Below are 53,130 nucleotides of genomic sequence, written 5' to 3' on the forward strand. Positions count from 1 at the left end.
GAGTGTAAATAGAAGTACGTAGTGTGACATTTGTTTTATCAATGCAGCGAGCCGTGCAATCAGGAATTAACGAGCGCAACGAGCTTATCATATACCACTTTATTTTAAATTTCTTACAAAAATCTTTTATATATTACTTTTAGTAAAAGATGGCAATTAATTGGTCTATAAGGAACACTGTAAGGTTAGAGTACCACATTATAATTTTGGGAAAATAAAATTTGTCGCTCCAAGTTTTATAATTTTGTTTTTTATTTTCTTTTGTATTTTCTTACTCTACGAAAATGATTTATATATAAACGTTCAGGCGTGCGAATTGAGGTCGTCCCTGTCAGCTCGAACACAAATTTAAACTTTCGCACGTCTAAACACTGTCGATTTGAAATTATGATATGAAACATACATGTGTAGATGATTTACAAAAACTTCTACTAAAATTTTTTGAACAATAGTTATAATTTTGCTTTATTTTTTCAAATTCAGAGTCCATGTAAAATATAAATATTAGATTGTCACAAAAAAAAAAAAAACTAAATTTTAAATACAAACTTGCTTTGTATTTAAACTTTGAATTTGAACATTGTGAACCTAATGTAATGACGGACCTAGGTTTTAACAACATACTCGCGCGGCATAATAATGTCTCCAGAATTCAGCGGAAAATGGAGAACGGAGTGTCTTAATAATGGGTGAACCAAAAAATATAAAGCCATTATGGAATACTTGGTAATACTCTTTTGTTACAAAAAAATAAAGATAAAGGGAAATATGTCGATTTTTTTTATATTTGTTATATAAATGTTTTTAATTTAAGTGTCATTAATTATTATGTATGGTTAAATTTAACTCTTTTAAGGTATTAAAATATAAGTTATACAATTGAAAATAGTATGGTTCTATACAGTGTAGCTAGTACTATGTAACAGCTATATTCCCTTTGTAAATGTTTCCGCGGGTGTGTTTAGAACAAAGCGTATGTTATTGCGTAAACACCTTGCAAGATCGGTAAAAACTGAATTTGAACATTCTATATATAGAATAACTTCATAATTGTATTCTACGATAATATTTTATATACTTACTAATAAACCAATAAAAGAATTATTATATTTCTAAATAAGAATATTTTCTTAAATTATAACTATTTTTAAATATGACCAGGCAGAATGGAGTTTGTTGGCAATGATTTCGGTATGAGGTAGACCGGTGTAGACAACTGGCTTACAAGAAATACTCGCAATTGTTTTAACGTCGTAAAACTTTGATTGATAGTTTATAGGCACATCAATTAAACGTGAACCAGCTGAATAGCCAGCATTTGGGTTAACTGTTTTCAATTCCATTGCCAATTTTGAATGGCTTTTGTTCGTAGCCATGTGTTGTATGTACCTATCATATATATGAGACATGTATCTAGTATCTACGTATACTGTTACTCAGATAGTCTGTTACAGAAATATTGAAATATACGTCTCATAAGCTCAAAATACGTCACGTAAGAAAATGATGTTAAAAATATTTTCTTTGCTTCTCCTATGGATTTGTGGACAAATTATAGCAAAAAGAGAACCTAACGATAGGTTTTATAGAAGTCAGTTCGACTAGATAAAACGAAACGTTCATAAAAATACAAAAAAAAAAACGCAAAAAAGATTTTCGTATTAATAATTTTGAAGTTAAAAGTTATATTTTAGTAAACTACTTAGGGGAGGCCTATGTCCAGCAGTGGACGTTGAAAGGCTGGTGGATGGATGGAAACTACTTACTTCTTGTGGTGGGACATCAAATGATACGGTTCGTAAGTCGACTTTTCTGTATGTGTCAATACAAGGCAGTACAAAAAATAGACCAGGACCTCTTACTCCACCTTTCCGTAGTCGACCAAGGCGAAAAATTACAGCTCTTTCGAATTCTTGAACTACCTTTAAAGGAAATAAATAGCTATATTAATTTTAAATAAAAGAAAGGAGTAATATTTTAGTGGTGTAGATATAAGATATGTTTCTCAAATATGTTTATTTTTTTATTCAGTTGTTAGTAAATATTAAATAAAAGATTGATCTATTATATAAAATTTACCTTAAAACATTCGAACAAAGAAAACGGAAAAGTAATAATAATAAGAAGAAAGGAAAAGAATGTTGCACATTTTTCGACGCATCCCACTGCCTCAGGATTCGCTGAAAAAAAAATAGTATAAAACAAATGCTTACGAAACTATAACATAAAAACAATAGCAAAAAAAATATTTACATTGCCTATTAATTGTTTATATAATTTAATATAATATACGAAGAATTGTAAATCGATTAGTGTTTAATAAGATATAAAACAGAAATTGTTATCGAATTTGTGTCAATTTGGGTAGCATTAACATATATACAATTTGCTGCAGATTAACTTTCCAGTAGGTAAGTAATATTTTAGTATTTGTTTTTCAAATATTTGGTACTTAACCCGAGTTACTTACGCATTTGTATTGTGATAGCGCAAGACGTACCCGTATCACAATCTAGAATATTCAAATTCATGAATTAATTTCTCATTATCTTGAGTTACAGGTGTAATTTGAGCACTCATTTCCAATTACTTACGGCTGGGTACGTTATCGCGACGAGTGCTCACCGATCTTAATTCCGTATGCATTATTAACTATGTCCTACACCGGTATCCGCTTATAATATAGAGATAACAATCGTATTATAGCACGTTTAATTCGACTAACATTCACTGACCGCGCTGACATCCCGACTAACTTACTGTCAGTAGCGTCCATGTTTACGCGACCCAAAAACAGCACGGTTCCCACTAAAAATACAAATTATTATGCGAATGCTTTGAAATCTGAAATAATAAGATATTTCAATTAATATCGTTCACAGATATTTACGTATTTCGAAGTAGCACTCCACCTCGCCGGAGTCCTTGTCGTGACAACCGAATTCCATGAGGTGATAAAAGACAGTCATTGACTAATATTTAAATTGATCAATCTATCAATTTGCAATGCTATTTAACTTGTGTCTATATTGACACTAGGTTGAACGCGGTTGAACAGGTTGATGATAGAAACAAATAAATAACGCACTTCCCATGTCGACGGACGGACGGGCGTACAGTGGGCCGCGGTGGTAGGATTGTCTGCTGAGGTGCTGGCTCCAGGCACTAATATTTGCTATAGCCGCTACCTATGAGATGAGGATGTTTAGATAATAACTCTTCTAGTATCAGACAACTTGTTATAAAAGAGTTATTGTTGAAATATTAAAAGGTAAGGTTGGCTTGAGATTTTTAGACGTTTTTGAAATAATATAGGTAAGTTTTGGAAGCTATACGAATTTTATTATTAACCTATACGAATTTTCGTATTTTACAAAAGACACTCTGTTCTCCAATTTTCTCCAAGTTTTTGAGACTTTGTGTGTTGAGTGACGGAACTCAAACACGCTTTGCCTCGTTACCAGAGCGAGGAAATGAAATTATTAAATATTTCATTCTCTTAATTGCAAACATTATTAGTGATTCATCTATAAATCAATTATGCTGCAACCTTTTAATAATAACAACTCACTCGTGTGTACTTTTAAAGTTATAATCTATCTGGCAAATGATAACAACATTACCAAGTCCGATAAGAGTTCGTGGGTTCAATCTGAGGGAAAAATCAATGAAAATCTGTTAACATATACTTTGTCTAAGAGCAGATAAAATTAGACATTTCGCAGCGATATTTAACATTCATAAACTTAAGATGAGTTTAAATTTTATATCAACATATACATATTATATATGTCACCCAACACCCTTCCTAAGGTGAAATTATGAAATAATAAATTATAAAATTATGAAATTATAAGTAAAAATAATGCAAGTATAAAAATTTGCATCGACATGAACCTCGTACAATATTGAATATATAGGTACTGTATAGTATAGTATAGTATAGTCAGTTTATTATCAATACCGATGAAGCCGTGCCCCAACGTGCGAAATCCACCAGATGGCCGGACGATGAGCCTTTGTTTACGCATGCACACCACTTGTCAGCTAAATATAACACGATTTAACCAAAGATGTGCTCCCATTTGTATTGGCGTTTGTTTATTTTTATTAAAGCAAAATTTTATAATCTATTTAAAGTGTAAAGAAAGTGCTATGGAATGCAATTTAAATTAATTATTATTGAATTATTTATAAAATTTTAAGTTCTCCGTTCTCCACCTTCCGCCGAATCTCCGAGACGTAGAATTGTGTTTTGTAAGCAGAATAAGGACATGAAAATGTTAAAGATTCATTCCATCGAGTGGGAATCGAACTCATAACCGACGCGTTTACACACGCTTTGCTACTACACCACAACGGCCTCAAATTGTGTAATTATTGCAATTAATTTCAGAAAAGTATTTATAATGTATAGAATAGTATTTTTAAAATATGTACTATAATTATTTCCATAAATGTAATATGTTCCCATAAAGCATATGAAATGCTTCATTTTAGAACAGCAATAACAAATTTTATTCGAAAATACCTGTCGCATTTGACTTGGGGAGACATACCTCGAATTTTGTGAGTAAGCAGAATTGGCCAGAAACCCTTATTTGAGAGAGTATATGAGACGTATATTTATGGCTTTTAGTAGGTAAAATTAATTTATTAAAACTTTTAACAACCTACATACAAAACAATGGGATCTTACATAGGTTTAGTTGATGTCTCGTAAAGCGCTGGGTTGAGTTCCATTTCTCAACACACATTGTATAGATACAGCGTAAAGCTGCTAAAAATATAATATGAATTTTACTTCGAATACAACCGGTATTAAAATAAATTATAACTGATATTTGGGGGGTTTTCCCAGTTTGTTTAGATAACGTGCGGTATGTCACCAAAAATAATATTTGGAGTCGTTATAAATGTTGGTACTTAATAATTTTCTTAATTAAAAGTGGTGGGTGGAGTGTCTAAAGCCTAGGTTTTATCTGTCTACCCTGCTAAATGCGGGATAAATCGTGAAGCTGAAGAAATGTAATAAATAAATAATAGTAATAAGATATGAACGTTATACAAAATATTGATCAAGAAATTGAGAAAGTTGCATTACAAGTTGTACAGTGTGTCAATAGAATTTATTGATTGAATTATTGAATTGCAGCACTAGCCGTGTACTAAGAAATAAAGCAAGAAACTAAAATCCAATTAAAAAAAATACGTTTTATAAAACTTTAGGTGAATATTAAAGATAAAGACGTGATCAAATTCTTATTTAAATAGTAAAAAATGTATGTGTGTGTAAACTTGATAATATCTTTTGAGAGCTTAAAGCTGCAATATCAAGCTTTCTAACATAATATTAAATTACATATTTTTATCTAAAATGAAGCTAATACGAAAATATTATATTTTCTTTTATATATTTTGCTAACAATAAAATATCAAAATAAATACTGACTGACCAGTTAAAAGAAAGTGTTTAATTCTAATAAATATTGTTTAGGTATATCGGTGTCGTTATTTGTTCAATGTTTTTCTGTATAAATTAAAAAACAAAGTAGATTGAAAATTAAAATGTCTTCTTTTATTTTTAAGACAGCAGGTTTTACCGCCTCCCAAACCTATTGTTTTCAAATACTTGTTGTTTCCAAATATATAAATCATTATACAGGCTTTTACGTAATGACATAGAAAATATTTAGGTCTCAATCTTTTACTTACATAACATGTTACGTTCAGTCCTAAGTATTTCTAGGTAATTAGATTTGATAGGTCTCTTTACGAAATTGAACATAGTTAATATTAAAGTAAAGAAAATAAAATTGTTTATTTTTATATTGGACAATTTTTATATTATACATTTGAAAGTTTTTATAACATTTTTTTTATTCGTCTATAGGTATCTCCTTAGTTATTATATAATATTAGGAGGATAATAATTTAATTAATTATTTTTTTAGAATGTAACGCTAGGCTTGCCATTCAAACTGCGAAATCTTAAGCCCGATTTTCACCGCGAGCGCAAAGGACCTATTAATCGATATTTACAAAATATAAAACTCTATGTTTTTGGAAATTTTAATTTATTTTATTTAAAAGAAGAAGTCCATTCCACCTAAGTTAAATGGTAATACCATCAAATCTCTCTTTCGCAGTGAAAACAGGGCTTTATAACTAGGCAGATAAGGCAGTTGGAGTGAGAGACGAGTGAGGTTATGAAAAGAACTCTAGCTATTTACTATTAGAGATGTCATAGTTTTAGTGGAAGAGGTTATAGTAAACGAAATAATAAAGAATTTTTAATAAATATAAGCATATACACAGTGTATTGTACAAATGTAGTGATTCACAAAACAATATTACATTTTGCAATTTGTGAATTTGAAGTGTTAAGCCGTGCAAAGTCCTACTGAGCCAACAAAGTACATCTCATATCTGCGCAGTAGAATCTTCCAATGTAAACATTAGTATATAGCTATATTTATATACGAGAAACTACATGTATTTTAAATAGAAAATAAATGAGAAGCCATCGTGGCGTAGGGGCGATTGTAATCGCGGCGGTTGTTGGTTCGACTCTCGCTCAGGGAAATGAAATACTTAAATTAAATTGTATACGATACTTATCTATATATATAAAATCGAAAGGTCACTCACTCATCACGAAATCTCAGAAACTACATGTGCTAGAAATCTCAAATTTTGCATAGAAGTTACTTATAGGACGTAGGTGCTTGCTAAGATGGGAATTTGCAATATTCTACTTCTAAGGGGTTGTTTTTGGGGTCGAAAGTTTGTATGAAACTTTTTACTACAAATTTACTACAAATGCTAGGAGTCTCAAATTTTGCATAGACGTCACTAGGACGTAGTCATGGAGATAGAAATTAATAATAACATAGTTCGCTCGGGTGAAACCGCGAGCGGGCCGCTAGTTAAAATATATGTATGACAAAATATACACATGTATAAGATTGTCAACGTATGACATCACCATTATTTTGCCAAAAACAATGGTGACATAATATATGGTTAATATTCCGATTGTCATTCAATAAGCCAATTTAATTAGTAACATTGCGGGAAATGCCATTTCTGAAAATAATTTTCTAATTAAGACAATGAAAAAAAAAATCGTTTATGTTGATTAAAGCTACTCTTACATACCTACAGAAAAGAAGTAAAAATATTTTTATTCCTCAAGAGCTTACACTTATCATAGAGAAGGCATGGATGATGCAAAAGTTCTATCCATGTTATTTAATTTTATCTATGTTTTTTTTGGACCAAGAAAGTAAATATTTCATTTTTTCGAGTGCAAATCGAACCCACTATCGTGCGTTTGTGCCCCTGTGATACGACTGGTCTCATAACCTTAATAAATTTTAATTGATATTATATGTAGCATTAGTTAGCTATATGAAGTAACATACGTAATACTAAGACAGTTAATCTAGCTACGAATTTATGTTGCACTACGTCCAACTACACCAATGTTGAACTAATTTCAACATACAGAAATGTAGTTTACTGTATATGTTTTATTTCTTTATTGTATTAGATATATTATACATTACTTATACGAAGTACCTACGAAATCACTTTTGAGAAAATTTAGCTATTATCTAAATAATTTAAGATATATATAAGTTATATCGAAGATACTGTATTGAAATATTCAAAGTTAAAATAATAAGTAAATAAACAGTAATTATGAGTTCGTTTTTTTATGTTTACCTTAGTCAATAGATATCAAAGAACTCAAACCAGAACCTTATTAATGGTAAAATTAAACTTAAACGATGTCTCTATAATAAACAAAATATTCATAAAATTATATTGACTAACTAATAAAAACATTATAGTAATTACACAGCTATTTTACACTTATACTAAAAGTCATAGTAATTTTGGTATTAATTCTATCATATTTTTTAAAACTAAAAAGTTACATGTGAATGGCAAGGTATAGGTGCAACGTGTGGAGTATGGAGGGGTCCTTCTCTTATAAGCGTAGACCCTTTGTACAATCAGCTATCAGCCAGGGCAAACTAGACAGTGCAAGCTCGAGTCCTTATTTTCAATATGTTGGTGAGTAAAAAGCTTTAAGAAAAAAAAATATGCACTAAAATATAAAACTAAAATATTGGAGGATCTCAATACAATAGATTTTTCATTTATTTTTAAAATTTATAATTTGAAAGTAACGCATTTATTTTGAAATAAATTCATATAATTACAAAATATACGTCGCTAACGCATTGTAAGTTGTTCTCTACTTTTTTGGAACGTTATTCTTTAGAATTTAGATTTGTCCTAATTAAATATATTTTATTTTCATTACAAACTAAGAATGTTGCTTATATACCGTGTTCTAGAAAACACATTACAAGTGTCATTATTTTAATAGATTTTAGTCCTGCTATCCTGCGCAAGCGTAGCGTTGGCGGTGCCAATAGGTTATGGTGCGGTGTACTCGCACGTGCCACAACTGATACACGCACCAGTCGCTGTGGAGCATATTGTGAGTGAATAATATAATTTAAGCAAATATAACGATTATTTTTAGTTATTTTTTTGAGCTCCATGTTGTATCCCGCACATAGCAGAGTAGGCAGAGGGAACCAGGAAACCTAGTGTAAGTGTAACACCAAGGTTCATTGTTCCCTCTGTTCGTTCATCTTCGTTCTGTTCTTCCTCTCCGTTCCCCATTAACACTTCCGCTCCTTGTTTTCCGGCGTTCAGTGAAGCTTGCCATTACCAGAGTGAATAAACGAAAATATTAAATATATCATTCCCACGAGTGAGAATCGAACCCTCAACCGCCGTGTTTATGGTTTTACGCTTGTACTAACTACTACGCTACGATGGCCCCAGACTTCTAGTTACTTATTGTATATCTTCTAATATAATGCACATTATGATTTAGTTATATTAACTAATAACTATTTTTTCATTTTACATAGGCTTATCCAAAGTACGCTTTTAATTATGGAGTCAAGGATCCCCACACTGGCGATGTCAAGTCACAACAAGAAGAGAGGGACGGGGACGTGGTTAAAGGTTAGAAGTTTTTAGTTAAATCTATTAATATACACCTTAAAGTACCTCTGACCTTTCGCAGGACTAAGTATCATAGATATGTAAACTTTTGAAGTTAAAAGGATAATTTATTAACAAACTTAATTTAAACGAGTATTAGTATAAATTACCTAGTCATTAATTGATTATCTTTAAAGTAAGTAAGTATATATTTATAAAGGTAAACAAATAAAAGTGTAGGTGGAATTATAGATAAATTATAGATTTAATGTTGTTTGTGTTGTTTTACTGTTTTTTTCTTTTAATGTTTTTAACGTTTTGTTATCGTTTGTAGGTAGTTATTCTTTAGTCGAGCCTGATGGTACGACGAGAGTTGTGAATTATTCTGCTGACGATCATTCAGGTTTTAACGCAATTGTACACAAATCTGGACATGCTGTACACCCGGTAAGTATTTTAATTTTTTTTACTACGTATAGGGAATGGGTATAGGTATATTTAGAGAAATATGGGAGGAATCAATACTCATAAGGTACTTCTCGTGGACCTACAGTTATGAGTTTTTTCACGAAATGAGAACTTACTAAAATAATATATTTACGGATATTTTCTTGGAAAATATAATATAATGATCTTTGATGGCTTTAGATAAAGAAAATGTCAGTGTGGTCGTTAATATTTTCTTAAAATTAAAAAAAATAAATAAAATCTTTCTGTCAATTTCACAGGTTGCAATAAAGCCTGTAGCCCATTACGCCGCAGCACCAGCGCTTGTACTATCTTCTTATGGACATCACTAATTAAAAGTGATACGACGATGTATTAATACTTATTTAGACACTAGCAAATATTTCTAAAGTTAAGTTTTGTTATTTAGATGTTAGATGTAGAATAGGCTAAGGTAATAAATGAAAATGATAATTCATAGAAAGATAGGTTTATAATTATTTGTATGCAAAGTTTAAAGTAATTTTGCGTGTACTTTAATGATGAATCGCTAGTGATGAGATCACAAAGGAAACTATTTTAAAGTTGCGAATAAAATACAAGTTTTAGAATAACTTTATAGAATTATTATTTTATAATGATGGCTATCACTCGTTTATTTAATTTTTTATAATAAGTATCTATGTATTTTCCAATATTTTTTGTAAAAATACTTTATTAATAAATTTATTTAAATAATTTCGTTGGTTTGTTGTCATTAAAGTGCTTCTTTTTTGTATTATATAAGTTATGGGAAAAATATAATTTTGTTTAAGTTTTCCCACAAAAGTTACAATTGCACCAGTGTAATTCTGAATTTGCTTTCTTTGTCGGCCCAAAGCTATGTTCCTTTTCGAAAAAAATATACTCATATAAAAACACGAGAAAGATATTTAATCTAAAGATATCTAATATATATGACCGTGTTGAACAAGTGGAAACTGAACCCACGACTATCGCGATTACGGTCAGACACTGTGCCGCTGAGCCACAACGGTGTCACGGTGTATTTTTTTAACTATGAACAATATATTACCATAATAGTAAATTATTTAAATTGTAAGATTATTTTTATTTATTAGGCAATACAAGCTTTTATATAGCTATTAAACTAAAAATTTACGCATCATAAATGATACGCAAATGGTGAATATTTTATTGAGGTGTAGTCCAAAATTTTATTGCATATTACCGTAATACATAACAGATATCCGTTTTTAAATTTACAGCTTTTTACCTTTTATACATTCAATATACATTTTGTCTATTATGAGACATTATAATATATGTACCTATGTGTTTCTTATTAAAGTAAATATAAATCGTTTGAAGTATTAAAATAATTATAAATTTTGATTTTGACACCAGAACGAAATGATGAAAATATTAAATATTTAATTTACTCCAGTGGTAATCGAACTCATAACCTGTCACACTTTACTAACTTTGAACTTTTCTCATTCTCATCGAAACTATGATTCATTGGAGTACCCATTGCATTTTGTAACTTACCCTTGACTTTTATACTTACCATTGACTCATTTTTGCAAAGTATTTTCCTGTGCTCGGTAATACTTACGACATGTACGTACTTAATGCAATATTTGAATAAGAACTAACACAATAATTGGCTATATGTAATAGAACAAGCGGGCGAAGTCGTATGGGTTGCTAGTATATTATAATTAAACATTTATATTCTCCATACGATTATATAAAATTTTACAATAATAAACTACAACATATTTTCAATTGGTACCTCCTATAAAATTGTTAAATATATTTTTTTATAAAAAATAAATAAAATAACATATCATATTATATGTGACATTAATAAGTGTATTACTATGAAATTAGCATTATATTATCATATTGATTATAGACATATTATAATTTATTGCTACTAAATCGCGCTTCATTTACATATCGATTCCGTACTATAGAACGTTTATTACTCTACAAATTTATCTCTTCAGAAAAATAGTAACTGTCAACGTTGACCAAATAAGCGATTGCCAAGATGTGGGCGAAAAGAAGTCACAGCCCGCTATCTCGAGGCACCTAGAATCTTTAATGGTCATTTTCGATATACATCTCTTATACTAATGTGTTTTTTGTGCTTTCGCCTTTTTCGAAAATAAATGATTAATATGAACATGTTTCATTTCTTTCTGTTTACGCCCAAAATTTTAAGATGTATGTTTGAAAGCTTATATGACATGAATGATAAATTCACTTTAAGTTTTTAGTCGGAGCCATTGTTTGAGCAATAAAACTGGTGTAAAAGGAAGTGTAATGTCCTGGGAGGTGATAAGTATTTGTATTTTTTTTATTTTAAGTAACAAATTATGTTCACGCAAAGCGACATTTTACGTTGCGAACATTTATTTAACCTCAGTTAGTCACAGATAGCTTAAATAGGTATTAAGAAAAGCCTTCTTGAATTGTAACGGCTTCTTTGCTAGTGATACTACTAATTAATTAAAAAAAAACTGCGACAGTTTGTCGTTCGATTCCCATTCGGGGAAATGAAATATTTCATATTTTCTTGCTCTGGTAACGAAGCAAGCCATTGAGTTTAACTAATTACGCAATACCTCCAAAATTCGATGGAAACTGGAGAGTGAAAATGTTTTAATGGTGAAGTCTTAGTGGGGGAACACTGGGTTCACAGGTTTCTCTGCCTACACTGCTGTGTGCAAAATGCTGCGTTAAACTAAAAACAAAAATAAAATAATAAAAAATATTAATTAAAATAATAGTTTACCATCGTTTGGTAAATCAATAACTTAGCGCCCACACGTCAACTCAGTCAGTGATAAATTTTGGTTATATTTTAACATGTATAACGGAGTCCATCTAATCAGGCTTAAATAAGCCAATTAAAAATGCCGTTAAAAAAAACTAGATATAAATAGAAAGAATATATAAAAACTATTATAAAAAGTCGTAGATTCAGCAAATCCTAATTGAGTGCCAGATACTACTTGGAGGCTACCGTTAGAAGTAAAGGAGTTTATCACCTCGTAAACGTTCCTTATCCTGTAGTTAATGGTATGACATCAGTATCGCGGATATGGACGTCGCCTTCACCCACTGATACCACTGACTCGTTTTTGCCGACTTAAAAATACTAAAAGGAGTCGACTGTTGAAAGTTTACGCATGTTGGAGACACGCTTTTGAGGAGTCGCATCCACTTCCTCGACGGTAGATCTTGTGTAACCATGGATATATTAGCTAAGGTAGGGTTGATTTATTTTTGTATTTTTTGTGGTTAGAACGTTATTTTTGCTTTATTTGTGTCTTTTTTTTTCTTTGTTATATATATTTTTTTCGGTTTGATGTTAATCGTTCGTTTGTAAGTTCTGCGTAAATAGTGGATATTGACAAGAGGTACAGTTTATAGTATTATAGGTATAGTTTCTTTCTATTTTATTTTTCTGCCTACCCTTGCATGCTCAGGGCATAGAAGGCGTCAAGCTGTACTGTGTGCAGTATAAAAGTACATAATATGGTTCCAAGAAATAGAAATAAAATTATCTAATACTATTTTCCCCACTTTCAGTAAATTATTAATTAAACATTTTTGTTTTCTTTTTTAATTTGTTATTTATTTTTATTCTAGAAATAGAAATATAAATGTATTTAAATCTAATTATAAGTATTATTATAATAATAATATTTAAACATTAACACGACTTTTGATATTTGGAATAAGTAAACATATTTTACTGCGTAATTGCTACATAGATCGGCTAGGCACTTATGTATCTTTATAATATGGCACTATCACAGCATTTATTTGAATTTTCTTTTCAGGTTTTATTGGTTATTGTATTAGTATGGAGTAATAGGATAACAGCAGCTCCAAGAAAACCAAGATTTAGTCTAGCAGCCCAGAGTCCTAGCTATTTTCTTAGAGATGTCGACGGTAAGCTTAGATAATAGATCTAATACAAATAGAAATAATATTTTGTTAAAAAATTATATGTAAATAAAATATTTAAAAAAAAATGAACAGGACAGACCTTTTCTCTTCTTTTTTTTCACAAAATAATACGAACAGGAAGATAGTGTTACACGTAATTCCTATTTATTAAACTTTTCAGGAATATCAGGAACGTATACGTTTGGCTATGACGTTTTTGATCCAGAAACCGGAAATACACAGTTCCGGACTGAGGAAAGATACCCCAACGGTACAGTGATAGGCAGTTACGGCTATATCGATCCGAGAGGCAGATCTCAAAGATACGATTATGTGGCCGATGAAAATGGTTACAGGTAATAAAATATTTTGATATTAAATTCAACTTTTAAATATTTTTAAAATAATATTAATAATAATACAATGCATATACTAGATGCAAACATGGCGTAGGAGCACAAGCATACGGTTTGGGGTTTGATCCCGCTTGGGGGAATGCAATATATATATTTTTTATTTTAGATTGATTTATTCCTTAAAGTGCAACTTTTTGTGTTACACAGAAATAAAAATAAATGAGGAAAGTGAAATAAATAATGAAATTTGACAGTCTATAATATTTTATATTTTTTCAATTGATATGTAAAACTTTATTCTTATATGTAAAATTTATTTATACATTTTTTCAGAATATTACACGGTGGACCTGCAAAAGAAGAAATAAAAGAACATATAGAGACGTCGTCTCAAATGAGTTCTATTGTTACTGAGCCGTCTGTTTCTTGGAGCAGACCGAGAAAACCATATCGAAAGAAGACACAAATCTTAAAAACACCATCAAATTATCTAGAAACTCCACATTTTACAATATTCAATTAAATGACTTTTATTAAATTGGGCTATAGAATTTTAAAATGATTAATTTTTAAGTGTATTTATTACTTAAAAAAGATTTTTTGGGTTATTTGCGATATAAGTTATTTATTATGTTATTATCACTTAATGCATTTACTTTACAAGGTTGTATGATAAATAAAAACCATTGTGAAAAATGACTCTATCGTCTTTTTTTATTTAAAAAATAAGATTCATATTTAAAACTAGACGAAATGTCTTAACACTAGGTTCCCAGGATCCTTCATGCCATGTGCAGTATATAGCGCGAAGCTACAAAAATCACTTAAAACCATCAGCCCTTCAGAAAATTAGATGATTGTTTATATAAATTCTCCTTGTAATTCTGTCATATTTTTTATTTAATCTTACATGACATTGATAAAGTAAATAATTGTAAAAATCGTAATATAAAGCAAAAAAGATTTAAATAAAGCCGTCTTATATTTATTTTCGTATAGTTAATAGTTCAAATGATATTTCAGTTTGGCATAACGTTGCCAATTTTTTTAATATTTATCACTTCCTTTTCTGTAAAAGGCTGGTGTCGCTTTTAATTTTTTTAATATTAATGCAAAATAAACAACATGAACACTATTTTTTAAAATATTTTTTGTAGGAATTCCTCAAAAACGAAGCTATGATCAAAACAATATAGAACTCAATAATGAAAAACGTTATCCAAATGGAACTATTATAGGAAAATATACATGTAGAGACAAAGATGGAAATCCAGTGCACATTAAGTACTATGCCGATGATTCAAGCTACGGGTAACGCTCGCTTGTATTATTTATTTCATTTACATACTATACGAGCATTTATTTATTTCATTTAAGTGACTTAATGGAATGGGTTTTTATTTTATTTTGTTCATACATATCCATCCAGATAGGCATAGGTGCTTACCTCGTGCTTACGAGGAACGCCCTTTTTTCCATGTAAATCGTGATCCTGCGGGAATTTCAGGATAGAAAGTATTATTATTATTATATCCATAGATAAAATAGATATAAATATTGGTGTTTAGAGAGGTATATATATATATATATATATTTATTTATTTATTTATTAAAATATATAATATATTGTACTTTTTCCTAAACTAATAAAATATTTTTAGTGTAGAGCTAAATAGCTTTAAAGTGTTGACCTTGAATAATGAATTGAAGACAGATAATAAGCCTAAGCTTAATAAAAACCTATCAAATGCCGCATTTCCGTTCGATGAAATTAATGACACTATAAATACATTAACTAAAGAATTACACAAAAATAAATCATATAATAAAAATGGTATTCCGAACGACAATAAGAGTAAGAAAAATGAAATACAACTTAAAACTGACGGCTATGAGACCTTCTCCGAGAAAGAAATGAAGCCTCTGGACAAGTACAATAATGATAAAATAAGAGTTTATTATAACGGAAATAAAAGAAAAATAAGAAGCACGAAGCAACCTACCCCGTTTATGTTTTTTTAAAATAGATTTTATAATTTTAAATAATGAGATTTATATTGTAAAAGGTTTATTTTGATTAAAAAATAAATAAAAATATCCTTTTATTTTCCTATCATTTTGTAATAGATATATCTATATTGTCCAAGTTCATACAAATCTACACAAGAGGCCTTACAGAGTGCGACTCTAAGCGTGATGGTTGTGGGTTCGATTCTCACTCGGGGGAATGAAAGATTTAAAAAAATAATTTCTTCGCTATGGTAATCAGGCTAAGCGCAGCGTTGAGTTCCACCACTCAGGAACTCGGGGAATGGAAGTGTTTGAATGGGGCATGTTCTTAATAGGGAGTAGATAGGCCTTAGTCGGGATGCAGCTAAAAAGTAATATAAAAAAATCTACATCAATGCATGCCTCACCTAATAAACATTGTTAAGAGATTCAATAAAAATATATATGGCTTTAGGTAATTTGTTATTCCAATTGTTTACATTTCTTTATATCCTGTAGTATTTTATTATTTCTTGTTGTCAGATAAAGTAATGTTTATTTATTTATAATAAATTTCAAAACATATGTTTATACAAAATTAAATATGTTTTATATATTTTTCACATTTATTGTGTTAAAAAAGGAGATAATAATTATAGAAATAGAAAAGTATAGATAAGCAAATACATAAACATACATACATATCTTTATCGTAACTAACGTAATCGTAAAACAGCTAGGGTGCTGGTAACCATATAGTTTTAATTCATTATTACCCACCAGACAATGTATCTATACCTATAAATAAAATCTAAAGGTCACTCACTCATCACGAAATCTCAGAAACTACATGTGCTAGGAATCTCAAATTTTGCATAGGAGTCACTTATAGGACGTAGGTGCTCGCTAAGACGGGAATTTGCAATATCCGACTTCCAAGGGATTGTTTTTGGGGTTGAAAGTTTGTATGAAACTTCGTTACTACAAATGCTAGGAGTCTCAAATTTTGCATGGACGTCACTTATAGGACGTAGGTACTCATGGAGAGAGAAATTAATAATAACGTAGTTTACGCAGGCGAAGCCGCGGGCGGGCCGCTAGTCTTATATAAAACAATTTTAATCTCACATTTTAAATATTGCAAATATTACTGAGTTTACGGCCATATGTTTATTACGGTATGTCTCTACTTAGCGAGAAGGCTTATGTAAGTTTAGTGTATCGACAGCACACTTTCCTCGGTCGCCTTAATTTAGTGACAATGGCGGTGACACGGACCCACTGTGACTGAAATGCGTAATTTGGGAACTAATATCTAGGATGATGACCGTCATGGTTCAGCGGTGTAACGTCTGAATGTAGGTGGTTTTGGGTTCGATTCTCACTTAGGAAAATTAATTATATACACTCAAAGCGCTGCGTTGAGTTTCCTAACTCAATACAGAATGTTTGAACGTTGGGCGGAAAATTGGAATTGAAAAAGAGTAGAACTGACTATCTTAACCATATATTTATTTTATTTATTTATTTATTGATCCACCAACATTTGTTTACATCAATACATACAAAAAAGATACATAGTACATGGAACTAAGACTAAATGTAACAAACACTTACAGGTAGATACATCTTGCTATAATAGACCGAAAATAAACTCCTAAGCGTAGAAAACAACACAAAACAAAAAAGAAAAATAAATGAATGTTAAATTTAATATATTTTTAGCATGTTTGATTTTTGGTGTTCAATATTAATCGAATCTTGCTAGTTGAATCAGCATTAATGTCAAATAGGTCACTGTACTCATTAACCAACTTGCAAAGTCTAGGAACAGGAGAGTTTGATCCAAACACTGTTTTCCGGGGTGGGGGATAAAGGAGGGATATTCTTGAGGAATATAATTGCTATCAAATAAAAAACAATTTTCAATATAAAGCTTTCTCTGTATTATATTTTATCTATTTTATAGTCTATTCCCTATCTATTTTCTAAACTAGGAAATCTAGTGCTAACACATTCCGTGAAAATCGAGGCGGCTATCATTTTAGCTTTGGGTTAATACGCTTTAGAATTTTGAATAGAAAACAACAAATCTCTATGGAAGAAAATCATAATTCAAATTACTAATCTATTTAATTCTATGTTCTTATTTGACATGATATATATGTATACTTTTACATATATAATACAAAAGAAAATAAATTGTAATAAAAAATACATTTATAAATATAAAAAAATCCTATTTTTGTATTATATTTATTTACGTAATATATGACTAACAAATACGCGTAAACTAGTTACTTATCGGCTCCCACAATCAACATTGTACGCACGTTCGGAAGGAAGTAGTTGTGATTGTTTTTGTGAACTGCATCTGTAATAGATTATTCAATCACAAGGAGATACCACTATTAGATATCTCACTCTTATTTATTGGTAAAGAGCAGGAAGGAGATATAATCATTGAAGATAATTTTTCCATTCGGCACGTAAGAGGTAGATGGTAGGTTTATAGTATGGTATTTAGAGCACGTTATATTGTTAGTATTTTATAAATAGATCGTGACATAAGTGAATAAGGAAATTGTATATGTCAATAGACGCATTACGTGTTTAGCTTTAGCAAGAAAATAAATATTAGAAAGAAGAAGAAGATGAGACGAGATAAGTAATTTAGTTGATAGTCTTCATTGGGATTTGAGACAAAATGTAAACAAACAAAACAAAGTTTCTCAAAGTTTTATTGATATCACTTTTGTGCGGATACGAATCCTTTCAGGCCACGTTTCTTTTATATGTTAACAACAGCCACCTTATTCGTATAAGAGTTTTCTTTGATTGCTTTTACTTTGGCAGAGAAAAGTGCTAGTATAGCTTGGTTAGGGTTCACTCATGTTTTTAAACACTTAAACGTTAATATAACAATAAAAAATAATCAACAAATTCCTTTATGCTAATTTGTCTGTATTAAAATACGTTTATTTTATGTTTGAAAATCAAGAGTTTTAGATGTTTGTACGTGTAAAGTATTATAAATGATTTCTGTAAAGCAGTGTAAAATCAAGAATATCTACTGTATAATTAGAAAGAAAGCAGTGTCGAAAGAAAAAAGTTTTTTCAGCTTCACTAAAAAAAAATAAAAATAAAATAAAATAAAACTTTCCCACTCCAAGTAGGTAGAATCGTTATTTTAATTAGAACGGAGTGATTTGCGAATTATCTTACGCACTAGATTTCCAAACAATAACTCTAAAGAAGAAGTAAATGTACACATTTAGAATTTTAAATGTAACTCATTAAATATTAAACATATACACAGTTACGATGACATTTTTGTAAACAAACAATAGATAATCTATTTTTTCTATAGCTACACCCACCACCCTCTCTACTTGCTCTCATATATATACCTCGTTAGGTTTCTCTTTACACATACGAGTACGTCAAGAGACTTCCGAAACAAGTGGATTTTGTTTAAGGTATTAGTGTTCACCTGGAAAGTGCAAATAACATATAGAATTATGACATCAAAGGTCAGTCAGGTAAGTTAATTATAAACATGTGATTACCTAAAATTAATATTTTTAATGCTATTATAATTGAGAGTGGTAGTTTTAATATTATTGATATAATTGTAAAGTCCGCTGGTGGAGTGGTTAGGAACGTTGGCTGGGTCGGTTAAGGTGTTGGGTTCGGTCGGAAATAAAGTAAGTAAAGTATAGTCGGAAATAAGTAAGCAAATAAAGAATATAGTAGTAAATATATTATTTATGATGTCATCCATATATAAGAATATAAGTATATATTGTTTATAAATTGATATTTTTTTATTATTTATTAATATAAAACAGATAGGTTGATAGGACTTGGGTACCTTCAAAAAGCGCGTCTCTCTTCACCTCAACCCAGCTACACATATGTAGCTCCTCAGATGTTTCACGGGGTCGTGGTCGACGATGGACACTTACCATCATGAGAACCGTTCGCTCGTTTACCTTGTATTTTTCCTTAAAAAAAAACTTTTTCTGTGATTTGCACCATTGCAAATAAGTAAAAAAGCGGGATTCTTTCGTCAAAAGCAGGACAGGAAATTTAAAACTTCAGTATTTAATTTATTGCTTATCCCTTTATTTGAGTTTTTAATAAAGCTTCCAATGGTGATATTAATATAAAATGTTTAAAACGTCACAAGGAATGCTAAATCATATTCTTTTGGTTTTTGGTAAGTAACGAATATTCTTGTTAGTAATTATTAAAAACTTAAAGTAATTAAAAAAATATTTTCATAGTACGGGAATAAACCGTAAAAAGCAGGACTACTTCATATTTGGGATAAAAATCGGACATCTGGCAACACTGCTGTTATATTATCAAATTCTTTTATATTCCATTGCAAATGATATATTACTTTTCATAAAATGAGTTGCTTGGGTGGTTTATACTACTTTACTTAACCTTCTCAGCTTATATAAAAAAACTAATCAATACTGGCACAACACTAAACAAAAAAAAATAGAAAAGCGACTCCGATGAACACCATTAATAAGTTATTAACACGTAACTATTACGATGTGCAACGAAAGTTCATGGGAAAAATTTACTATAAAACCTTTTTATTTGTTTTCAATTGTATTAACGATGTAGTATTGACAACAATGGTATAATGTAATAAAAAGGATGTTAAAAAGTATTTCTCTTAAGACAGTGTAGAGGCTTTCGTGGCCTAAGGGCATAAGGGTGTGATTGTAATCTGACGGTTGCGGGTTCGATCCCCACTCGAAGGTATGAATTATTGTCAGGAATTATTATTAAGTAAGCAACGGAGTATCTTAACACTGGGTTCTCTCTGACTATCCTGCTGTGTCCAGGATACAACGTAAAATTGATTTTTTGTTTCAGTTAATAGTATTTTCAACACTGCTGGTATGCGTGTATGGAAGAGTGTTCACTTACCTGAAGCCTGTTGATCAACAGCCAGCCTCAACTCTCCTCCACACCCAACCGAAGATAGCTTACGACTATTATCATCAGATACCTGAAGATGAACATGTAGATTACTATGTAAGTATATATTTTTACTTATTATATCACAGTTTAAATTCGATATAACGGATAAATGACAAAAGAGATCAAATATAATGCTTCTTATAATAAAGTATAGTTATCAATTGGAGGTTTGTCAATAGTTTCAATTTGAGCTCGTCGTGGCGGAGTCGGACAAAATTTGTTTGTGGGTTTAATCCCTATTCAGCGGAATATATTAAAATGATTTATATTGTTTAATACCTTCGTCTGAAATACAAATAACGGCGTTGAATTCCGCGACTAAACATGCAACGTCTCGAAAAATTTTTAGGTTCCCTCTGTCTGTCTACCTTGCTATGCGGAAAAGAGAGTGAAGCTGTTGTTTTTTTAATATTTCCATGTTTAACAAACCAAGTGAAGCATCTTACAATTTTGTAGTAAATAGTGTTACGTAAGTGTACATTTTATGTAAAACGAAAGCGCTATGACTCGTAATGGCTTATTTAAATATTATGCGATACATTACGCAGAGGACTGACTAGACATATTTTTTACTTCAAACGAAGGTTGTATAATTATCTAATATTGTTTAAAATGAAAAATTTATTTGATCCTTCATGGATTCAGGATGTATTGTCCTTCAGCTTATAAAGTGTGGAAGATGTGTGAATCTTCATATAAGATAAAGATGATAAATGGTTCCAGCTTTTTACAAAAGGCGCGGGTTCGAGTCTCGTTTCGTAAATTTTTTTATTCACTTTTTTAAGAAGTATGTTTCACACTTTAGAGTGCAATAACACTCACAATCAGGGTTTTATGTTTCAATACATTAATTAATAGTCTAGATATTTTAATCTCATTTGTTAGCGAAATACCCTGCTCTATAGTATTTAGGTGCAATTTTTCATTTCTGCGCTTAATTTAATCTATTTTAGTCTATATCGTTGTTGCGTTAATTTTTTTTATTTAATCTTAAAATTTTGACAGCCAACTAAAAAAATATTTGTTACTAAAAAAATAAATTGTTAAATAAATATATTTTTTTCAATTGAATATATGTTGTAAGATAAATGTTAAAATGATTTATAAGACCATATAATAATAATAAGTTAATTAAGAAACCTATATAAAAATTCTAAATTAAATTTGATTCCTGCGTAAATTGAAAACCAACCACGTGCTTTATTTATTTTATTACTTTTAATTTTCAAAACTAAATTAACAATAGCTATTTGTTTGGGCAAGGTTATAATTAGTCATACATAGTATCAGGAGAAAGGATTAAAGAGGAAATACCTCCGCGACAGTATTTCCTGCAATGCTTAATTTATTCGTTGCGCTTGTGCCAGCGCGATTGACGTGTAAGTTATAAGAGTTTGTCTAATTATATTTATAACTTTCTTGTAATGATAAAATATTACTATTAATAATTAGTAATTAAAATATAACTATTAATAATTAGTAATAATCAGCATGTTTTACAATAATGACATAACTTTAAGTTAAAAAGCTAAGTTAGTCTCAAAATTAACATTTGATTGATTTTTTCTATAAAAATCCTATAAATTTTCTTTTAATAAATTTTTTGATGGTTGTTCTCAGTGCTAAATTTCATAATTGTAGGTACACGGATATTAACCTATAGGCACCATACCAGCAGCAAAACCGATGCATAAATGCTCGTATCTTTTGATTGTGTTCACATAGAAGCTTGATTATTTCTGTGCATCAAGTGACTTGAATATTTGATCAATTTTGGCATAAATTTTCTCGATAGACGGACAACAAAGCGATCCTATGAAGGTTCCGTTTAAACCTTTTCGGTACGGAACTCTGAAAACTAAGTGCCTTAACACTAGTTATTCTTTGAAAAAAAAACTAACAGTGTTTTTTTAACTCTACAGTACACGCCGTACTATGTATAGATTTTTTGTATGACCGCTTGTTGTTGTGGCTTATAAGTAAAAGTAAAAGTAAATTGAACGGAAATTGACCGTGAACACCGATAAATGCTTATCATTACTTGTATGATGTATCTAAGATGTGTATACTGTGTATTAAAAAAATAAATAATTAATATTAACATAATTTCGAGATTATTATTTTTTTTAGCTTATCGCTGTATGCAGGGTAGGCAGAGGAAATTTAGTGTTATGCTCTATCAGCTCATGACTCTGTTTCGTGACACGATACGTTAAGTGGAAAACCAGAAGAGAGCGAGAAAACAATTAATTCCCTTAAGGAACCTACATCCGTCGTGTTTACAGTTAGACACTTTTCCACTGCACACACATTTAACTACAACTTGTAATATAATTATGTATAATAATATATACATATATTTATAAAAAAATATTTTAATTGAATTAAAATATTATGTACTTAACTTCAATCTAGTCTATTTTGATACGAGTATATGTTATTTATCATACTAAGTATCCTATCCTATATCTTAAATCGAATCTTCGAAATTGCGAATAGTTTTAAAGAAAAACGCATTTAATTATTGACACATCACGCCGTTCACACATCAACTGTATCGAGTCAAGTTTCACTCATCCCTTACTCTCAACATATAAATAAGTATATTAGTTACGTTGGCCATTTAATGTAGATCAAAACTGTCTTTTCTGTTTTTCATTTTAATAAGTACTTTAGAAGTTGTTACAATATCAAAAAATCCTTGCTGCGAAACGCGCCACGCGGGCAGCCCGGGTTCAATTCCCGGCCGATGCATTTTATTTAATTTTCGTCACAGGCAGCCACGTCGTGCTTGCTTTTCATCAGGGACAGAATACCCTCTTCAGCATTAACCACAAGCTCGAAAAAAAAACCCGCCTGCCTTTATAGCAACGAAGATTTAGATGCGTTTGCACGTATTGGATAATTCGAGTTGAATGTATTATTTAATGTCATTTAACTATCTAAAAATAGTAATTTAAATATATTTTAATAAGTACTTGAAAAGATTAGTAGCACAGATTTAAAATTACGGTACCTACTAAAAAATCCTTGCTGTGTAAAACAATTGGAAAATCCTTATTGAAACTACAAAAATGCGGGTTGCATTAGGGTTTAATTAATTTTCAAATTATCTTAAGTGCTTTGCAAACATACATTATATGAATAATCCAGTAGTAAAAGCGGGCGAAGCCGCAATAGGGTCGCTAGTATATAATATATATTATTAATATTTTCACAGGCCTATCCCAAATATGTGTTCAAATATGGAGTCAATGATTTTCACACTGGTGACATAAAAACGCATCATGAGAGTCGAGACGGTGACGTTGTAAAAGGTAATTGTTTGTATTTTAAATAAAAAAATTGCTTCACGCTGTATCCCGCACATAGCAGGGCAGGCAGAGGGGAGAACTTTATGGTAAGACACTCCGTCAACTTAATGCCGCGCTTTGCCTCGTCACCAGAGAGAGGAAATGTAAATATTTAAGAGTTACATTCCTTTAAATGGGAATCGAACCTACAACAATCGTCTGTACATGCGCACGTTTGCGCCCAAATTTAATTTAAGTAATGCTTATATATCCAAACAATAATAAACATTTATAATATTTTATTTCAATTTCACAGGTCAATACTCAGTAGTAGAGCCTGATGGCTCAATCCGCACTGTAGACTATACTGCGGACAAACACAACGGGTTCAACGCAGTTGTCCATAGGACCGCCCCAATATCCGCGCACGAGGCCGCCCATCTCTAATATGTTAATATTTAGTTGTATTTATAGTTATTTCAAATATTTCAAGATCAAGATCAAAATTTTCCTTCGATCTCCAGTTTTTTTAATTACTATAATTGTTATTTATTACGAGATGTACCTGATTTTTATTTTATGTTTTTTTTTAGGATAAGATGTATAAGTTTTTTGTAATAATTTTGTTGTGAAATTTAACATTATGTATTAAGTTTTATTTTGTGTTTTAATAAAGTACTATTAATAGAAAGATTTTTTTATTAATTTATTTCAGTTATGTTATGAAGCTGATAAAAATTGAAATTAAAATAGAAATAAATACACTTGCACTATAATAAAACTGTAAAATATAATATATTTTTTTATAAAAGTATTTTTACACACACTTCCAACGAGAATACATAAAAATAAACGTATTTATAAAAGTACCCTCTAAAAGTTAGTAGCGTAGTATAACAAACATAAATATAATTTTAAGATTATTTCGTATTGTCAAAGATCTGTGGTACTAAAATGCACACCATATATTTGAACATTGTAAGCATTTGCTTAATTTTAAAACTATATAAGGGTATAACTAAAACAGAGACCCTTGCTGCACAGTGGAACATGTGACTGTAAGCATTATAACTATCCATTCGATTCCCACTCGATAAATTTTTCTTTTTCCTTCAGGTGAAAAGCGAAACTCGAAATGTATAAAATACATAATTGACTAAGACTATTCCATTATAAACTATACACTTGTCCTTCTCGCGTACATGCTTATTATTTACATACAATGTAGTATTTATATCATAGGTAAGGTCTTTCACACGATACACAATTATTGATTATGAAGGTATAAACGAAATTTGTAATGTATTTTAATCTTCATCCTGGCATTAATCCCGGCTATTGCCAGGGTCTGCCTTCCTACACAACCTACTCCACTTTGCACGATCTTTTGCATCCTCGGTGGTTAGACCATTGGCTCTCATGTCCTGCATCACGACATCCAACCAGCGCTTCCTTGGGCGTCCGGGAGGTCGCACCCCAGGGACTGGTATAGCAAGGCACTTGCGTCCGACATAGTTCTTAGGCCGGCGCGTAACGTGGCCAAACCATCTCAAGCGACTCTCTTGGAGCTTATCCGCTACGTCACGGACCCCAAGACTACCTCGAATGAATGTGTTGCGTATGCGGTCAGACCGCGTTACGCCGCACATCCACCTCAGCATCTTCATTTCCGTGACGTGAAGCTCCTGAGTGTGCCGAGATAGTGCTGGCCAACATTCGCTGCCGTATAAAAGAACCGGTCGGACGATGCTCTTGTATATCAGCCCCTTGAGCTTGGGCGGTATTCTGCGGTCGCACACCACACCAGTAACCTCCCGCCATTTGGCCCAGGCAGCGCTTATCCGGCCATGGACATCGTGATCGATGCCTCCAGACTCGTGCATAACGGATCCAAGGTACCTGAACTTCTCCGACTTAACGGCTGGCTCAGGACCTATAAGGATGGTGCTCGAGTCCCGGCTCCCGCAGGCCATGTACTCTGTCTTCGACACATTTAGTTTAAGACCGCCGTTCTCAAGCGTACCCTTCCAGAGGTTCACTTTACGCTCCAGCGTCAGTCGGTTCTCGGCAATGAGTGCTATGTCGTCGGCATACATCATCAGCCATGGAGGCTGGTCCTGGATGTGAGCCGAGACAGTATCGAGCACTACATTGAATAAGAGCGGACTAAGAGCCGAGCCCTGGTGAACCCCCACTGTAATCGGGAAGGGTCTAGTGTCGCCAACAGCAGTCCTAACCATAGTAGCGGAATCGTGGTACATGCCCCTGATAATCTCAATATAGGCCTCAGGGATCCCTTTGGATCGCAATGCCCACCAGATACACTGACGAGGCACACAGTCAAAGGCCTTCTGCAGATCTAAAAAGGCCACGTGCAGAGCTCTCCTTTTTTCCCTGTATGCCTCCATCAAAGTTCTGAGGGCGAAAATGGCGTCCATGGTGCCCGATCCTGGCTGAAATCCATATTGAGACTCAGAGACAGTACACTCTCGGCGGAGCCTGAGGTCGATCATGCGCTCGAAGAGCTTCATGGTATGACTCATAAGCTTAATGCCCCTATAACTACCACAATCTTGAACACTGCCCCTTCCTTTGTAAATAGGGGTAATGAAGCTAAGCCGCCACTGATGCGGCATCTTACCAGTGTTCAAGATATGGTTAAAAAGGTCAGTAAGCATGAGCACACCAAGAGAGCCCAACGATTTCCACGCTTCGATCGGAATGTCGTCAGGTCCCACCGCTTTTCCGTTCTTCATGCGTCGAAGGCAATTACGTGTTTCGTCAAGGGTTATTGGGGCAATAAGTCCGAGGTTAGGCGGTGGGTCGTGATGAAGACTGCATGGGTGCTGAGTATTCAGCAACTCCTGGAAGTAGCTTCTCCACCTCTCCTTCACAGAGGCATGACTACAGAGCAGCGTGCCCTGGGAATCTTTGACGCAAAGACATTTTGCGATATCTTGCGTCACTTTATCCCGGGAACGTGCCAGTTTGTAAATGAGCTTCTGCCCCTCCACAGTTTCAAGTTTATCATACAATGGTGACAAACTTTCACTGCGGGCTCTGGCTACAGCTCTTTTACAGGCACGTTTAGCTACTGTGTACTCCAGTCTGTCTTCAGGAGAGTTGGATTCCTGCCACTTCTTAAAGGCAGCCTTCTTTTCACGAGTCACCTCCTGCACCTCGTCATTCCACCACCATGTCTCCTTGTCGATGACACGTCCTCCCCTAGAAAGGCCAAGAACTCGCCTGCCCGCCGCAATGATTGCCGACTGAGCCCGATCCCAAGCATCCTGAGCAGTCTCGGTGTTCATCGAAATATCGTGACTTTTCACCTCTGCCAGGAAGTCGGTCTGCATCGGTCCATTCAGCAACCACCACTTGATCCGAGGCCTACGTTTCTCGGCTACTTTCTTCTTCGGAGTGACGTTAAAGTCCATGACAAGAAGACGATGTTGGGCCGTTAGGCTTTCGCCTGGAATGACCTTACAGTTAGTTACCCTGCCCATATGACACCGTCTGGTCAATAAGTAGTCTATTTGAGTTGAGTGGGACCCGCTCTTATACGTGATAAGGTGCTGAGAATTCTTTTGGAAGAACATATTCACGACGGCCAGATCAGACGCAATACAGGTTCTCAGAATGTTTTCTCCCTCTGCATTGCGAAGACCGTGCCCAAAACCCCCGTGAACACGTTCATACGGCTCAGCAGCCTTACCGACGTGCCCGTTCAAGTCCCCCCCAACTAAGACCACTTCGGTAGACGGCACAGCAAGTAGCACCCCTTCATACTGCTCCCAGAATGTCTCCTTTTCGGCCGCGCTACATCCCGCCTGGGGAGCATAGGCACTGATTAAGTTTGTGATAACGCCCTCAATCAGTACCCTCACTCGCATCAAGCGGTCGGAGCGACGGTCAACTTCAAGGAGCCCATTCTGAAGCTCTTCAGAAAGCACTACCGCTACACCGTTTCTACCCGAAGGTGACCCAGTGTATATAAGCCGGTAACCCTGTCCGATGTTACGGGACTTATTGCCCTTCCAGCGTGTTTCCTGGAGGAAGGCACACTGGACCCGACGTCTCATGAGTACATCTGCGAGTTCCCTGCATCGTCCGGTCAGAGAGCCAATATTCCACGTTGCAAAGCGGAGTTTCCTTCTGGGTACTAGCGTCTTTAGCCGTGCCCGTACATGACACGGTAGCCCTTGCCCACTTGTCACAGGTGTAGGGCGATGTGCCTGCGCGTCGTTTTGCGGCGACGCCCTAGCCGTACCCAGTCTCTTGTTTCGTTGTCGGTCCATATATGTGGCGATTGGCGGTTTTTAAATGGAGCGACTGCCGCCTGACCTCCAAAACCCCTTTGTGGGGAAAACCTAAGGGGGAGGAAAATAGAAGGGTAGGATAGGAAAAGGAAGGAGGGAGCTAAGGAAGGAGGAGAGGGGGGGGGGACACCATTCTTACGGACTGGATGAGGATATAAGAGTGGCGGCTCGAGGATCCGGGGTCGCGTACCCGTATGCCCACAAACCAATATCGGACAGATATTAGTCTGGGCACCCTCTGGAATGATTGTAATGTATTTTAATATAGTTCAGTATTTTTAAAATTTTGGAGCTTAATTAGGTTTTGTCTTTATATGATGGAAAGTGGAAAAGGTTTACGTTAAGTTAAGGTCTTCACCAATTGCACTTGTTAAGAAGGATATTTTAGGGGAAATAAAAAATAATTTAAATAAATATTGATGGATTAATAACTGATTGTGTTGTAAAATATCTTTAAATATTTTTTAGTGTAGTGTTATTCCACACTTAGGAAAGAAAAATACATTTTTTAGAAAACATAAAAATTTTAACGTAGCGGGATTTGAACCTTCGCCTCATCATACGTTCCCATCGGGCTACGTCGAAATTTTTATATGTTTATTAAAACTTATTTTTGTTTTGTTGTTATTAATTTCGATGGCTTAGTTGGTCAGAGCGTTTGGACGGTTTCCAAGAGGCGCGGGTTCAAATCCCGCTACCTTCATATTATTATATGTATTCTAAAAAAATACGTTTAAATAATTGCATCACTGTTCTAGTGCTAGGTCCTAGACTCTAATGCAAATATCAGCCATGGAGTATATATTAGTTTCTTAGAAACGAAAAAAATATATATAAATCAATACTAAAGTTTGTTAGTAATATGTTGAGCAAGAAGGCTGAGTAATCACGAGATAGTTTCAATTCACACGTAAATTAGAGCACTAGCTAGCATTTACTCTGTTGAAACTTACACTTCAATTACTATACTGGTAACAGTTGATTACCACTAAACTGCAGGTTTTACTAATTTGGGCGTAAGGCACCTACCGCAGACGATGCACAGAGTGATAAAAATATATTTTTTGCTATTTTTTACAAATAGAAAGGAACTTTATGTGCATTTTAATCTGCAAACTATTCTTTTGTCATGATAGGAAAGCCTAGCTTCTTATCAACTAAAGATTATAAATAACAAAAAAATCTTATTACTGTTCTTAACGTATCGCACTCAAGAATAAATACGGACCTTAGTGTGTAATTAAGAAAGACAGAAGAAAATTCTATTAGTTTGTATGTAGCATGTTTTTTTTAACCAATTAATAAACCTACTATTAAATAATACCTAATATTATGAATAGAAATGAAAAGTAGGTAAATTATTTTATTCAAATCTGCATATGCATTTTAAAGATATATTAAATCTAGTCATCCTTGAAATATTGAATAAAATTAATGAACGAGTAAATACTTAAATACATTTTTATATAAATATTATTTAGTCTTCATTCCTTTTTCTATATATTATTAAATGAAAAAACAACAATTAAAAAAAAATTATATTGATAATTATCACGATTGGAAATTTTATTTGAAACTCAAATAAATAGATAAATAATAAATTTAATCCTGATATCGAGGCAAAGCCCGGCGTTAAGTTCCGCCACTCAACACGAAGTGCCTCCAGAATTCAGCAGAAAGTGGGGAACGAAGTGTCATAACACAAGGTTCCCTCTGCCTACACTGTTGTGTGCGGGATACACCGTTAAGTTGATTTTAATTTTAGGGAAAAAAAGTTAAAAAGTTATAAAATTCCACTTTTCACTGAAAATAAAATTTGGCAACGCTGGTACGTATATCTGAATGTATATAGTGCCTTACGAAGCTATTACAATACGAAAAGTCCACCTGTACGTAGTAAGTGTTGCAATCTTATTTACATGCGACGTCATTGTAGCGTGCGAAACTTTTCTCATTTAGCTGCAGGAATCTAAGGAAACATCTTTTTCGAGTACCAAGGCTAAATTAACTAAGGCCATTTATAAAGGCCTGTGAACCCACCATTGTGTTACTCAGGCAGTCAGTTTATAGTGAAATAGTCGTGTATCCTGTGGTTGCTATGTGTCGATTTTATATATTGGTGGTGGTGGCGATTGGTTGTGCTCAAGCGAAACCCAAGCTGAACCAAGTATTTAGTCCAGTTTTTGAACCGAAATACGAATATTACGATGTAAGGAGCTATTTATTGTATTTGTATCGACACTGTTTATTTTTTCTTGACTAGAATATTAGATGTGGAAATACTAATTTACTATATTTAATATTGTTTACAATTCTTTGTGCCCATTTTAATAATGAAAATTAAATTGATAATTAAAAATGTGTTGACTATGCTTAGGATCGTCCCCGATACGCATTCAACTATGGCGTGGCGGATCACTCAACAGGCGACATCAAATCACAACACGAAACGAGAGACGGCGAGGTAGTTAAAGGTAAGCTTAGTTTTTTTTATTTTAATATTATTTAAAGTTAATTGTTATAATATTTTAAGAGCTAGCAATCGGGTTTTTTTGGGTTATCTATAAAATGTGACATAATTGTTGTAATGTGACCTAATCTTACAAAAAATTATAAAATATTAAAAAAAAAATTGTAACAAAAATTTTGGTGGTTGTCGTGGTTGTAGGTTCGATTCCCATTCAGGGAGATTATTATTTTTATTTCCCCATTTCGTTAGAAAAAGTAGGTTGTGGAAATTTGTATTCCGCCACTTATTACATAATATCTCGAATTTAAGGTAAAATGGTGAGCGGAGTGTCATCAGCCATTTTATGAAAAATCATTCTTTAGTATCTCGTGATATTTCAACCATTTTCATAAAAATAATATTTTTTCCTCATAATAAATAGCAATAAATAACCATATTTGATAATAAATCATCAAATAACAATACCATATTAGATAACAAATATTACGTTCGTTAAATAATACTCAAATATACAAGTTCTAACTTCAATTACTAAACAAGGAGCATTGTTTGAAAACTATGCCGCCATTAACGATTTGTTAGCACAAACGTCTAATGATTCAAACATGAGATTGGGAAAATTTGTTACGACGTCATTTTCCATAATAGCGTCATTGTTCGTGAGTGGAAAATATGGCGTTTGAATTGATAAAATGATAAGGTAACTTATTAAGTTATTATACAATAATTGTTCATTGATAGAGCTGAAAGGCTTATAACGTAATACACGTGTATATACAGTAGGTACATAGATATATAGAATTCCACAGTTAATAAAAGTTTTTTTGTCTTTCGAAATAATACCTAACGATTTTTAAAAGAAAATCACCTTACATAATAATGAGGATAATAAACATTTTTTTCAATTAAAAAACATTATAATTTCCAGGTCAATACTCTTTAGTAGAGCCAGATGGCTCTATCCGTACAGTGGACTATACAGCTGACCCAATTAATGGATTTAATGCAGTAGTGTCAAAAATTGGGCCCAGCTTACACCCTGAACCGAAAGTTTACCATCCCGTAAAACCTGCTGTCGTGCAGTACATAGCGAAACCTGTGCCAGTGCCTGTGCAAATACCACAGCAAATCATACAGAAACAAATTATACCACAACAAGTGTACGCTTCGGCGGCGCCTTTCTGTAAGTATTATGAATATTATGTTTTGTATATAATATCAATGAGACCAGTCGTGGCTCTAGGACACAAACGTTGTATGTTCGATCCCCACTCCACGCAATCTTCCCAAATTCGGGCGGAGAACGGAGAACAGGTTGTTTTGACACTAGGTACTTTTGGGCCTATCCCTTTCTATCTGCAGCTCAGAGAAAAATATAATTATGTAAGTGACATTTAAAGGCTATATTCATAAAACTAACTAATAGCTAGTTAGTTTCATTGAAAACCTACAACAAACGTAAAAAAATAAGCACAAGCCCGATAAGATATAACAGCGCGTACAATAATCTATTGTTTAATTTCATTCTTTAAGGATTGGATTTTACTTCTATTTATATGATAAAGAAAAACAAACATATTATTATTTTTTGTATTTACAATTTTTTTGGATGAATTTTATTTTCGCTTGCAAGCTTAGTATAATGTCTATTATATACTCGTATTATAAAATTAATAAAGAACACAAGGCAGTCTTGACACAGGCACTCTTGAGCGTGAGACTAAACACGACAATTGTGGGAACGATTCCGACCCCGGGGAACGTAATATTTAATATTTTCACTTCCTCGCTCTAATAGCAAAACAAAGCGCGGCGTTGAGTTTCGCCACTCAACACGCATTGCTTCAAGCATTCGGCGGAAAGTGCAGAACGGAAGTGTTTCGGAATGTTCCCAGGTTACCTCTGCCTATGCTGGTATGTGCGTGAAACAATGTGAAGTTACAAAAAAAGATTCAACTGACTGTAAATTTTATGATTGTGGGTCTGATTGTTAGAGCGATGAGTTCCACCATTCAACAATCAATATCTCAGAATCGGGCGGAAAGTAGAGAACGAAATGTCAGTACGGGGCAAAACGTGAAGAAAACAGTAAAAAAATATTTGTATTTAATTAAAATTCTTTCTATTACAGTATACCCGAAGTTTGGTGGCCACTTTCAAGACTACGACGGCTATGACATTGACGAACCTTCAAATCATTTCTACCAACGTTGATTCTTTATTTATAATTATGATATAATTTCTGCGAAGAATCTAGTTTTAGAAAAGTTTTGCAATTATTGATTTTGACGGATGAAAGATTAATTATGCGGATGAATTTTATATTTCTGGCTTTTGTGACAAGTGGTGCCATTTCTTTGTAAAGGTGACAGTAAATTCTTCTACACCTATTAAACAGTTTTTTTTATTAAAGCAACGATATTGTCAAGGTCGTTCTTAAGCATAATATTTTACTTCGTTATTATTTTAATGATAGTTTAGTATATATAGTTATAGTTTAGTATATTTTGATAACACAAAAACGAATAAATGTTTTTTTAATTTATATTCTTTGAGTCTTACTTCGATCCATATTTAATATCAATAAATTGCGTAAAGTTATTGACTTAAAAGAAACAAAAAGTTTATTGTGGTATTTAATAAATACTGAATTTAGTTTTGCTTTGAAATATGAAAACAAAAAGCTAACGAAACAAAATATTACTTTCTTCATACTAAAGTAAAAAAAAACATATTTTAATAATATCTTTATTAGTGAACAATCACTAGAACATTCTACCAAATTTATAAGTTTTACTTATATTTATTTACAAAGTAATTTACGCCTGCAGAAATATTATGAGCAATATTAATCTTGAAGTCGTTGCTTTTTTATATTTCAGTAATAATTCAAACGTTCGGTTCATTCGTATCTGTATCAACATATATACGGTATTATAATATTTTTTTATTAATATATTTTTATAATATTCGCTATATTTTTAACGAAGTTAGGTAAGTTAGTAGCCGGTAAATGACTTTTTTTTATTAATGGAATTCAACGCCGTGCTTTACCTTGTTACCAGTGAGAGGAAATTTATTTATTTCTTCGAGTTCTAATCGAACCTGCAACCGTTGCGGGTACATGCCACGACGGTCTCCATTTATTATTTTTAAAAGGACAAAAACCAGAAAACTATGACGACTAGAACTTTATATTCCCCTGTCATAGATATAAGTTGTCATAGTAGAGTGCGAGTGCTTTATTATTGCGTCAGGCACCGGATAAAAGGATTTTCTTCTTTTTCTCAGTTTGTTTATCAAATGTATTCTAGAGCCGTACGATTTTTAACGGAAATAAAATAGAAATCCAATGAGTAAGTGGACGATCCTTATTTTTTTGAGAGAAATTAATTTGATACTAAGTTTAACCTCGAATTGGCTAGTCGAAGTATTGGTTAAAAAATGAGAAAATTATATATTAATATTATTACAATTTATATTTTTATTAAATCGCTCTTAGCTTACTTTTTAATTTGTAAGTAAAATTATTTAAGTTGCAGGATATCCGTGGTATTGCGTATAATGATTTATATCATTCCTATCTGATGATCCAGCTCAGTCAGTCGTTGTCTCGAAGGTATTTGACATTTACTTAATCGTGACTGGCTATGTTGAACCGGAACGAATTAAATGCTCATCTTGAAATATTCAATGCTAACTATAATTTTATTTTTACCTGTATATATAAGAAATTTTATTTAAATAATGTATAAGAAAATATACATAGAAGGATTTGAACCCCTTTTATATATATAGTCTCATCTCATCAGAATTAGTGCCTACAATCGTATAAGTTTTATCAGTAATATGTCGTAAAAACGTATCTTAAGCTTAGTTGGCTAAAGCACCTAACATGCTATTAATATCAATGAATAACTCAGCCTGTTCTTATACTCTGCTAGATATAGGCCTCCTTTAGGGTACACCAGAGAAATCGATCTCGGCATCCAGTCAAGGCCAGCAGTCTAAAATTTTTATAAAAAATAATAATCTATTCTTTTTAATATTGCAAATATATATTTCGTACATATCTTTAAACAACTAAAGAAATTGTATTAAGAAATTAAAATAGATAGAGCTAGTCTTTCAAACACCAAGTGATAATTACATAGTTATATATCAATCATTAACAGAATAAAATTATTGGTGAATGCAAAAATCATATAGAATTATCTTCCATAGGTAGGTACTATTAAATCATTAATCTGTTGCACTTAACTACTTAAGCAATATCGTTACTGCTATTTTAAGTTTAGTCAAAATTGCGTCAAACCATATCTCTGAAAGGCATCTATCTAGCGTTGACAGAGAGGTACATTTTATTTGCTAATTGTATATGCCTTTGTTTGTTTTTGTTTGCTTCACGCTGAATCCCACATATAGCAGAGTAGACAGAGGGAACCTAGGAACCTAGTGTTAAGACAATAAGACTCTTCCATTCTCCACTTTGTGTCGAATTCTGGAGCCCGCATGTCTCTAGAAATGTTGTGTCAGCGCCACGACTGGAATTTATATGTCTATTACTGCTTCTCCCTGCTTTATTAGCTACAAAAATCATTAGAATTGGAAAAATAAAATAACTTTTAAGAAATGTTACATATTTAGGGTTATTTCATCAAAAGAAAATTGTTTGGACGCCTAAATTAGAATCCAGAACGACGAATCCTTAACGTGTACATTCGTATATGCTAGTTGCGACATCCAAATGGTACTTATAAAGCTTGTAATTAAGTGCTAAATCAATTTTGAAAGCGTTTGCATAGATGGTTAGTGTGGCCATTTTGTTTGGTCACAGCAATTACATCATTGTACTATGGACACAGAGTTGGGCTAAGCCCCCGGCGTTACTGGTCGAGTGACATTAAAAAAGTATGAGAAAACCAAGACCTTTCCGTGTGTAACTATGACATCCGTCAGTGATTCTTCTTGCTCATTTCTCTGAAGCAAATCGCTGAATCGTATTGGTATAGCGCAAAGTGCGAGCGCCATCCATTCTCTTCTAGCTTCTTTGTTTTAGAAAGAAGGAATCCTGAAACCTAGTGTTATAACACTCCGTTCTTCATTTAGATACTTCCTTTCTCCATTTTCTGTCCATTTTTTGAGGCAAGTCAGTGATTCTTCTAGCTCATTTCTTTAAAACAACCACTGCCTCTCATTGGTATAGCACACAGTACAAGTACCAACATTCTATTAAACTAACGATTTTGATATTTAGTAAATCGTTTATAAATCGTTAAATTTAGTTAACTGCTACGTTGTTCCGTAATACATATCTTTACTGCGCTGTTAAGTTTGCGTTAGATTTTATTTATTTGAACACAGCTTACGAAATATTTTTGTAAGAGAATAATAGCGGTATGAACAATAATCAATTTAACGCCTGTAATATTTTTGAGATGTATCAATTATATTTCAATGGATAGGATTCTGCGAGGTCGTACGTTCGATATCTTTTATTTATTGTTGTACGTGATATTAAGAATAGTTAAATTTAAAACGTGTTATAGTAAATGTAATTTAATATTATTTAGCTACTTAATTTTCATAAGTAGAAATAAAGAGTACATTCTACATACAGGTCGAAGAAATCCTATGTAGACAAGAATTTACATAAAGTTTAAAGAAATACAACAATTGTTTTAGAATTAAGTTTAGATTCGCATAGTACGATTCAAATAAAAAATGACATTTTTTTCATAATAATGACTCACATTAGACATTGATATTTCTTTTTCCGATTGTTCTCAGAAGCACTAGCCTAAACTTCTTGGCAATGAATAATGATTAATCGATAATTGCAAGTACAGTCTGAGCTATTACGATGGTACGGATACCGGCATTATCTAACAAAACGCTATCAACATTAAGGGTAATAAGATCCGTTGGTCCGATACCAAAAGTTACATCAAATTAAAATGGCTTCATCTAAACTTTTACTTTGACAAAATTATATGTCAAAAGATTTATCCTGTGTGTAAACTTTGAATTTTAAATTGTGTCAATAAAATTGTTATTTATTATTGACCTTAATTTGGTAAATTTTTATAGTAGAAAAGGGCCTAAATATTGTTAAATTATAGCGTAATTATACAAAATATTTACATACGTGTGTGTATGTGTGTTATTCTGACGTGTAAGCTATATTAATGTAAGATTTCTTCAAATCCGTTCAGCAGGTTTTGCATGAAAATTGAATAAACATTCGTCCTGTGAGGATTTTCACAACTATACTATTAATAGGATTATTTCAATAAATAAATAGCTGAGATTAACTGTGAACGCAGAGCCAAAATATCTGCGTAGAAAATGGTGTAAAAAGTTAAAATTTTTGTAGACGACACTTTGAAAAGATTTTTTAAGATTCTTAAGAGACCGGAATAAAACGGAAAATTACATAAACTTTTCTACCCAATTGAAGATACAATTTCTTATCGTACCTAATTATAGAAAAATCACAACCGGACGAATGGACAAATACTCTAGTTATTTACAACGAAAGTTGATATATGAAATAGTTTCAGCTGATTGCACTTTAGTTGAAGGTTACGAAGAAAAATGAACGTTAATATATAATGTAACATAAAGTGTTTACAATTAAAGAACAACCTCAATCTGAAATGGATATTTAAAAGCTTTAGATTTAGTATTTACTGTCAGCATTAACTGCTTTAACGATGTATCAATGTCCTTCTGTGAAAAAAAATGTACTTTTCGAAAGGCGTCCCAACATCGTCGCTATCTGTCATGATATTTAAATAACACAAGTTAACATTGGTCCAGTGTATGTATGTATTTAAATGCCCTTGACTTTTAAGAATAACGCTTCCGACGCGACAATACGCTTAAATATGAGAACATAGATATTCGACAAGACAACTTGAAATGTATTGATAGGAAGACTATTAGGTATTTGGGTGATTTGAAGGGGACAATTTTTTTTGTAGTATTTTCTAAAAGTTTTCATAGAATACAAATACAATAAATGCCTTACAAAATACCTATATGTAGTATTTATCGTTGCAATAATATTAACGGGATCGGAGTATCTCAATACTAGGCTCCCTCTGCCTATCATGCTATTTATGGGATACAGCGTAAAGCTAAAAAAAATATTAGGCCACAATTTTATAATTAAGAAAACTCTATTCATTATAATGCCTTCAATAAATTATATAATTAAATAAAAATAACTTTATTTTTTGATGCTTTATCAATAATAATAAGAAATCTAAAAATCTTTGGCTGATGTCTACTCTGGCTTGTTGACGTACGACTGTCCGGTGCAAGTACCTACAGTGTAGTGACGATCTCCGTACAAAGTGTAAAACGGATCAATATATTTTGCCGTAATTGGACAAATTGCTCACATTATGTCTTTTATCGGAACACCAACTGGAACATGTACGTAGAACTTGATTAGTTCGTAATACCTCTGTGGTTATTATGTTAAATGGCTTAGATAATGTCATATGTTCAATGTTTATATGATATTTTTATTCATTCTAATATTTTTTTTTATATCTTTGCCGTCGAGTCGAGGTGCGGTGTTGTGTTCCGCCACTGAACACGCAATGCTTTCAGAATTCATTGGGAATGGGGAGGAAAGAGTTTTAGCACTAGACCCCTTCTGCTACTTGCGGGATACAGCGTGAAGCTGAAACATAAATTATAAATGTATGTTATATAATAGTATTAGAAATATAGGATGTATTTTCATAGTGCGACATTAAGTTCTGTCACTCAACACTCTATATCTCAAAAATTATGCCTACCTAGCTTTATAGCGCTGCATCACACATGAGTGCTCCCTATATTTCTGCCCTAAGGAGTAAGGAGGAAGATTATACTTTATTCCTTACATTTTTTAAATATAATTCACTCAATAGAACTTGTATATTTTAATAACAACAGTAGATTTAAAAGATAGCACAAAGCTATAGTCATATCATTTCTTTAAAAAAAACATTAATTAATATTTTTTACACCAATATATCTTCAATTTGCTTCATACTCCATAGATGTAAAATATTTTAACACGTTTAACTAATTTATTATTAGAATATAAGTATAGATGGTAGAATGTAGCCTCTCAATCGTGATTTGAAACGTCGCGTCGTGAAATAGAGCTTGTCAGTTCGTGTGTCGTCCGGCCATGAGGTTCGAGTAGGCAGAAGAACTTTTGCTTATTTAGTTGCAAGTAGCTATATTATGCTTATTTACAATCGATACTAATTACGAGGCAGTCGTGACGCAGGGGCTAAAGAGTGTAACTGTAACACGACGGTTGTGAGTTCGATTCTCATTGGGGGGGGGGGGGGGGGATAAATTATTATTTATTAATATTTTCATTTTCTTTGTTCTGGTACCAAAGCAAAAGCGCGGTGTTGAAGTTCGCCACTAAACACGCAATGCCTCGAAAATTCGGCGGAAAATGGAAAACAACACAAGATTCTAGTTGTGTACCCTGCTATATGCGGAATACACATTGAAATTAAAAAAACAATACGATTAGTCAACCAACACATATACTGTATTATGAAAATTATTTAAAACTTTTGTGGAAAGATAAAGTGCGGCACCAGTACCACCATTTGACATACTATATGTATTCGAGCAGAAAATAAAGAAAACTGCGTTTTATATGAGGTTCGACCTTGCTTGCTTAGAGTGTATTGATACTCTGATTGGCGGAACTCAACGCAGTTTTCCTCGACACTAGAGTGAAGAAATGGAAAATATTAAATATTTCATTTCCTCCAATGGGAATCGAACCCACAACCGCGTTATTAATATATATTATTATTATTAAATTACTTTTTAGATATAATAAAATAATATTTTATTATTCATCTGCCTGCCTAATATTCCATATTTAATAGCTTAGTAGCATTAAACTTGATTCTGATACAAACTGATGAATTATTTCAGATTCGTGTTCCTAACGGCCATGAATATACTCTTCGAATCTTTTGATTAGGGTTTTCTTTGCATCCTGCTACAGTTTAGACCTAGTTTTATGTTATTTATTAGAGATTTAATTATAGTCTTCTAAAGAAGGTAAAGGTTAAGCAATTGTTTCAAGTGTATTACTTTCGATTAGACGCACCTCATTTTACAACAAAGTAAGCAACTAAATGGTGCATAATCTTAGCAATTTTACGATAGCAATAATTTAATAAGTGTAATACTGACATAGAAAAACAATTCAGGGAAAGATTTTCGATCAAATTAAATATGATGATGTTGTTTTAAAAAAAGCCTTTAGTTATTATTATTTTTATAGGTTTAATTGCTTTGAAATTAAATTTTAAATTTTATAATTATTTTTAAAATTAATTTTTCAATCATATCTTCTGCGCAAGCAAATACTAAGCAGTGATTGTTCACTTCAATGTTTAACGGTTTTGTCTGTTTCACTTGCTTAAATAAAAACAAAATTTACAGCATAGTAGTTATTTTATTGCCAAATATATGTTTCCTAATGTTGGTACGAGTATATAAGATTTACACGAAGTGATAAAAACTACATTACAAAGTTAGGAAATTATAATTTTTATTGTCCTTTTATTGTGGATGTTTGATTTTTTATATTGTTTTTATTACAATATAACATGGACATGCACTAATTACTGTAGCTTAATGACTGATTCTACGAACATCACTATATTTTGAATATTAACTTTTTCTTTCGTAATAATACTTACCTTAAAACCTCAGATTAGGCAAGTTAAGCGTGCAAATGTAAACGTAGGTTGCAAGATTCATTACCACTCGAAGAAATGAAATATTCGGGAGTGTCTTACAAGGAGGAGAGTGCCTTAACACTAGGTTCCCTGGTTCCCTCTGCCCTGCCATGTGCGAGATAGAATGTGAAACTAAAAAAACTAATAGCACCACATTTTAGAAGCAGGAAGGATTGTAATAACATATATTAGGCAACGAACTCCAACAATGCGAGTAAAAAATGTAACCTCTAAAACAAATTATCCTCCCGATCTCGTTACTTGTTGGCGACGACAAAAACTAGATTCGATGACATTTCGAAAAGAACCTCGTGGGTGACTGAACTTTATTAAATTAAGAATACTTATTTGTAATTGTAACTTTTATATCACCTTTGATTATATTGAATGTTTTCGTAGATAAGAAGTTTTTGCACATGCATATATTATTGCAGTAAATTAATAAAATGTTACGATTTATTTTATTAAAAAAATAATAATAATAACCTTCCCGCAGTATCTCGCACAAAGCAAGGTAGAGGGAACCTAGTGTTTAGGCACTCTGTTCCCCATTTTCTGCAAATTTTTCGAGGGATTCTGAGTTTAGTGGCGGAACTTTTGCCTTAGTATCAGAGCGAACAAATGAAAATATTAATAAATAGTAATTAATTCTCTCAAACAATCAAACCCACAATCATCATGTTACAGTCACACCTTTCTACCCTTGCGCCACTACGACCTCTTTTTGTAGTAAATTAATTAAATATGACGATTCCTTTTTTTTATTATATTTTTCAGAAGATTGACATTATGTTTGAAATTCAAGAGTCATTACTTCTAAGTCACCTTTTTAATCGAACTTAAATGTCATATGTTCTTTAAAAAATATAATTACAACGTACCACTTTTTTTTCAGTATTACATACAGTGTGTTTTTTTTCAGTATTAGTTTAATTTAATCGATAGTAATCAATAGTAAATTAAATTTAATCTAATTTTCTTAAATAAAAAGAAAACTATATTGTATCACAGTGTAGAAATATGTAGCGATATATTTTAGGTATCGATTTGTTTTTCTCACCATTTTAAAAACATTATGCATCAGTTGACGGGATCCCAAGCTTTATTTTGCCTAATCTTTAAATATTAAAACAGACCAAAAAGAAACATAATCATTACCCTCAAAGGGAAATGAATCCACAACCATCAGCTAAATACTTCTGAGTTACGCCATGCTATCACACGTAATAATACATATTTAAAGCAGGTTAATACTGGTGTTAGTATTAAGAGCGCGTATTGTTAAAGGACTTATTTATTATCACATTTTATATCACGTCTTGATAGAGTGCGAGCATTTACATATATTTACAATTTGCAGTTGGCCTTCAATACTTTTTATATATACTTCGGACATCACACTACTCATTCCACTCGAACATTATTTTAAAGAAAAAAGTATTCCGCATATAGCAGGGTAGGCAGAGAGAAGCAAGCACATCAAGATTTCAAGGCACTGTGTGTTGAGTGGTGGAACTCATCCCCGGAGTTCTGCTATGGTGCCATAATGAAAATAATAATAAATGATAACTCATTCCCTCAATTGGGGATCGAACCCATAACCCTCGCAGAACATCATTGTGCCTCTGTGTCATGACGGCCTCCAATATTATAAAGATTGCGCGCAATTACGATAAGCGAATACGGAGACATGTTTCAAACGTACACTGGTTTTTTAATAATGCCAGTTAGCTCGTAAAAACGCTATCTAAATAGTTTAATTAAATATTTACTTGTGGAATTGTAAGATGTTAGTTTTATTATGTGCTGTAATTACCAATTATAATATTTATTTATTATATGGTTATCGTAGTGGTGCAAAGACTTAAAATTTATTAGTAGGTATATATTATTTGTTTTCATTTATTTTAATATTTGTCTGTATTTAAAAAGATAAAGAAAAAATACTTTGATAGCCATTTTTCAATCATTTCCAATATAAGAGGATAAGGCTCAGTAAACAGCTAAATATTATGAAAAGTATAAAAAAGCAGCATTACGACTTTTGCCGCATAGCAGGTCGGGCAGAGGAAAGCTCCGTCATGCTGGAAGCATACTGGAAAAATTCAATTTTCCTATAATAATTATTAGTATGGTTTATATAGTCTTCGTTTCCGTTTCCGTTACAGTTTTAATTATTTCCCATAGCTGTCTGATTTAAAGATTTCTCCAAAACTCTATGATTAAAATAAATCAAAAATTCATTAGAGTTCCGTAACTTTTTAGGAAAAAAGCAACCCCTATAAGGTCACTTAGTTGTCCATCTGTATGTCTGTTTGTAAAGAGCCTTCATGCTAGGAACGCTTGGAAATGTCGAGTTGAAAATCAAACCATATAGGGCCCCATAATGTTTTTATATTTACTTTTACATAATTTATTTTTTTATATAGTATAAAATATTTAAATATTCAACTTTTGAGACGGTATGTTCGTAGTAAGTACATTTTTTGTTCCTTAAAAGTAGTGTGATAAGTCACAGTCGCTCTTAATATACGGTAGCCTTGATTTTTAAATACCAATCTTTATATGAGAGTAATCTTATTATAATATAATTGTCATTTTAATTGTTTCAATACTTTAACTCAATCAGTTAAGCTTAAAAAAATAGATAGATAAAAGTTATTGATATGTAATATATTGCTGAAGCTTTTAATCAAAATATTATAATTATATTTAATTAATTACTAGGATTGTTAAATGTAATATGAAACAGTTTTTTTTTATAATTCAATAATTAAAGTGATTTTTTTTCATTTTATATTTTTTGTATAGCTACCAATTAATTTATTTATAACTTTGTAGTGGAGATATTATATTAAAAATTAATTGTGAGTTATTTTTATATTTAAAGCTACTGTTATAAGTTATAAGATTATTACAGAAAAAGTATACCTCTTTAAGCTATTCTTCTAATGAAAAATGATAAATGAATCATTTTAAATCCAGGAAATCATTATTGAAATAAACAGATGAAAAAAAACTTACATAGGTTTTGTATAATAATGTTAATATAATATAGTAACTATTCATACTTCATAAATTGTCTATTACTTTTGAAAATATTTTTAGATTGTATATATAACAAATCCAAATATTATATGAGGCCAGTCGCGACTGCAATCGCGATAAGTTGTGGGTTCGATTACCAACCGAGGAAATAAAATATTTAATATTTTCATTTCTTGCTCTAGAGTCGAGTCAAAGCTCTACTTTGAGTTCCGCCACTCAACACACAATACCTCCTGAATTCGGTGGAAAGTGGAGAGCGAAGTGTCTGTACACAAGGCTCCCTTTGCCTACCCTGCTACATACGGGAAAAAATAGCGAAAAAATATATATCAACATATTTCTCTTGTAATGAAGTGGTTCTATTTCAAAACATTACAGTAAAGAATCAACATTATCGATAAACACAGTTTACAGAGTAAACATCGCAGCACGTTACATTATTGGGTATTTGTATAATATTTGCCATCAAATTATCATGTTTTACTAATAAATTTAGATCATATCTCAGCAAGTAGGTGCAGCTCTCTCAATAGCATTATCAGGGTCTAATAAAATTGAAATTGTGATAGAATTAATTAAATATCTTTAGACGGTAAAAATTATAGACATCGATCGCCATATACTCGTAGTCACTTGACTAGGAAAGGCTAAGAATAATTTTATATGATGTAGAAATGAGAGGTTTCAAGCAAAAGTAGATAATTTACTAAAACATCTGAAAAATGTAGAACTTACTAGATCAGTTCTACAATGTAATTCAAGGGCCATTAGTGGATTGTTTAAAATTAGTTTAGCTAGAGAAGAAGCTAGAGAAGAGCTTTAATGCAAGTAATAAAAAGGATTCTTAAACCCACAATTGGGTCGCAAGTCCAAGCCCAACCCACGGTGAATCCATGGAAATTTTAAATATATTTTTTTAAGACATCCATAAAAAGATACTTCTAAATGAATTATGATAATACTGTACATTGGGAATAATGGAGAAAATTTTACTATTTTTTTTTCAAATCAAATAGAGACAATGTTGATTTATCTAATTGTATAATTCTTATACATTTTAGAAAACATAAAAATTTAAACGTAGCTTGATTGAAACCCACGACTGTTGAACGCTACGTTCAATTTTTTTCATATATTTTCTAAAATGTATTTGTCTTTCCTACACTTTAAGATGTAAAGAAGAATTGTATAATTCTTAATGATTAAATTAAAATAGTTAAAACTAAATTACTTATGATAAAAATATGCAGTTTTTTAATATCTGAATAACAATTTTAAAATAAAGCTTCTAAAACTTCATTTGCTTACACTATCCTTTCAAAATAAAACATCTGGCGTCATTATTATTAAACTTATTTGTAACATTTAAAAGAATTTACAATTAGCACGTTCGTGATAAGTATAAAGGGAGTACACGAAGCTATTTCCCCGCGATTATACTGGCAACTCATAATAAGTCACGAACTTACAACACCGATGATATGCTTCTATTTACTGTTTACTTGCGAAATAAGCGCAGAAGCATCTCTTTCATAACCTACATATTGAATAGAAACTGACATAGATTTTTTTTGTGTGTTATTTTTAAATCGTATTGTCATATTAGAGAAATTATAATTAACCAACCACAAGGGCTCCGCCCCAATCCTTTCTAACAATATAAAAAAATCTATTTTCCCTTCTGTCAACTAAATATAATATAACCTACAAAAGTATTATAATTCATCAAAAGTCTAGACAAAAGTCCTTGATAGTATAAATGTCAGTCTTCTATGGTTGACGCACAGAAATCAACTTTTTTTAATATTTATAGTTTTCTAGTTACATGCGAAGTGTTTTTCTTTAATTCCTTATTGGAATAAACCCAAAAAAAAAATCCACATATTATTACATTTGGTAAATTTCGGAGGTATCTCAACGTGATATATAATATCATAATTTTATTTTGGCTTATGACAAAAACAATTATTTTGAGTATAATTTCTAAAAATACATATTTTCTGAAAATTCTTGGTTTTGTAAACATTTTAAACTTATTATTGATATATAAAAATGTTTATACTTCTTTACTGTCTACACTTATATACTATCAAATACTAATATTATAAAGCTGGAGAAAGCTTCCTCAGTCTATTCTGCTATATACGGGAAACAGCGTGAAGCTGAAAAAAAAAAACAAAAAAAAACTACGAAGAAACATTGCAAGAACAGGAGAGCTTTGGAGCTTCCGCTGCGTATACCATCCCTACTAAACTTAAATCCATACATTTAGTAGCAATCCACGTAATAATTTTACATACAAAACGTAAACGCTATGAACGTCTGTGATGTTCGATACTGCTATTAACTATTACGGATAGCTCCGTTTCCCCAGTTGAGATCCAGTGTAATGATTGTTGATTTGCTATCTTACGTGCGTACTAAACTTTGCTTCGTAGGTGATATTTATCTCACTTTTTCACTTCCAGGTATATTAGGCATTTTATTGATGGTGTAAAATAGTAATGAAGATTTTGTAACAGTTGGTTAGTTTTATGCTCTAATATCAAGAACTTTTTATAGGAAATCTACACTATTTGTAGTGAATATCTACGCGAATATATGACGTCTATCTTCATCTCAAAGGCCGGCAACGCACCTGTAGCTGCACGGGGTCGTGGGCGGCGGTGATCACCACCGGGTGATCCGAACGCTCGTTTGCCTTGTCTTTTTTCCATAAAAAAAAATTGAACTAGTCATATAAATAACATATCAATTATCGTCATTATATGTTTCTATTGTTCAAAAGTAGTAAAAAATATGTGATATTTTAGAAACAGTTGTCAAAACATCGTCTAACGGTTTACTATTTTTTTTAATTTAATGTTCAAAAAATGTTAAAAAACGCCTTGCTATCAGCCTTAATATGTTAGAGAATTTCAATGTGGACTAATTGTAATTATGTAGTACATTTCAGCTATATCCATTTCTGATAACGTTACTCTTCATTTGAATAGAATTGTATTTAATATGTAAATTCAGCACTAGTTATATAAAAACTTGAACACGCCTACCTTGATATTATCAGAACTATTATTAACGTATTTATTTCATGCATTAATTAAATAAGGTAGGTATCGAAAATATTGTCATATTTTTATATCACTAAAAAAATTACGAAAATACGAGATTTTCAATAATTACACCTTATGTGTTTATGTCAAACAAACACTAATGAAAATTAAACAAACTTTACAACAAGACATTATTAAATAAATAAAATGCTATTTTCTGAAAAAAGGAAATCAAAATTTTGTAATAAAACAAAATAAATTCTAGAGTTATATTCATTAATTAACCAAGCTATACGTAACTGATATGATTGCTTCAAGAACACGTATTAATATTAATAGAATTAAACTAGTTTTAAATATATTCTTCGCAAGATTTTTGCAACAATGTTACAAGTGTAAACTTTGAAATAACATTAATATAATTATAATGATCAAAAAAACGTACAAGAGATAACTGAACGTCATGTTTATCTTGTTGTCTTATTTTTATAATTAAAAATGCATATTTACTTGGTTTAAAGTAAGGCTACCGCTTTGTTAACACAAAGTTCACGCTATGTCTCGAGACAGGGCGGAGTTTAACGAATCTACGAGTATATAATATTTGTGACATCTTATTTAAAAAAACTTACCTCACACAAAAAATTACCATATATTTTGTATCTAAGGAAGATAAATTTAGTTCTAATCATCTTAATAAGTTTATATATTTAATATATAGTTTTAGATATATAGCCATAGCTTTCGACACGTCGTTCTATGTGGTTATTCCACTAGAGATAAACAGAGCATCTAGAAAAATATAAAAATATATATATAAATCTTTCCTTACAACTGCTTATTTCTAATAATCTATTAAAATAAATTATTAAAATGAATCAGGCCAGTCATGGCGGAGAGGCACAAAAAGTGACTGTAAGCGCTATTAGTCGTGGATTGATTTCCATTCGAGGAAATTAAATATCTAATATTTAGATTTCTTTTGAGAGGCATTGCGTGTTGAGTTCTTCCACTTAATACGCAATGCCTTCAGAATTTGCGGAAAATGGGGAACAAAGTGTTCTATCACTAGGTTCTCTCTGCCTACCCTCCTATAATATATAATACGGAGAACAGAGTAAAACTAAGAAAAAAACTTAAATTAATGTACAAATGAAATATTAATATACATATATACAATATCCTTTCAATATATACAAGTTTTGATGTCACACAAATGTTATTCAGAGTATTCATAGTGGGCGTTATAGTAACTTTGGCATGCACTGTCTTGCCTTGTAATAAACGACTAGCATTATATGGGAGGAGACGAGGGAGCTCCTGTAAAGGTGCAGTCAGAATACATTATATGCTGGTTTGGTTATTTAACATAACACAGTGAAAAGGAGGTGTCATATAAATCCATCATATTTTAGATCATTTTAGCTTCACGCTGTATCCCGCATGTAGCAGGATAGTCAGAAGGAGCCTAGCCTAGCCTGGAGGCATTGCGTGTATCATCTTTAAATTCTATATAAGTGAATTCACATCAAATTCAATACATTAAAATCACCGGCGCACCCATAAATGGTATAATTTGAAAGGATTCTGGAAACTTGATCGATAAATTACACGTTCTATCACAAGTCACATACGTAATTACAGCAATAGTATTATTAATTTAGGCGTATCGGTTCGTATTTGAAACAAGTAAATCAGCTTCACGCTGTGTTCCACACACTGAATGGTAGGCAGAGGACCCTAGTGATAAGACACTCCGTCCCTCATTTTCCACCGAAATCTGGAGGCATTGCGTGTTGAGTGGCGGAATTCCACGCCGCGCTTTGCTTCGACACCAGAGCAGAGAAATGAAAATATAAATTAATAAATAAATATTTAATTTTCTCGATTGAAGATCGAACCCAGAACCCATCGATTTTACAGTCACTTCTCTGTGCCCACAAAAGTCACACTGTAAAGTCGGCTTGAAACAAGTAGGTATGTAACGGATACCCGCCGGATCCCGCCCTAAGCTATTATATATTACCATACAATAAGCCCCCGAAATGTACACTTGTTGTCTCGAAGGTTGAACACGCATCGTGATGTTCATATTTAAAATGGAACCTTCTTATTGGAACCTTCTGATAAATCATTTATTGAAAGCAATCTTGATGGTATTCGGCCGTGGCTTTTCTGTGTTTGGAGATTGTCATTGTATTCTATTGAAGATCAGTAACTTTACGTGTCAAGTGGGGACGTGACATCAGGTAGCTTACGATATTACAATATCTATACTAAAAAGGGTTCTCGTTTTAATGGTAGGGGTGCAGCTTATATTTATTATTCCCCGTTAGACATCATTCAATTATATAGAAATGTTTTTCTTATTAATTTAAAAAAAATAAAAATGATGTGTTAAATAACAATTTTGTAATTGAATGATTTGCAAAGAAGACACCAAAATATCTAAACATCCATTTTCTCAAGTTTGTGCTAGCGTTTTTGCATTTTAATTCGAGATGTTGATCGCTTCCGTAGCCTTTAGCGCAAAACAAATTTAAAATATAATTATGTATAGAATAAATAATTATGTATAGTAAATAATAAAAAAAAACGGCCGTCTATATATATTTTTGGAGTTACAATTTATGCTACAAAAAACTTATATATAAAATAATGAATAAACATTAAAATCTACCCACTCTCTGCCTACAATAGGTTTTGTAGAGTAGTTGCGTCATCAAGTAATTGAATTGTTAAGGCCTGACACGAGACATCTTTCGTAAGGCTGTAGACGAAAGCGATGTCATTATTAATTAACATAGTTAAGCTGCTATGTGTTTATTTTAAGAAATTTCTAGATATTATACTAAAATGTGCTAATCTTTGCGTTAAATCCGAATTAATCTTACAAAACTAGTTCGAATTTAGTATATAATTATCTAGAGACGATATATGTAATAATATTATGAAATCTCTCTATTAATGTGTACGGAATATTCCTATATTGTTTGTAAATAAACGATATTTTATATGTTAATATAGTTTGGACATAACCTCTTAGCATTTACGTATATGAAAGTAGAATGTGGGAATTTAATAAACTCATTACATATAATTATATTATATCAGTGCTACCTCACTGGTAACGAGGCACAGCGCTTCGCCAAAGAGTTCCGCCACTCAACACGTAATGTCTCCAAAGTTCGGCGGAGAGTGTTACACTAGGTTTCCAGGTTCCTACATTGCTATGGTTACAACGTAAAGCTAATAAATATATATCAGATTAATACTTAAATTATGTATAATCATTAGTACGTATAATGATCTCTAAAGTTAATTTTATACTGTTTGCACTGTGTTGTGTTGCTGTGTTGCACTTTGGACGCACTCATAAAATCTTTTAAGTCTCAAACTCACCACATCAGAGGGTAAGATACCGTCAGCTCATCCTGCAGGAATCCAGCGCAGTACGCGAGGTTAATAAGAAATCGTTGGCGGTAGTTTGATATAATAATTACGTCAACTGACAGATGAATGCCACCTCAGTCTACCAGTGACCGCGGGCTACTGCAAAGTGTTGGAAACGTCGGGTTTCCAAAATCCTTAAATCCTTAAATAGTTTCATTTAAAATAAATAAATATTTTCTATTAGTATACAAGGCGCGCTTGCATCTTTCAAACAAGGTTTGATGCATCCGACCTTGCCTTAATACCTTTATTTGGTTGTGCCGTAATTACGTATGGTTATCTATTACATTATAGAACATTAGCTTGTTATGGAAATATAAAGTCGGCTTTATTGGACTCCTGTAACCATTATAAGGAACACAATGGTGAGATAGCATCTCCGACCACTAACGAAATACAGCGTGTTATTAAAATGATATGTAATGTTTTAATATTAGCTTTTGTTTTGTTGAAAATTTTATATTGCTTTGTTTACCTATGTATATTTTTATTAATTTGGTTTGGAGTGTGTTTTAATATTTTAGTATAAAACAAGAAAATTTAGTACTATCATCTCTACTGAAGTTAGTATCTCCAGAGGTACGCATCAGCTTACTACATATTAAGAGACAAAATTAGTATGTTTCTTGGGAAAAAATATTCACAAAACTAATTTTTTTTGAGTTTTTTGTTGTAATATATTGTCCTATAATATCCTAATTTTCTTTTTTTTTTAAAACTATTTTTTTTTTTGTAATTTAGTTTAATAAAATATAAAGAATCTTAAACTAAAATACAAGTCTGTACTGTAGGTAATTCCAATAAGGAGTATGCTACCAATAAATATTAATGAAAAAAGTCAACTTCAAATGCTCCATCCCGTACGCAGCAGGAAGAAACATTAGACACTCCGCTTTCCACTTTCCGTCGAATTTTTCGACACATTTCGTGTTAAGTGGCGGAACGAATGGCTCAACGTCGAACTTTTGCGTTGGTGCCAGAGCGAAGAAATGAAAATATTAATAAATAACAATACATTCTATCCGAATCGAACCCACAACCCTCGCCTGTAAAGCGAGGCGCGAATTAATGATTGTGACTAATGACAAGAAATTCTACCATTCAAATACTTGTAATTTATATGAATACCATTCAGTACAATTACGATTTAAATTGCACGTAACAAGGAAGTTAGTTAAGACCGGTTCAAAATATTATTAATGGAGGAGGAAGATCTTTTTGTTCGAGTACGTAGATGGTGATACAATTTGATGTTAAATAGGTTTTTGTTAGTTATTAAAAATGTTAAAATAGTGTTTTTGTTTAATGTTTTTAGTAAAAAGATTAAAATGAATATTTAATATCATTCATGGTCATATAATATTTGTAACATTTGTTGTTTTATTTATTATATTTTTTAAGAAAATTCTGTGGGGCGCAGTGTGGTGGTTTATTAATAAAATATCTTTATCAAAACGTAGAGGCTTCATGCATATAATATACATCGTCGGCGTCAGGACCTAATAAAAAAATAATAAATAAAAAAAATAAAAATATTTATTTTAGTTTTACATATGAGCTACGTAGAAAGTAATGAGACCAACCTAGTAAGTAACTAGTATATTACTAGTACTTGTAACAGGAGGCCCCGAACCTAGATATATATATTTTTTAAAGTAGATATTAAAAATCGCCTCAAAAGGGGTTACTTGAAAAAGGTGCTAGATTATGCTGTTTTATCGACCCGGCGTGATTATAAGCTTATTTATCATTTGACCACTGCTTCAAGTAAGCATTCACATTTTTTAAAATTTTCCCGGGAGAGAATCGGGCTCGCAACCGTCGCATATAGTAATAGTTAATACATAGTTCACGACTTGTTGTAGCTTAAGATAAAGATTAGTGTTACTTTCAACCGTGGTAATGTTTTTCCATAATTCAAATTGAGAAATATATCACGATAAAGAAAGTAATTTATTGTAAATTGCTTCGGTTAGCAAACATTACAAACACCACTCGCCGAAACGTGCAATTTCTATTTAGTACTTATATGAGGTGATCTAGCAGCTCTTTTCAATAAATTTCTGTAAAAGACAATAAATAATACTTTATTAGAAATAAATATTTAGTAGACCGTCGTAGCGTAGATGCACAAGCTTGCGACTGAAAGCGCGATTGTGGGTTCGATTCCCACTCGAAGGAATGAAATATTTAATATTTTAATTTCCTCGCTCGGGTAACTTGGCAAACTTGAGAATTGAGTTCCGCTACTCAAAATGTAATGCCTCGAGAATTCGGTGGGATGTGTTTGGTTTGCTCTGCTTACCCTGCTCAGTACAGGATACAGGTGAGACAAAAAAATAGTATTTGGTACTATGTCCTCAAAGTGTTATCTATATTTTTTTGATTTTCATAAATAAAAGATTTAGACCTAAATTAGATATTGAAAAATTGAAAACTATATGTGATAAGCCTCTAACATTTTTTTTCTCTCTAGGCTAAAGCGTCCTTAGCAGGCTACCACTTAAAATCAAAATTTCAAAAAAACGAAGATAGTATTATTTACCGACTTTATGTTAATTTTATTATGACAACAATTTATAGCAGCTACTGTGTAACTCCATAATAGCAGCTACAACCTACAGGATACGTGTAATATAAGTGTTAATTACCGAAACAAAAGAAATAAATAGTGATAAATCCTACAGAACGTATCGCAAGGTTGCAAGGTGTTTACACTTTGAATGCCATGTGCAGTGGCCCATATGTGGCCTTGTAACATAGTGGCAACGGATACTGCTAAATGATATCGTTTATAGCTTACAGAGTTTGTATTTCAAAGAAAATTTAATGAATGTAACTTTAAATATTAAAGAAAACGTGGCGTTGGGGGTAAGTTGTGAATCGTTTAGCACTTAATAAATAA

At 32.0% G+C, this 53,130-nt stretch overlaps 5 protein-coding genes across 9 annotated transcripts in view; 4 read left to right on the forward strand and 1 right to left on the reverse strand.

The window, feature by feature from the left end:
* Positions 1-3,204, reverse strand: part of LOC146532499 (band 7 protein AGAP004871-like) — a 4,806-nt gene extending 1,602 nt beyond the window's left edge. Inside the window, exons 1-4 of one of the 5 annotated variants that reach the window (XM_085195683.1) lie at positions 2,891-3,152; positions 2,471-2,512; positions 2,080-2,180; positions 1,767-1,922 (exon numbers count right to left, since the gene is read on the reverse strand). In XM_085195683.1, the coding sequence (XP_085051809.1) occupies positions 1,767-1,922; positions 2,080-2,180; positions 2,471-2,512; positions 2,891-2,969 (378 nt within the window). In that variant the 5' untranslated portion in view covers positions 2,970-3,152. The other 4 variants (XM_085195679.1, XM_085195680.1, XM_085195682.1 and 1 more) reach the window with 4 other exon arrangements.
* Positions 3,205-7,954: 4,750 nt separating this feature from the next.
* LOC146532500 (cuticle protein 19-like) lies at positions 7,955-10,221 on the forward strand. Its single transcript, XM_085196172.1, has 5 exons — positions 7,955-8,085; positions 8,405-8,518; positions 8,961-9,057; positions 9,371-9,483; positions 9,765-10,221. Exons 1-5 carry the CDS (start codon positions 8,080-8,082, stop codon positions 9,834-9,836), a joined length of 402 nt encoding a protein of 133 aa, XP_085052298.1. The 5' UTR covers positions 7,955-8,079; the 3' UTR covers positions 9,837-10,221.
* A 2,376-nt stretch (positions 10,222-12,597) lies between these two features.
* LOC146532501 (cuticle protein 16.8-like) lies at positions 12,598-14,363 on the forward strand. Its single transcript, XM_085196170.1, has 4 exons — positions 12,598-12,766; positions 13,344-13,455; positions 13,634-13,808; positions 14,142-14,363. The coding sequence occupies exons 1-4, from the start codon at positions 12,749-12,751 to the stop codon at positions 14,329-14,331; spliced, it is 495 nt and encodes a 164-aa protein (XP_085052296.1). The 5' UTR covers positions 12,598-12,748; the 3' UTR covers positions 14,332-14,363.
* A 4,839-nt stretch (positions 14,364-19,202) lies between these two features.
* On the forward strand, positions 19,203-24,788 carry LOC146532502 (cuticle protein 19-like). Its single transcript, XM_085196171.1, has 4 exons — positions 19,203-19,339; positions 20,697-20,858; positions 24,025-24,121; positions 24,414-24,788. The coding sequence occupies exons 1-4, from the start codon at positions 19,319-19,321 to the stop codon at positions 24,542-24,544; spliced, it is 411 nt and encodes a 136-aa protein (XP_085052297.1). The 5' UTR covers positions 19,203-19,318; the 3' UTR covers positions 24,545-24,788.
* A 5,672-nt stretch (positions 24,789-30,460) lies between these two features.
* Positions 30,461-33,433, forward strand: LOC146532503 (cuticle protein 19-like). The gene is made up of 4 exons (XM_085196169.1): positions 30,461-30,625; positions 30,794-30,890; positions 31,815-32,069; positions 33,018-33,433. The coding sequence occupies exons 1-4, from the start codon at positions 30,515-30,517 to the stop codon at positions 33,098-33,100; spliced, it is 546 nt and encodes a 181-aa protein (XP_085052295.1). The 5' UTR covers positions 30,461-30,514; the 3' UTR covers positions 33,101-33,433.
* The last annotated feature ends 19,697 nt before the right edge of the window (positions 33,434-53,130 follow it).

This window comes from Heliconius melpomene, chromosome 13, assembly GCF_056956725.1.
Source record: "Heliconius melpomene rosina isolate 202511_hmr_F chromosome 13, ASM5695672v1, whole genome shotgun sequence".
Classification (NCBI taxonomy): Eukaryota; Metazoa; Arthropoda; class Insecta; order Lepidoptera; family Nymphalidae; genus Heliconius; species Heliconius melpomene.

Coding starts and splice junctions, on each gene's coding strand:
- LOC146532500 (XM_085196172.1), top strand. Junction 9,058..9,370: donor GGACGGGGACGTGGTTAAAG/GTTAGAAGTTTT, acceptor TATCGTTTGTAG/GTAGTTATTCTTTAGTCGAG. Junction 9,484..9,764: donor CTGGACATGCTGTACACCCG/GTAAGTATTTTA, acceptor TCAATTTCACAG/GTTGCAATAAAGCCTGTAGC.
- LOC146532501 (XM_085196170.1), top strand. Junction 13,456..13,633: donor TTTTCTTAGAGATGTCGACG/GTAAGCTTAGAT, acceptor TAAACTTTTCAG/GAATATCAGGAACGTATACG. Junction 13,809..14,141: donor GCCGATGAAAATGGTTACAG/GTAATAAAATAT, acceptor ACATTTTTTCAG/AATATTACACGGTGGACCTG.
- LOC146532502 (XM_085196171.1), top strand. CDS start 19,319: ATGACATCAAAGGTCAGTCAG. Junction 19,340..20,696: donor TGACATCAAAGGTCAGTCAG/GTAAGTTAATTA, acceptor TTTTTGTTTCAG/TTAATAGTATTTTCAACACT. Junction 24,122..24,413: donor AGACGGTGACGTTGTAAAAG/GTAATTGTTTGT, acceptor TCAATTTCACAG/GTCAATACTCAGTAGTAGAG.
- LOC146532503 (XM_085196169.1), top strand. CDS start 30,515: ATGTGTCGATTTTATATATTGGTGGTGGTGGCGATTGGTTGTGCTCAA. Junction 30,626..30,793: donor CGAAATACGAATATTACGAT/GTAAGGAGCTAT, acceptor GACTATGCTTAG/GATCGTCCCCGATACGCATT. Junction 32,070..33,017: donor CGCTTCGGCGGCGCCTTTCT/GTAAGTATTATG, acceptor TTTCTATTACAG/TATACCCGAAGTTTGGTGGC.